This window comes from Coregonus clupeaformis, chromosome 3 (genome assembly GCF_020615455.1).
Source record: "Coregonus clupeaformis isolate EN_2021a chromosome 3, ASM2061545v1, whole genome shotgun sequence".
NCBI lineage: Eukaryota > Metazoa > Chordata > Actinopteri > Salmoniformes > Salmonidae > Coregonus > Coregonus clupeaformis.
The window spans coordinates 22,942,556-23,003,503 of record NC_059194.1 but is presented as its reverse complement, the minus strand read 5'-3'; the positions used below and the strand labels follow the sequence as shown (position 1 = coordinate 23,003,503).

The window sequence follows — 60,948 nt, the reverse complement described above, 5'->3', positions numbered from 1 at the left end:
TTTACAGGAAACTCATTCAACAATTTTAGATGAAGTTACAGTGAGGGAAAAAAGTATTTGATCCCCTGCTGATTTTGTACGTTTGCCCACTGACAAAGAAATGATCAGTCTATAATTTTAAAGGTAGGTTTATTTGATCCGTGAGAGACAGAATAACAACAACAAAATCCAGAAAAACACATGTCAAAAATGTTATAAATTGATTTGCATTTTAATGAGGGAAATAAGTATTTGACCCCTCTCAATCAGAAAGATTTCTGGCTCCCAGATGTCTTTTATACAGGTAACAAGCCGAGATTAGGAGCACACTCTTAAAGGGAGTGCTCCTAATCTCAGCTTGTTACCTGTATAAAAGACACCAGTCCACAGAAGCAATCAATCAGATTCCAAACTCTCCACCATGGCCAAGACCAAAGAGCTCTCCAAGGATGTCAGGGACAAGATTGTAGACCTACACAAGGCTGGAATGGGCTACAAGACCATCGCCAAGCAGCTTGGTGAGAAGGTGACAACAGTTGGTGCGATTATTCGCAAATGGAAGAAACACTAAAGAACTGTCAATCTCCCTCGGCCTGGGGCTCCATGCAAGATCTCACCTCGTGGAGTTGCAATGATCATGAGAACGGTGAGGAATCAGTTCAGAACTACACAGGAGGATCTTGTCAATGATCTCAAGGCAGCTGGGACCATAGTCACCAAGAAAACAATTGGTAACACACTACGCCGCGAAGGAATGAAATCCTGCAGCGCCCGCAAGCTCCCCCTGCTCAAGAAAGCACATATAAAGGGCAGTCTGAAGTTTGCCAATGAACATCTGAATGATTCAGAGGAGAACTGGGTGAAAGTGTTGTGGTCAGATGAGACCAAAATGGAGCTCTTTGGCATCAACTCAACTCACCGTGTTTGAGGAGGAGGAATGCTGCCTATGACCCCAAGAACACCATCCCCACCGTCAAACATGGAGGTGGAAACATTATGCTTTGGGGGTGTTTTTCTGCTAAGGGGACAGGACAACTTCACCACATCAAAGGGACGATGGACGGGCCATGTACCGTAAAATCTTGAGTGAGAACCTCCTTCCCTCAGCCAGGGCATTGAAAATGGGTCGTGGATGGGTATTCCAGCATGACAATGACCCAAAACACACGGCCAAGGCAACAAAGGAGTGGCTCAAGAAGAAGTACATTAAGGTAATGGAGTGGCCTAGCCAGTCTCCAGACCTTAATCCCATAGAAAATCTGTGGAGCCAACTACAAGAAACGTCTGACCTCTGTGATTGCCAACAAGGGTTTTGCCACCAAGTACTAAGTCATGTTTTGCAGAGGGGTCAAATAATTATTTCCCTCATTAAAATGCAAATCAATTTATAACATTTTTTACATCTGTTTTTCAGGATTATTTTGTTGTTATTCTGTCTCTCACCGTTCAAATAAACCTACCATTAAAATTATAGACTGATCATTTCTTTGTCAGTGGGCAAATGTACAAAATCAGCAGGGGATCAAATACTTTTTTCCCCTCACTGTCGATGGATGATTTTAAATATGTTATTGGACCATAAACAGATATGGCTCATTAACCTTTATGGACCATATAATGATGATCCACGCTTCTTTGAAAATATGTGCACTAAATTGTCAACCCTGCAAGCAATACAAGACTCTATTATTATGGTGGGAGTTTATAATACTGTTTTAAATACCTCAATGGACCGTAAAGGAAATCACACTACAAACTATCACCCTCATGCTCTTAAGGAAATCATGAATGTCATGGATACATTAGAACTAGTGGATATATGGAGGCTTAAATATCCTGACCTAGTGAGATATACAGTGGGGAAAAAAAGTATTTAGTCAGCCACCAATTGTGCAAGTTCTCCCACTTAAAAAGATGAGAGAGGCCTGTAATTTATCATAGGTACACGTCAACTATGACAGACAAATTGAGAATTTTTTTTCCAGAAAATCACATTGTAGGATTTTTATTGAATTTATTTGCAAATTATGGTCGAAAATTACAGGCCTCTCATCTTTTTAAGTGGGAGAACTTGCACAATTGGTGGCTGACTAAATACTTTTTTTCCCCACTGTACATGGCGGAGGCTCAATCAAGCTAGTGGTCTTGACTTCTTTCTTATGTCATTCTCGTTGGCACCAAAAGTTTAAAAAGTGTTGATAGGGGACAGAATGCGGTCGGACCATCAGACATTTGGCATATACATTACTCTTACTGAATTTCCATGTGGACGAGGATATTGGACATTTAATCAAAGGCTATTGGATGATAACTTATTTTTAACTAAGACAGAGGAATTTATAACTCAATTTTTCCGACATAACATAGGTACAGCAAATCCCCTTATTGTATGGGACACTTTTAAAATGTGCCTTTAGAGGCCATGCAATTCAGTACTCATCTCGAAAACAAAAGCAATTTAGGTCAAAAGAGTCCATACTAATGATAAAGAAATGTGTGAGTAAGATATGACTAAAATGTCACACCCTCAGTTAAACTAATAATGTAAGACTAATTAGTAGACTAGAGCTTAGAGAGTTAATCAAATGTGTTTATATCACAGCAACAGAGTATTTGTGTCTTGTAATTAGGCAAGCAGAAGTGCAAAATGATTGAAACCAATAACAGGAGACTGGTTAAAAAAACACACAGGGAAAGGGGAGTGAAAAGGCTTGCAGAATATTGTGAGGACGGCGATAACTGAAGAATGCAGCCTGCCCGAGCAAGGAGAAGACTATGATAAGAACATGTGTGTGTGTGTGTGTGTGTGTGACCTGATGGTCAGGAGAGCAGAGGAAAATCACATGAGCTAAACCCAGGTGTGAGCTTACAAGATGTGTACAGTGGAAAAATACAGCCCGCCTAAAGCGGGGTGGGATTTTTGTATGACGTGTGTGTATAAAAGGATTGTACTACCATTTTGTTACAGAGCGCTCTCAATGAATAAAGGCTGACCATTGCAGGATTGGGTCTTTGTTTAATTTATTCAAACTAAGAGATTTACAACCTTTTGGGAATTATTCAAAGACTTAAGAAGTAGTTGACTTCAACCATTGAGATAACAAGATTCTCGTGACAACTAACAAAGGAAATAGAAGGTCTAACAGAACAGATAGATAGCAATAAAAACTGTACCATAGAGGCTCAGAATAAGTTAGAGGAAAAACAAAAATAAATGGAGGAATTTATTCAAGAAAAATCAAGTGTAATATATTATAAAAATAAAGCAAACTGGATGGAATATAGGGGAAAATACACCAAATTATTTTTAAATCTTCAACATAGAAATGCTACCAAAAATAATTTACTGAAACTGATTACAAATGACGGAGTCACCCATGATTCACCAAATTATATTTTGAAAGCGGAAGCAAAGTACTTTAAACATCTGTTTTCATTTCAGTCTCCTCCATCTCCTCTAACCGAAGCTAATTGTATGGATTTTATTTCTATTGATAATGTAAAATTAATAGCCATACAGAAAGATTCATGTGAAGGCGAAATTACAGAGGAGGAACTTCTTGATGCAATTAAAGCCTTTAAGTCCAGGTAAACTCCAGGGCTGGATGGCATACCAGTTGAGGTATACCAAACCTTTTTTGATATACTAAGAGGACCGTTATTAGCATGTTTTAACCACTCCTATGTAAATGGTAGATTATCAGACACTCAACAAGAAGGTCTGATTTCATTATTACTGAAACAGGATACAAGTGGGAAATATAAAGATCCAGTCCATTCCAAAAATTGGAGGCCACTTACACTTCAGTGTTGTGATGCAAAAATTCTAGCAAAATGTATAGCGCATAGAATTAAAAAGGTATTGCCGGACATTATTCATTCTAATCAGACAGGTTTTTTTACATGGACAATAGATTGGAGATAATATAAGGCAAGTACAGGAAACAATAGAACACTATGAAAAATCTGGGAAACCAGGCCTGCTATTCATAGATGTCTTTGAAAAGGCTTTTGATAAAGTATGACTGGAGTTTATATATAAATGCCTGGAACAATTCAATTTAGGAGAATCTGTTATAAAATGGGTTAAATCATGTACAGTAACCTAAGGTGTAAAATAGTAAATCATGGCTACTTCTCAGAAAGTTTTCAACTGTCAAGAGGAGTAAAACAAGGTTGTCCACTATTGGCATATCTATTTATTATGGCCATCGAAATGTTAGCTATTAAAATCAGATCCAACAATAATATCAAGGGATTAGAAATCCAGGGCTTAAAAACAATGGTGTCATTGTAAACTGATGATTCATGTTTTCTTTTAAATCCACAACTTGGATCCCTCCACAGCCTCATAGAGGATCTAGATCATCTTTCTAACCTCTCTGGATTACAACTAAATTATGATAAGTGTACTATATTACCGCGTAGTTTACCAATAAAATGGTCTGATGGAGATGTGGATATACTCGGTATACATATCCCGAAATAAATAAATGATGTCACTCCAATAAAATGTTAATAGAAAGTTAGCAAAAATAGATAAGATCTTGCTACCATGGAAAGGTAAATACAGTTGAAGTCGGAAGTTTACATACACTTAGGTTGGAGTCATTAAAACTCATTTTTCAACCACTCCACAAATTTCTTGTTCACAAACTATCATTTTGGCAAGTCGGTTAGGACATCTACTTTGTGAATGACACAAGTAATTTTTCCAACAATTGTTTACAGACAGATTATTTCACTTAATCACAATTCCAGTGGGTCAGAAGTTTACATACACTAAGTTGACTGTACCTTTAAACAGCTTGGAAAATTCCAGAAAATGGTGACATGGCTATAGAAGCTTCTGATAGGCTAATTTACATCATTTGAGTCAATTGGAGGTGTACCTGTGGATGTATTTCAAGGCCTACCTTCAAACCCAGTGCCTCTTTGCTTGACATCATGGGAAAATCAAAAGAAATCAGCCAAGACCTCAGAAAAAAATGGTAGACCTCCACAAGTCTGGTTCATCCTTGGGAGCAATTTCCAAACGCCTGAAGGTACCACGTTCATCTGTACAAACAATAGTACGCAAAAGTATAAACACCATGGGACCACGCAGCCGTCATACCGCTCAGGAAGGAGACGCGTTCTGTCTCCTAGAGATGAACGTACTTTGGTGCGAAAAGTGCAAATCAATCCCAGAACAACAGCAAAGGACCTTGTGAAAATGCTGGAGGAAACAGGTACAAAAGTATCTATATCCACTATAAAACAAGTCCTATATCGACATAACCTGAAAGGCCGCTCAGCAAGGAAGAAACCACTGCTCCAAAACCGCCATAAAAAAGCCAGACTACGGTTTGCAACTGCACATGGGGACAAAGATCGTACTTTTTGGAGAAATGTTCTCTGGTCTGATGAAACAAAAATAGAACTGTTTGGCCATAATGACCATTGTTATATTTGGAGGAAAAAGGGGGTTGCTTGCAAGCCGAAGAACACCATCCCAACCGTGAAGCACGGGGGTGGCAGCATCATGCTGTGGAGTGCTTTGCTGCAGGAGGGACTGGTGCACTTCACAAAATAGATGGCATCATGAGGAAGGAAAATTATGTGGATATATTGAGGCAACATTTCAAGACGTCAGTCAGGAAGTTAAAGCTTGGTAGCAAATGGGTCTTCCAAATGGACAATAACCCCAAGCATACTTCCAAAATTGTGGCAAAATGGCTTAAAGACAACAAAGTCAAGGTATTGGAGTGGCCATCACAAAGCCCTGACCTCAATCCTACAGAAAATGTGTGGGCAGAACTGAAAAAGCATGTGCGAGCAAGGAGGCCTACAAACCTGACTCAGTTACACCAGGTCTGTCAGGAGGAATTGGCCAAAACTCACCCAACTTATTGTGGGAAGCTTGTGGAAGGCTACCCGAAACGTTTGACCCAAGTTCAACAATTTAAAGGCAATGCTACCAAATACTAATTGAGTGTATGTAAACTTCTGACCCACTGGGAATGTGATAAAATAAATAAAAGCTGAAATAAATCATTCTCTCTACTATTATTCTGACATTTCACATTCTTAAAATAAAGTGGTGATCCTAACTGACCTAAGACAGGGAATCTTTCTAAGATTAAATGTCAGGAATTGTGAAAAACTGAGTTTAAATGTATTTGGCTAAGGTGTATGTAAACTTCCTTAGTATTATAATTTTAATTTAATTGTAATTTATTATCCCAGTTTACCTATTTGCTTATGGTCTTGCCTTCATCTATCAAACAGTTGTGAAATTATATGAGAAAAAAATATTCCATTTTATTTGGAACGGCAAGCCAGACAAAATTAAACGGGCCTATTTATATAATGAATATGAATTCAGAAGGCATAAATTATTAAATATTAAAGCATTAGACCTCTCACTAAAGGCTTCAGTCATACAAAAGTTATACTTCAATCCGAACTGGTTCTCTAGCAAATTAGTAAGATTGTCTCACCCTATGTTCAAGAATTGCCTTTTTCCCTTTATTCAGATTACAACCGCTCACTTTCAGTTGTTTGAAAAGGAAATAATCACCCCAAACCGCTATTTTTAAAACAAGCCATAGAAAGTTGGTTGCAATTTCAATTTTATCCACCAGAAAGGACAGAACAAATAATGCAACAAATATTGTGGTTCAACTCAAAATATAGGAATTGATAAAAAAAACATTATTTTTTGAAGAAGTGTTTAAAAAAGGTATAATCTTCGTAAATGATATTATAGGTAGGACTGGTGGAGTTATGTGGCACATGCAGCTAACAAAAACAGAAATGTCTGCTCTACCCAAAATTACAACCAACTAATTGCAGCATTACCGCAAAAATGGTAGAAGAAAGTGGAAGGGGGAAAAAGTAAGGAACTTGTCTGTCGGCACTGCATTAAAGACCATAATTGGTTAAAGAAAATTGTGATAAATCAAAAAGTATACCAGTTTCATTTAAGGACCAAAGGATTGACAGCCGACCCATATAGTTTGGAAGAGATTTTTGACATACCGATTCCATGGCACATGGTTTATGAACTGATATGCAAAACGACGCCGGATTCAAAACTTAGAATTATTACATTTAAATTATAATAAAAAATTCTTGCAACCAATAGAATGTTATTTATATGGGGATACAACCTTCCCAGCTCTGCAGATTTTGCTGCGAAGAGACAGAATCGTTAGATCATTTGCTTTGGTACTGTCCATATTCTGCCCTGGAATTGTGTCTTCAATAAAACTTCCAAGGCGTGACTTTTCTTGAACGAATGTATTGAAAACGTTTATGTTGTGAAACTGCAAATACAGAAAATAATATACTTTAGTATTCAATTCACATTGACATACTGTAGCTGTACATTATACATTTCAAGTTGAATTTGCATAAATACAAAGCAAGTGCCAAGTTACCATGTATCTGACATGACGACAAACCAAACAGATAACAACTAGCCAACTCCTTTCATTACTCTAATAATGTGCAAACACCTCTGTACAATAACAAAGCATATTACACTAGAAACAGTAACAAACTATAGTATGTTTTACACTTCTTTTACATGACGCACGAGCAAACTAATACAGCTGACGGCATCCATGAAAGTCAATGCAATTTGCGTGAGTAAATGTAACCAATTAACATTGATAAGTAAGCAATTCTATCAATAACAATATTATCATCACTAGCAATATGCTTGAATTGAACTTACAAACAAATATTTTCCGAGGCTGAAGCGTTACAAGAAATAATTGCACAGAAAGAACTGTACAGTAGCGTTGTTTCTAACTGCTTGTCTGCGTGCAGAATGACTACTCTACTTCCGGTTTTTGTACATTCTTCTAAGTACCAGAAAGCTCCACTAGGGGGCGATAAACACCATGGAACACAATGAAAGTCACTTTAACCACTATAATAAAATAATATGTTACCTTCTAACAGGATGGCAGCACAGTCCATACGTAGCTTGTTTTTGGTCACAGGTCCAGGAATGGCTGAAGAATTGCGCTGTTTACCTGGAGCTAACCCTGCAGATAGCACTACTGGATGATTTGAAAAGTCAAAATCAATCGATTAATAATATAATAATACCTTTAGCAAAAAAAAATATTTTCAATTTACAATCTGTAGAAACAATGAGAATAGAAAGGTTCAGAACTTTTGTGAAACATCACAGCACAGTTGAAAGATATATGGCAAATAGAAATCCAATATGGTTGGTGTTAAGACATAGATGGGAGGGGTTGAATGGAGCTGAAGGTTGGAACTAATAACAACTAATAGATAACTAATGTAAAACATAATGTGTCAGTAAAACGTATATAGGTTATAGGTTAAGAACTTTTGTGAAAGAGCACAGTTTGAAAGATACGGCAAATAGAAATCAAACCAGATGGACATCAGAAATAGATGGGAGAGGTTGAGGGTAGAGGAAGGACATGAGTAAAAACAAACAAAATAGAACTATTGTAAAATAGACTGCGTCCATAAAATATATATAGTATGTATAAGCTGGAAGTAGAGGCCTAAGCATTGTTGTTCACTAGTTTACTCCAATTAGGGGAGGGGTGGTAGGGTTAGAAAGTAATAAAGGATAATTCTTTTTTTAAAGGATATGTAAATATATGTATGTATATGTATTTATATGTAGGTATGTAGAGTGCCTTGCAAAAGTATTCAGCCCCCTTGGTGTTTTTCCTATTTTGTTGCATTACAACCTGTAATTTAAATTTATTTTTATTTGGATATCATGTAATGGACATACACAAAATAGTCCAAATTGGTGAAGTGAAGTGAAAAAAATAACTTATTTCAAAACATTCAAAAAAATAAATAACGGAAAAGTGGTGCGTGTATATGTATTCACCCCCTTTGCTATGAAGCCCTTAAATAAGATCTGGTGCAACCAATTACCTTCAGAAGTCACATAATTAGTCAAATAAAGTCCACCTGTGTGCAATCTAAGTGTCACATGATCTGTCACATGATCTCAGTATATATACACCTGTTCTGAAAGGCCCCAGAGTCTGCAACACCACTAAGCAAGGGGCACCACCAAGCAAGCGGCACCATGAAGACCAAGGAGCTCTCCAAACAGGTCAGGGACAAAGTTGTGAAGAAGTACAGATCAGGGTTGGGTTATAAAAAAATATCTGAAACTTTGAACATCCCACGTAGCACCATTAAATCCATTATTCAAAAATGGAAAGAATATGGCACCACAACAAACCTGCCAAGAGAGGGCCGCCCACCAAAACTCATGGACCAGGCAAGGAGGGCATTAATCAGAGAGGCAACAAAGAAACCAAAGATAACCCTGAAGGAGCTGCAAAGCTCCACAGCGGAGATTGGAGTATCTGTCCATAGGACCACTTTAAGCCGTACACTCCACAGATCTGGGCTTTACGGAAGAGTGGCCAGAAAAAAGCCATTGCTTAAAGAAAAAAATAAGCAAACACGTTTGGTGTTCACCAAAAGGCATGTGGGAGACTCCCCAAATATATGGAAGAAGGTACTCTGGTCAGATGAGACTAAAATCTTTCATCGGCAGGAACTGGGAAACTGGTCAGAATTGAAGGAATGATGGATGGTGCTAAATACAGGGAAATTCTTGAGGGAAACCTGTTTCAGTCTTCCAGAGATTTGAGACTGGGACAGAGGTTCACCTTCCAGCAGGACAATTACCCTAAGCATACTGCTAAAGCAACACTCAAGTGGTTTAAGGGGAAACATTTAAATGTCTTGGAATGGCCTAGTCAAAGCCCAGACCTCAATCCAATTGAGAATCTGTGGTATGACTTAAAGATTGCTGTACACCAGCAGAACCCATCCAACTTGAAGGAGCTGGAGCAGTTTTGCCTTGAAGAATGGGTAAAAATCCCAGTGGCTAGATGTGCCAAGCTTATAGAGACATACCCCAAGATACTTGCAGCTGTAATTGCTGCAAAAGGTTTCTCTACAAAGTATTGACTTTGGAGGGGTGAATAGTTATGCACGCTCAAGTTTTCTGTTTTTCTGTTTTTTTGTCTTATTTCTTGTTTGTTTCACAATACAAAATATTTTGCATCTTCAAAGTGTGAGGCATATTGTGTAAATCAAATGATACAAACCCCCAAAATATCCATTTTAATTCCAGGTTGTAAGGGAACAAAATAGGAAAAATGCCAAAGGGGGTGAATACTTTTGCAAGCCAGTGTATGTGTAGATGTATGTATTTTATATGTGTATGTATATGTGTGTATGTATGTATGTATGTATGTATGTGTATGTATGTATGTATGTATACACTACCGTTGAAAAGTTTGGGGTCACTTAGAAATGTCCTTGTTTTCGAAAGAAAAGCAATTTTTTTGTCCATTAAAATAACATCAAATTGATCAGAAATACAGTGTAGACATTGTTAATGTTGTAAATGGCTAATGTAGCTGGAAACGGCTGATTTTTAATGGAATATCTACATAGGCGTACAGAGGCCCATTATCAGCAACCATCAGTCCTGTGTTCCAATGGCACGTTGTGTTTGCTAATCCAGGTTTATCATTTTAAAAGGCTAATTGATCATTAGAAAACCCTTTTGCAATTATGTTAGCACAGCTGAAAACTGTTGTGCTGATTAAAGAAGCAATACAACTGGCCTTCTTGAGACTAGTTGAGTATCTGGAGCATCAGCAATTGTGGGTTCGATTACAGGCTCAAAATGGCTAGAAACAAATAACTTTCTTCTGAAACTCGTCAGTCTATTCAGGAAAGAGGCGACTCCGGTATGCTGACCTTCTAGGCAGAGTTGCAAAGAAAAAGCCATATCTCAGAATGCCCATCTTAATATTTTCTTTTTATTGGCTAGTTTGAGATATGGCTTTTTCTTTGCAACTCTGCCTAGAAGGTCAACATCCCGGAGTCGCCTCTTCACTGTTGATGTTGAGACTGGTGTTTTGCGGGTACTATTTGATGAAGCTGCCAGTTGAGGACCTGTGAGGCGTCTGTTTCTCAAACTATACACTAATGTATTTGTCCTCTTGCTCAGTTGTGCCCCGGGCCTCCCACTCTTCTTTCTATTCTGGTTAGAGCCAGTTTGCGCTGTTCTGTGAAGGGAGTAGTACACAGCGTTATACGAGATCTTCAGTTTCTTGGCAATTTCTCGCATGGAATAGCCTTCATTTCTCAGAACAAGAATAGACTGATGAGTTTAAGAAGAAAGTTATTTGTTTCTGGCCATTTTGAGCCTGTAATCGAACCCACAATTGCTGATGCTCCAGATACTCAACTAGTCTCAAGAAGGCCAGTTTTATTGCTTCTTAAATCAGCACAACAGTTTTCCGCTGTGCTAACATAATTGCAAAAGGGTTTTCTAATGATCAATTAGCCTTTTAAAATGATAAACTTGGATTAGCAAACACAACGTGCCATTGGAACACAGGACTGATGGTTGCTGATAATGGGCCTCTGTACGCCTATGTAGATATTCCATTAAGAATCAGCCGTTTCCAGCTACAATAGCCATTTACAACATTATCAATGTCTACACTGTATTTCTGATCAATTTGATGTTATATTAATGGACAAAAAAAGTGACCCCAAACTTTTGAACGGTAGTGTATATATATATATATATATATATATATATATATATATATATATATATTTGCAAAAAAATATATGGGGGATTGGAAGTGATGCAGACAATTACATTGATGGAAGCTACAATCTATCTGCAATATTAAAGCTGATCTACCCCCTAAAAATGAAGAAAAAAAAATTTGATTCATGGAGGTGCTTCTGTCACCTAAAATAGAAGTTGGCTGATACAAATCTGGGGCACAAAAATGATCTTGGATTTGGCTAAATATTTTAAATATCTATAAAGGAATATAAGTGCACAGATTGGCAACACAGGGGAGAGGATCAGGTCTGGAGGAGGAAAAACAGAAGATAGGGACATTCATCTCAAGCGGAGAGCATCCAAAACAAGAGAATGGAGATACGCCTAGAGAAACATGATAGAGAGATGGAGTGAACCAGATGGATGTGTTTGTGTCTTCTTTTTGCTAAATTGAGAGTAAATATGATATCACAGGAATAGCAGCCCAAATCCCAGAGCCAAACACGTTTCCATTCTAACTAAAACAAAGGCTCTCTCAGAGCGAGAGCGTCACTTCTGTTAGTGCCAAAAAAGAAGGGAGTCTCACAAAGAGCGAGGCGAGGTGAGCCTGACTCATTTACAGTCCCAGACCCACACTCTGTCACAGTCACACATTCTTTCTATCTCTCTCAAACACACATAGGCTACTATCTCTCTCTTTCTCTCAAACACACACACACACAAACACACACACACTCAGTGTTCTCCTCAGATCCCAGTCTGTCTCAGCAGTCTGGCGATCTGTATTTTTAGCTCTGAGATGAGCCGGAGAGGGGCGTACAGACCCTCAAACAGATGTACCCTCTTCTCTTTCTCCATCCTTCTATACCCTTTTACCTCACAGTGTGACGCAAGACCAGATGGAGCTAGCCCCTTCCACCTCCATCCTCCTCTGAGTATAGGCCTAGGACCATCAATGATACACACACACAAAACACAAAAGCATGCTGTAAATAGAAACGCAAAGAAAGAGGATCCAAAAGCTCTTCAATACCTCGGGACAGACACATACCACCATACTATGTGTGTGTTCTCATTTGCATACCTACGTACATGTGTGGGTAAGATATGTCAATGCCAGTGATTATGATGAAGATTAGTCCAGAAATACACTGAAGATCTTCACACTTCCCTCTCACCTCTTTCTCTCTTCCTTCCTCTCGTCATCATAACCCTTCACTATCTGAACTGAGACTGACAGTGTTGTTATTGCATATGAATTTGAATGTTATTTACATAGTGTATCACCCTCTCTATCCAAAGACATGGCAGCCAGTCATAGCATGTACAGACAGCCTCCTGTGGGGTGGAAAAACCTCAGAATTCCTTTTAGCAGCGGGTGTCCTGATACTGCACTTAGTACTTAGTACTTCCATATTTCAAAGAATAGGAGATACACATTTAGTTAATGTGGTTACACAGCAGCATATATATGGATGGGTCAAGGCCTCACAGTGAACCAAACAGCTTTCCAACAAAAACACCCAGTTGGATTTTAATTAATACATTTCAGCCTCTCTGAACCTCATATATGTCCTCTTAAGCTCTCTGTATATCTCTCTGGTCCCATTGACGTCACTGGGTTGCTGGGTTTGGGCTTGTTGAATAAGACACCCGTGTGAAGACACACGTCACCAAACAACGCCAACAACACGCCAACTCACTCAAACAGACTCAGAGGGCCTAGCTAGGCAGCCAAGACAAACACTGCCATCTGGGAGAGAGAGGGAGCGAGCGAGAGACCGAGAGAGAGGGAGGGGGGATACAAAAAGAAAGAGAGAGCGAGCGAGAGAGAGAGAGAGAGGAATGTGACAGTAGTTAAGGATTAAATAAAGGCAGAGTGACTGATAGTTTTAAAATGATTCGCGGTACCATAAAAAGACTGACAACTAAACAAAAGAACAGAAGAAGAAAGAGACATGAAAGAGAAAGAAGAGAGAATATGAGTAGGCGCTCTGCGGCACATACACGTCAAAGTCTATAGCCCGCTAATGGTGTCTCTCGCTCTGTTCCTAGAGCAGAGTTAGTGCTAATGAGCTCCACACAGACACCTGCAGAGAGGATGGACACATTATAAAAACATACCGATGATGAGTTCATGGCATGTTATAACACATCAATAAACATGTTGTTATAAACTGTGCTCTCCTTTGTGGAAAGCGTGCAGGTATGGAAAGATTTGATAAGAAAGAAAGAAAGAAAGAAAGAAAGAAAGAAAGAAAGAAAGAAAGAAAGAAAGAAAGAAAGAAAGAAAGAAAGAAAGAAAGAAAGAAAGAAAAAATAATAATATGCCATTTAGCAGACGCTTTTATCCAAAGCGACTTACAGTCATGTGTGCATACATTTTTACGTATGGGAAAGAAAGAAAGAAAGAAAGAAAGAAAGAAAGAAAGAAAGAAAGAAAGAAAGAAAGAAAGAAAGAAAGAAAGAAAGAAAGAAAGAAAGAAAGAAAGAAAGAAAGAGAATGTAATGAGAGAGAGGTCAGAGAAGACAACACACGTGTGATGATGACTGATGTACAGTGAGACCAAATTGAGGGAGTGAGTTGTCATCAGAGAGAGGAAAGAGAGAAGCTGAGAGAGAAAGAGGGAGGGAAGGTGTGAGGGTGAGAAGAAACTGAGTTGTGATGAACTGTACCTGTATATCCTGTAGAAAGGGAGACTTGGATGGAAAAAGAGAGTGAGATAGCTAGGCAACTAACATCTCAATTATTTTAACCCCTAATGCTAGACAAAAAGTTATGTGTGCATGTGTACATGTATGTACATGCACATGCATGTGTGTTTTAGTGTATGCGTGTGTGTGTGTATGCGTGTGTGTGTATGCGTGTTTGTGTGTGTATGCGTGTGTGTGTGTGTATGCGTGTGTGTGTGTGTATGTGTGTGTGTGTGTGTATGCGTGTGTGTGTGTATGCGTGTGTGTGTGTATGCGTGTGTGTGTGTTTGTTTGTCCATCTGTATCTGCATCATTCAAGTGCCAATCTGTTGAAGGGGAGGATTAATTCTGGTGCTAAATGTCACTCTTTCACCCTGTACCATCACCCTTGTCACTGTCTCCCCTGACTCACGACCCCCCTGCCCCAAGACAACAACATTTCTCAATTTATCATAATTTAGCTAGTAACAGAGCAACCGAGGGGTTGAGAAAGGAGGAGGAGATCAAGACGTGAGAATGCAGTTCAAATAACACACACACATACGCACATACACACACACACACACGCACGCACACACACACACACACACACACACACTCCAAACTCAATAAAAAGAGCTTGAGGGGTTTAGAAGGAGCAGATTAAGACTTTAAATGAGGCCATAATTAAGACTTTCAACCTGCTCAGTCTCAACTAAAACCATCTGTCACGGAGTCTGTAATACCTACGTTTCATGCAGACCAACATAGTCCCTGTGCCCAAGAAAGAGAAGGTAACCTGCCTAAATGATTACCACCCCGTAGCACTCAAGTCGGTAGCCATGAAGTGCTTTGAAAGGCTGGTCATGGCTCACATCAACACCATCATCCCGGAAACCCTAGACCCACTCCAATTCGCATACTGCCCCAACAGATCCACAGATGACGCAATCTCAATCGCACTCCACACTGCCCTTTCCCGCCTGGACAAAAGGACCTATGTGAGAATGCTGTTCATTGACTACAGCTCAGCGTTCAACACATTTACATTTTTGTCATTTAGCAGACACTCTTATCCAGAGCGACTTACAGGATCAATTAGGGTTAAGTGCTTTGCTTAAGGGCACATAGACAGATGTTTCACCTAGTCAGCTTGGGGATTAGAACCAGCGACCTTTCGGTTACTGGCACAACGCTCTTACCCACTAAGCTACCTGCCACCCCCAACACCATAGTGCCCACAAAGCTCATCACTAAGCTAAGGACCCTGGGACTAAACACCTTCCTCTGCAACTGGATCCTGGACTTCCTGACGGGCCGCCCCCAGGTGGTAATGGTAGGTAACAACACATCTGCCACGCTGATCCTCAACACTGGGGCCCCTCAGGGGTGCGTGCTTAGTCCCCTCCTGTACTCCTTGTTCACCCACGACTGCGTGGCCAAACATGACTCCAACACCATCATTAAGTTTGCTGATGACACAACAGTGGTAGGCCTGATCACCGACAACGATGAGACAGCCTATAGGGAGGAGGTCAGAGACCTGGCAGTGTGGTGCCAGGATAACAACCTCTCCCTCAACGTGACCAAGACAAAGGAGCTGATCATGGACTACAGGAAAAGGAGGGCCGAACAGGCCCCCATAAACATTGACAGGGCTATAGTGGAGCGGGTCGAGGGTTTCAAGTTCCTTGATGTCCACATCACCAACAAACTATAATGGTCCAAACACACCAAGACAGTCGTGAAGAGGGCAAGACAACACCTTTTCCCCCTCAGGAGACTGAAAAGATTTGGCATGGGTCCCTAGATCCTCAAAAAGTTATACAGCTGCATCATCGAGAGCACCCTGGCCGGTTGCATCACCGCCTGGTATGGCAACTGCTCGGCATCTGACCGTAAGGCGCTACAGAGGGTAGTGCGTACGGCCTAGTACATCACTGGGGCAAAGCTTCCTGCCATACAGGACCTATATTCTAGGCGGTGTCAGAGGAAGGCCCAAAAAATGGTCAAAGACGCCAGTCACTCAAGTCATGTACTGTTATCTCTGCTACCGCACGGCAAGCAGTACCGGAGCGCCAGGTCTAGGACCAAAAGGCTCCATAACAGCTTCTACCCCCAAGACATAAGACTGCTGAATAATTAATCAAATGGCCACCCGGACAATTTACATTGACCCCCCCCCTCTACCAACTGAGCTACACGGGACTTCATCTTGACTAACCTGTACCCCCGCACATTGACTCGGTACCGGTACCCCCTGTGTATAGCCTTATTATTGTTATTTTATTGTGTTTCTTTTTTTTTTTTTTTTTTTTTTCTTTAGTTTATTTAGTAAATAATTTCTTAGGTCTTTCTTGAACTGCATTGTTGGTTAAGGGCTTGTATGTAAGCATTTCACTGTTCACCTGTTGTATTTGGCGCATGTGACAAATAAAATTGTATTTTATTTTATTTTATTTGAAATACATCAAACCTCTGTGAGACGTTTTGGAAATGTATGTTACAATATCCAAAGACCAAAGAGAACTGTCCGTGTCCATTTAAAATGCCACTATTCATCCATCTATAATAATTTCACATTATCCCCATCTATTTCATTCAACTTGATTACCAATTGATGTCTTTCATTTGTTCTTCATTTTCTATATGACCACTTTAGATTCTATTCCTCTAGATCAGGGATGGGCAACTTTGATAGGGGTGGGGGGCACTAAAAATCTGAACTCATCATGAGGGGCTGCAGTGGCTAGTGTGGGTATGGCTGCATACCCACAGCCATACCCACAGCCATACCCACAGCCATACCCACAGCCATACCCACAGCCATACCCACACATGCAGTCAGAGCTGGCGCTAGCCTAAGTTACATTTTGTTGCCCCCCCTTTCTTGAGAGAGAGAATAAATTGAAGAATAAATTGAAGTTTTAGAGTTTATTTCCTGCAATTCTACACATTTTGCCATGGGGCGTAGAAAATATATTGCAGTCTCAAAGCAAGTTTGCTGCAATTCTACACATTTTGCCATGGGGTGGAGAGATTTTGCAATTTTATAACTAAATTCATGCAATTCTACTCATTTTTCCATGGGGGGCAGAGAAAAATTAGCAGCTTTACAGTTAATTTCCTGCAATTCTACTCATTTTGCTATGGGGTAGCTAAGGCTGTAAGTGTGTGTTTCTTGTGTTTTATAACACAGTGGTCTTGTGTTGTACTGTGTTTTCTCCTTAGCGATTACCTTTTGGAGGAAAGTCAGAGAACAGAGAGACTCCCACACAGTTCCGTTTTAGTAAAACAAAGAAAATGTTTATTCACAGCTTCCATTGAAAAGAAAATGTGCAACAGTATCACAGTTTCCTTCTTATTCCATTCAACCACACAGTCAGAGGAGGAGGGGGAGTGGCACATGGGGAGTGAGAAACAGAAATGCCCCGACACTCTCATCATTACCTGGTTGGGTTTGCATTTGATTTGACAGAGATGTACATTCAGCCATGCACCTGCTGTCGGGAGAGTGTGTGTGTGTTAGATCTGGAATCAAACAGCTGCATCTTCTGCTTCCAGTGAAATCATCTTAGAGTCAGACTCATTAATATATGAGAGCTGCTTGAAATATGACAGCTTGCTAACCAGAGGGATTGTTAAATGCCTTTTAGCACGAGAGGTAACTGGCACACACACACATTAAAGGGATGACTGGGGCACTCCTTATCTGGTGCTGACCCGCAGCAGGTCACTGTCACTCTTTTGGACCGGATCAACCCAGCTGGACCCGGGCTTCAGTCACCATAATGGGCTATAGGTTCTCCCCAGTATACTGTCCTTCTGTGTGCATCTCACATTAACACATACAGAGAGACACACACTGTGGTCAAGAGGGGAACCACAGACTTAGAAACAAGAGGTAGAGATGGACTACTGAAGGGAAAGATTTCCATACATCTTTTCAAATCTCCTCAATCTTTACATACAGTACACTAATAAACATGATGGCGTTACTCATGGCAACAATCACCAATGGAAAAAAGAGAAAGAAAAACTAGAAAACCAGAAGAACGTTGAAGCATGGGCTTCATACAATAAAACTACACAGCAGTGTCATGTATGTAGCTATCTAGTGTCACAAGTGTATCACAACCTACAGAGTTAGTGTGAGATATTTACAGTGTGGTTGTTTTTGATGGTGTTGACAGGAAAAATAGATGACATGTCAAATGTTGGAGATGGAGAGACGCCCTTGCTTTCACTCCCTTACTGGCACTCGGACCTAGCCTGCTGTCTGCTGTATGTCGTAACAACTCTTTTTAATCCTCTCACTCTCACACTCTCTCTCTTTTATCCTGTCTCTCGCTTGCCAGTATCCTTGAAACTCTTTTGATTTCTGTCCTATCCCTGTTACACACACGCTCACATCGTTTTCTTCACCCTTTACATCTATCCACCTCTCCTTTACCATCTCACTAATAGTTGTCTCACTACAGTATTTTTCCATAAGTATTCTTGTCTTCCTACTATTCCCTTTATGAGATGCCCTCAGCATTTTCTGTCTCTTGCTGCTGTAGCCCTGTAGGAGCAGCACTCTGGTGTCTCTGGTCTCTGAGGTGGACAGGTGAAAGTTGAAAGGTCAGTGACAAAGATGAAGCCAAAGGAAAGTGTTGCTTTTGAAAATATTGGTACGCAGTGGGTTGACAATGGTGAGCATTTGACGCCATACAAAATAGCCAGTGTCACAACGCCTGCGTTGTTTGCTGCGAATACAAACTAGTAGTTATGGTGATTAAATTCCTGAAAACAGAACCTGCTGCTGTGATGTCATCTCAGTGAAAAATGAGCTCAGCCCTATCAGCAGCAGCGGTGCCCTCCAATCAAATGGTGTCACACTGCATCTCACCTGTGCTCCTGAGAGCAGCTCCCTACAAACTGCCTGCTCCTGCATCAGTGTACCGCCCCCTGGGGGCCAGGGGGGAAACTGAAAGGAATCAAGATCCAGGTGTGTAGAGGAGAAAGAGAAAGGAGTTGGAGAAAAAGAGGAGCTAATAGGGCTGTTCAGCCAAAGAGAAGGTGGAGGGAGAAGGTTAGTACAGAAAGGGAGAGGAGAGGGAGGAAAGACTGAGTGGGGGAGAAGGAGGAGGAGGAGGAGGAGGGCAGGAGGACCGGGGTGTCGTAGCCGGGCGGGCACTCGAGCTCGAAGCAACGCACAGAGGCGTCTTCGTTCCCGTAGTTGGCCCAGTACTCCTCCTGGTCCACCTTGGGCAGGTTCACCTCCTCCTCCACCAGCTCGTACTTAGAGGAGAAGGAGGTGGAGGAAGGGTAGGAGGGCTGGTTGGGCTTGACCGAGGAGAAGGGGTGCGCCTTGACCGTTTCCGAGCTCTTCTGGAAGATTCCTTTGGACGAGGCCACGGGCTTGTGCTTGGAGAACCACCATCTTGTCTTGGTGCTGAAGGTGGTCGTGGTGGTGCCGGCCAGTGACCCGGGGTCGGGGAGGGGACAAAGGGCAAAGTCCATCTCTCGGAGGAAGCGCAGGTCCTGTCCGCGGCGGGGGGAGGGGGAGGTGCACATCAGCTCGGAGGAGGAGATGCGAGCTGTACGGAACCACTCCCACAGGGAGCGGGCCTCACAGCCGCAGGACCAGGGGTTCCCGTTGAGGCGGAGGAACTGGACTGCCACAGCATCTTTCATGGCCTGGCCTGGCAGCTCTGCCAGGGAGTTGTTGAACAGGTAGAGGATGGTCAGACGGCCCAGGTCACGGAAAGCACGGCGGTTCACCTGCCGGATTCGGTTGTCGTGGAGCAGGAGGCGGTCCAGGTTGACCAGGCCGCGAAACACGTTCTCGGACAGTGTGCGGATGCGGTTGCCATGCAGGAAGAGGTGGTTCAGGTTGACCAGGTCGGAGAAGAGGTCGTCCTGGATGAAGTGCAGCTCGTTCTCCTGCAGAGAGGGAGGACATTGTCTTGTTAGTGTGTGTGTGTGTGTGTGTGTGTGTGTGTGTGTGTGTGTGTGTTATATGAGTGTGTGTATCCATACCTGCAGGTAGAGGAACTGCAGGCTGTAGAGCTTGAGGAAGAGGTCGTGGGGGAGAGCGGCCAGCTTGCAGCGGTGCATGTGCAGGCTCTGCAACTTCTCCAGTCCACGGAACGCTCCACCCTCCAGTCGCCGTAGTAATGGGTTGTCACCAAGGTCCAGCTCTTCTAGAACCCTCAGGTTGCTGAAGGCTCCAGCCTCAATCAGTGTGATGTTATTGGAGTAGAGCCAGAGAACCTATAGGGGGAGGGGTTGAAAAGGGAAGAGGTATATAGGAAGGATCGTTACAGAAATGAGCAAGGACCCAGCTCCGATACGAACACACAGAGCTCAAATACTAAACAAAATACTATATTTAAATGCAAAACTATGCAATATCAATCCACAAACACAAACACAGCTCATTAAAAAATAACTTATGTACACACAAGCACACACATTCTAACCTGTGTCTCGAAGCCAAAAGAATCTGCTCTGAGCTCGGTGATGCGGTTGTTCTGCAGAAAGACGCGCTGGGAGTCGTAGGGCACTCCGGAGGGCACGGTGGTGAAGTTCTGAGACTGGCAGCTTACCGTCATAGGCGATGGGTAACACACACACAGCCTTGGACACGTCCCTGCCCCACTTTGCTTCACCGCCACCAACCACAGCACTAGCCATAGGGTGAGCCCACCTGAAACACACACACACACGGAGAGAGGCGCGATATGGATAAGTTTAACACACAGTCATAATTCGTGACAATATTTTCTCATTTTATCTTATTCACTCATCTCTTTAATTGTGGAGACATAGATTAAAATAATGGGACATTATAACAACTAGCAGATGCATTGTACAGTAAAGACAGCCAGAGAAAAAGGGATTGAAAAAGAAAGAAGGCAAGGGATGCAGCGCTGTTTTCAGCACTTGGAGCTGTCCAGTCTAGTGGCGCAGAAAGGACGCGGATATTACGCACAAGCCAAGATTTGCACAGGACTGCCATGATCTCAAGTCTGACTAATTGGCCAGTCGCACTCATTCATAATAAATGACATTATACAAATCACCCGCCTATTCATTTCTACCTGATCATGTTACATAAGCTAGTCAGCCCACCGGGCACAGACCAGTTCAACTTCTAGTTTCGATTTACATTTGGTTGAGTTGTCAACTGATGTGAATTCAACATGAAATCAACCAAAAATGTCACCATGTCATTGGATTTAGGTTAAAAGTTAGATGGGGAAAAAAAGAAATTCCCTTACATTGATGACTTTTTTCAAATCCAATCAGTTTTCCAAATTGATCCAATTTCATCACATATCTTTTTGTTGGTTAAAATGAGGAGGAAACAACGTTGATTCAACCTGTTTTTGCCCAGTGGGAGTACACGTTTATAATTCTGGTAACTTCATTCAACATGTATCCCAGACTAAATAGCTGAATGTGCGTAAAACCAATCTTCTTCTCTGGTTCGAAGTGCTATCAAGTTCTATCACACGAGCCACACAAGTGCTAAACAAGATTTACCCTAGTAGCCTAAATTCACGAGCCAACTTCACAAAAAGGTTGGCTCATGAAGAGGTTACAGAGTATGGACAAGGTAAAATAAGGTAACCGGATCCGGATCGGTTTCTCTCTGCATGGATTATTCAGAGGCAGTTTGGCAAGCTCGGATAACGGGGCACAAAGCGAACATCGCATGGAAAAATTATCGCGTGCCCATTCAGCTTCCCCAGCAAATTTTCCAATGTCCTCACGTTGATTACCCGAACCCGGTAACGACATGGCTCGTTAACTCCACGCGCACGGGAACTGGAGAATACTTGTTTAGTAGGTGCGCGCGTGTGCGCAACATTAACAATTTCCAAATTAGTTTTTGCTTATTAAATAAATATGACCTTAATTCCTTGTTTTGGCTTTGAATAATTTTCTCTCTTTACAAAGTTTTTACCAAATGTAGGCTACAACTGTGCATGCGTAAAAGTACACAACTGAACGAATGAACTACTGAGCTTTATAATGTTGAGGTGGATGGAGACTTAAAAGATTAGAGGTTTTAAGTGTCATCTTATTTGCAAGAGCCATATTTGTACTTCAGGAACTAAACAACTTCATTGAATAAGTGAATACAGTAGCCTAGAGGTGTATGCATGCAAGCACGGTCATACAGGTAGGCTAGCAGTTTACGCACCTAACTGTGAACGAAATCAACTGAGTAGTTCAGTACTTGAGACGTTCTTGTCTATTGATGTTCTGTATTATGTCATGTTTAAAAATTTTGTGTGGACCCCAGGAAGAGTACCTGCAGCTTCAGCAAAGCTATGGGGATCCTAATAAATAAAATAAAAATACATAAAACAGTGATTCACTGTAAATCATATCTTAAGACATCACCATCACCACCAACAACATCTAGTCTAAAACAAAAAAACTCATGATGGAGCCAAGCCTATAGCCTATGAACTGAAGTCAACTCACTTTTGAAGTTGTGGATATTGGCGCTCCGAGATCTCCGTGCAGTCGAGCAAGTTTCCATCTCGAACCAAAGCCGACAGCGAGTTAGCCTGAGCGCAGAGAATGTGCCTGCTATCTCCGCTGAAGTTCAGCTCTGGTAACCGAGTCAGTGCGACTGAGTGAGTGACGAGCAGAATTCCCGTGATTGGGTTTATACTTGATGAGCTCGCGCCCACGGCTGTGGGCTGCGGCGGAATCTCTCATACCTCATTCTCGCGCAGGGGAGGGGATGTGGTGAATGAGAGAGTTGCTCAGAGGAGGACTGGAAAGGAGAGGACGGTCACGGTATGTGTATGCGTGCGTGCGTGCGTCGGGGGAGCTCGACACTGTGTGAGTTTGGATCACAGAGGGGGGTTGGAGGAGGATAAGCAGTTGGGAAAAGATACTTTGGCTTAAAAACAAATAACTTTTGCTCCTTTAAAGCGTCAATCTGTAGTTGCTACATCCATGTTTGGACTTATACATTTATGATATGTACCCATTGATTCTTGAATAATATAGGCCTAACTTATAAATGCCTCATGAGCTTAGTTCAACTGTCGTACCCCATCAGAACCAAAAATATAAGCTTGTTTTTACTCCAACTTTAGTAAACAAAGCAAATATAAATAAAGCCTGTATAGCCTGAAAACATGGCTAAAACGATCATTTTGATATCATGGTCATGGATGATCAGTCCTTGCATCCATAGCTCTGTCAATGAATTTGAGAGTGGTTACATTTCTCCAGGCCCATCATTCAGTGTTTTTTTTTTACAGAAACAGTGGTTGGGATTTTGCTTTGTTATTGTTTCAAATGATGATTGCCGCTTTAATGCCTAAATCGCTCTGGATAAGAGCGTCTGCTAAATTACAAAAAAAATACAAATAAAAATTCCCCACCTTCAATGGCTTGGAGATAATTAGTCTGAGAAATAGCATGCGATTGAGAATATTTTGAAGTATTTTGTCTTTACTTAAAGAGATAGAGTAGCCTACCTGTGAGAGGAGAGTGGGCATCATGAACGTCAACTACTATGCATGAATGAGGCCGTTAATTAGGCCTACCTCATCATCTCAAATGTACAGTATATATCGTCGCTCTCTTTTCATCCAATAATAGTATGTCTTGATCATGCGTGTGTTATAGGCCTACATCAAACATTCATAACCTTGGCACAATAGCCTATACCGTTTCAAGTATCCTACCCTGATGCGCCCTATAGGCACCGCAGCCCACAGACCGTTTTTCCCTTGGATTTTACCATAACTTTTCATCGACCTGAATAAATATGTTATTGTGTAAAAGGCTAGTTCAGGGACGGGCAAATTTGATGGGGGTGGGGGCCACAAAAAATCTGAACTCATCATGCGGGGCTGCAGTGGCTCGCGGTCTGCATACTCAATCCACACACGCATGCGTCAGAGCTGGCCCTGGCCTTTTGCTCCCACCTTGCCAGCAAAACATTTTCTTGACAGGGGAGAAACAAAATGTCCGTTTAAGAGTTCATTTCCTGCAACTGTAGGCCTACACATTTTGCCATGGGGCATTAAGAAAATATTGCTGTTTTAAAGCAAGTTTGCTGCAATTGTACACCTTTTTCCACAGGATGAAGATAAATGTTTGGTTACTACAAGTTTAGCTAGCTGGCTAGACTAATTTACCAATCTTAAAAATGTTAGCTGACATGGGCTAATTGAGTGACAGTCATTTTTTAAAAACATTTTAGTCATTTAGCAGATGCTCTTTTTTTTCATACTGGCCTCCCGTGGGAATCGATGAAAAAATGCTGGAAGAAACAAACATTTACAGCATATAAACTCAACATGATCAACAGGAATGACATTTACTCTCACAGGTGTCCAATAAGATCTATCTGAAAGCCACACCCCTAATAAGCCACACCTCCTAAAATTAATTTAAGGATTACATTCAAAAAGACCCAGCTGCTAGGTCAACCCAGCATGAAAGTAAAAAATACCCAATTGATGGTTAAATTAACCCATATTTGGGTAATCCCAACAACTCACCAGTTTGGGTTATTCATGCAACCCAACTGGCTGGGTCAAAATAACCCAGTGTGTATTCTGTCCAATATGTACCCAGCCTGTGTTACCAATGAACCCAAATTGGGTTGTTTTTAACCCAGCATTTTTTGGGGGAGTGTAGGATCGAATGGATCAGTCAGGTATTTGCTTGAGTTAGTTTTGGATTAGATTATTGATTTGTGAAATTACACCCAAATAAGAAAGTGTCCACAAGTAGGGCCTAACCTGAGTCCGGATCTCCATGGTGAAGGGACAGAACACTACTCAATGCGTGTGTGTTTGTGTGTTTGTCTGTTTGTGCGTGTGTGCACAGTCTGTGTGCTTTCTAAGGTACATTTCAGTGGGTGGAGTAGGGAGGTGGTTTGGTAGAGATTGTATGCAGCATGTGTGTGCATGTTAAGACATGTTTTGGGGGTGGGTTGAGTCAGAACTGAGTCCTCTCCCCCATGACTTGGGTCAAGGCTGTTCCATTTTCAGCAGCATGATGCACACAGTCTGTTCCTTATGGCAACACAGAGGTAACAGCACAGAACAATAACAATGGCTACTCAGGAGAAGGTCAGCTCCACAAGCTGTGTAATAGCATATGACATCATTCATCTGCAGAGAACATCTTTGTGTGTGTGTGTGTGTGTGTGTGTGTGTTTGTGTATGTCTGTGTGCATCCAGGACCTTCTGCATAACAATCACCCTACCAAAACCATGGTCATAACTTAACATCTCTGGTGATCAATTAACCAGCTAGCAATCTGCTGTGTGTGTGTGTGTTAGTGCACAATGTTCCTTGGGTCTCTAGGCTTTGGGGGTGGTAGTGAGCTCTGCGAGCTGGCACCAGTGGTCACCATGGGGGGCCGTGGAGAGTTGGTAAGGGGTGGAGAGGGGAGGGATGGGGGGAGTGAGAAGCTGATTGCACAGCTGACCGAGGGTGGCTCTGTGTGCCCCCCTCCCTTCATCACGCACCCAGACATTGGTCATGAGGCAGTATGTGTGTGTGTGTGTGTTAGTATTCTGTCGATTATCTATTGAAGTAGTCAGAGATCACATGCCTTTACTACAACTTTCTTTCTTTCTTTCTTTCTTTCTTTCTTTCTTTCTTTCTTTCTTTCTTTCTTTCTTTCTTTCTTTCTTTCTTTCTTTCTTTCTTTCTCTGCTCTCCCTCCTCTCTCACACATCCCTCTCTCTGCTCTGGTACACTAACATGTGATCTGGTGTAAACACAACATGTTGAAAAGGTTTGTCCTCCTGTCACATGCCGACCCATCCCTCCTCGAAAACACTCACGCACCCCCATACACATGCACCGACCCCCATAGCCACCACTTTCGCAAAATCAGGCACGGACACATACAATACAGAGCCAAACCCACACAGACACGTTTCTACTATAAATGCAAACATACTATACACACATAAGGAGAAGTATACTCACAAACACCAACACGCACACCCCCACATACAAGGTACATACATTTACATTTACATTTTAGTCATTTAGCAGACGCTCTTATCCAGAGCGACTTACAGTTAGTTCGTTTTTTTATTTTTTATCTTTCATACCCCCCGTGGGAATCGAACCCACAACCCTGGCGTTGCAAACGCCATGCTCTACCAACTGAGCTACATCCCTGCCGGTCATTCCCTCCCCTACTTTGGACGACGCTGGGCCAATTGTGCGCCGCCACATGGGTCTCCCGGTCGCGACCGGCTACGACAGAGCCTGGATTCGAACCAGGATCTCTAGTGGCACAGCTAGCACTGCTATGCAGTGCCTTAGACCACTGCGCCACTCGGGAGAACCTAGAAGTGTGTGTGGACTCACTGGTGTTTGTGTGTGTCTCTTCATGCTAATAGGTATAGGCGTGTCAGGCAGTGCCATGGCCTGAGGGGACTGTCCACTCCCACAGAGACACTCCAAAAACTGATCTTGAGCGAGGGTAGACAGAGAAAGAGAGCAAAAGAGAAAACGTTATGGAGAGAGAGGGAAAGAGGCAGAGAGAGAGAGAGAGATGGGGTGAGAGAAATGAAGAGAGATGGGCAGGGGAGAGAGATAATGGGAGGGAGAGAGAAAGAGGCAGAACACCAAGGGGAAGATAATTAAAACAGACATGGAGTGGGTGAAGATAAATAGGACTACTAGGGTGGGATATGGAAAGGGAAAGGGGGATACTTAGTCAGTTGTATGGGAGGAAGGAATGAGGGTTTCTCTTTTTGGTTTCCAGTACTTTTAGAATACAGAAAACAGGAGAGTGCATTAGTGGATGTATTGAATGACGTTCAGCCGGTATTCTAGTAAGAGTATTGACAGGTAAAAGAAAACAAGGTGAATCCCATTTAGAATTACATACAGTGAGGGAAAAAAGTATTTGATCCCCTGCTGATTTTGTACGTTTGCCCACTGACAAAGACATGATCAGTCTTTAATTTTAATGGTAGGTTTATTTGAACAGTGAGAGACAGAATAACAAAAAAATCCAGAAAAATGCATGTCAAAAATGTTATAAATTGATTAGCATTTTAATGAGGGAAATAAGTATTTGACCCCTCTGCAAAACATGACTTAGTACTTGGTGGCAAAACCCTTGTTGGCAATCACAGAGGTCAGACGTTTCTTGTTGTTGGCCACCAGGTTTGCACACATCTCAGGAGGAATTTTGTCCCACTCCTCTTTGCAGAGGTCATTAAGGTTTCGAGGCTGACGTTTGTCAACACGAACCTTCAGCTCCCTCCTCATATTTTCTATGGGATTAAGGTCTGGAGACTGGCTAGGCCACTCCAGGACCTTAATGTGCTTATTCTTGTGCCACTCCTTTGTTGCTTTGGCCGTGTGTTTTGGGTCATTGTCATGCTGGAATACCCATCCACGACCCATTTTCAATGCCCTGGCTGAGGGAAGGAGGTTCTCACCCAAGATTTGACAGTACATGGCCCCGTCCATCGTCCCTTTGATGCAGTGAAGTTGTCCTGTCCCCTTAGCAGAAAAACACCCCCAAAGCATTATGTTTCCACCTCCATGTTTGACGGTGGGGATGGTGTTCTTGGGGTCGTAGGCAGCATTCCTCCTCCTCCAAACACGGCGAGTTGAGTTGATGCCAAAGACCTCAATTGTGGTCTCATCTGACCACAACACTTTCACCCAGTTCTCCTCTGAATCATTCAGATGTTCATTGGCAAACTTCAGACGGCCCTGTATATGTGCTTTCTTGAGCAGGGGGACCTTGCGGGCACTGCAGGATTTCAGTCCTTCACGGCGTAGTGTATTACCAATTGTTTTCTTGGTGACTATGGTCCCAGCTGCCTTGAGATCATTGACAAGAACCTCCCGTGTAGTTCTGGGCTGATTCCTCACCATTCTCATGATCATTGCAACTCCACGAGGTGAGATCTTGCATAGAGCCCCAGGCCGAGGGTGATTGACAGTTATTTTGTGTTTCTTCCATTTGCGAATAATCGCAGCAACTGTTGTCACCTTCTCACCAAGCTGCTTGGCGATGGTCTTGTAGCCCATTCCAGCCTTGTGTAGGTCTACAATCTTGTCCCTGACATCCTTGGAGAGCTCTTTGGTCTTGGCCATGGTGGAGAGTTTGGAATCTGATTGATTGATTGCTTCTGTGGACAGGTGTCTTTTATACAGGTAACAAACTGAGATTAGGAGCCCTCCCTTTAAGAGTGTGCTGCTAATCTCAGCTCGTTACCTGTATAAAAGACACCTGGGAGCCAGAAATCTTTCTGATTGAGAGGGGGTCAAATACTTATTTCCCTCATTAAAATGCAAATCAATTTATAACATTTTTGACATGCATTTTTCTGGATTTTATTGTTGTTATTCTGTCTCTCACTGTTCAAATAAACCTACCATTAAAATTATAGACTGATCATTTCTTTGTCAGTAGGCAAACGTACAAAATCAGCAGGGGATCAAATACTTTTTTCCCTCACTGTAACTGTGATAAATCAGAGGGAGCTGTTTAAATCGCTGCCAGAGTCTGTGTGTATGTATGTGTGTGTCATGAAAAAGCTTTCCCTCTCCTCTTTCTGCCTTGGAAGACTTGATTTAAAAAAAAGACATCACCTCAGGCTCATTAGCACTGACTCATTTATTTATATCTCATTCTCCTCCCTACATTTCTCTACTGCTGTTGCTTATTTGTTAATTCTTTATTTTTACATTGTGACGTGGGATGGGGATCATTGATGACGCAGATAGGCGACAGTCACCAAACTAGACTCTGAGCAAACAGAGCTGTCTGAGTGTGATTCAAAATAACAGAGGGATTTTAAAATATTTATGTTATTTCAACAGTTTCAAAACTACAATTAAGTCACCATATGAACTAACTATTCTCTCAATTAAAGTTTCTCTTCAAAGCAATTTATTTCAGCCTAACTAGGCTGGAGACCGTTCACCTCAACACAAGGCAGCGGTAAACTGCTCACAAGTGGAGGGTCGTCACTTGTTACCACAGCCACAAAGTCATAAACCCCGCCTATTTCTACAATTTATCTTATTAAAATGTTATTTTAAACCTTAACCACACTGCTAACCTTAAATTAAGACCAAAAAGCGAATTTTTGTTTTCACGAATTTGTACAATATAGCACATTTTGACTTTGTGGCTGTGGTAGCTAGTGGAAACACCAAGTGGTCCCCAGTCGCTATTCATTGACGTCGGCGGTATTACGTACTGTATATTTTCCTGCTTTGCTCTTTTCTTGTAGCTAGCCTGCTAGCTAGTTGACAACAATGGGCGATAGTGAGCAGGTTGAGTGGACGTTTATGAAATTATACCTTACCGATATTGGAAAAGCTCTTTCAGGAAAATCTGGAACATGGATGTCGAAGAGAAGTAGGTGGCATGCTAATGTATCAACACATACCAAAATGTTAACGTCACCAGCTAGCTATTTGCTGCTTTATGTTTCAGCAAAGGCAGTAGCGTTAGCTAGCATAGCCATTCACAAGTTTTGCAAGTACAGTTTTAAACGTACATCGTCTAGGGGTTCAAGCAGCGCGAGCTTGCTATGCCTGATGCCACTGGGCACACACTGGTTGAATCAACGTTGTTTCCACGTCATTTCAATGAATTGGCGTTGAACTAACGTGGAATAGACGTTTAATTTACTTCTGCACAGTGGGATTGTTTCCACTAGTTACCACAGCCACAAAGTCAAAATTGGCTGTATCGTTAAAATATATCAAAACCAAAATGAGCTTTTTGGTCTTCATTTAAGGATAGGATTAGGCATATGGTTATCAGTGTGGTTAAGGTTCACAATCACATTTTAAGAAGATACATTGTAGAAATTATGACTTTGTGGCTGTAGTAACTAGTGACGACCCAGTGGGCTAGAACAGCACAGAAGCGGCAAAGGCTACATATGAGAAATAACAATAGAGCCCCACAGTGGAGGTGTCATAATACCCATACAACCTAGCGGTCAAACAGGGAAATGGTTCCAATCATTTTTCACATAAGGGATTTTAGAAACACCTAAAATAAGGGCTGTGTTTCGTGTAGGTTTACCCTAGTGTGACGTTTTGATAACCATGTAAGTCTCTCTCGGACAAGGTGACTTCTTTCACTATATTTGGCTCTATTTACTCTCAGATTCGAAAATGCTAATTAGCATCAAAGTAGATGTCATGCAAGACTACAAATCCCTGCAAGCTCCTCCACATCATCTCTAGCAGACAACTTTGCTAACAGCTATTGTGTCAATTTAAAACTTGCACAAAACAGTTCACATAATTGACAATTTAAAGAAATGTAGCAAATGTATTAATTACTACATTTAGCTAACATTAGATAGATTTTTTACTTTGCCTCGATTCGGCGGTCTTGTCCAGATCATCAAGGCATTTGTTGTTCTTTATGATAGCCACATAAGCAGCAAATTAGCATTTCATTTTTGGGGGTAAATACAGGTGACTATTTTGATAAAAGTCACCTTGTCCTAGAGAGATTTACACGGTTATCAAAACATCACGCCAGGGTAAGCCTACATGGAACACAGCCCTTATTTTAAATAAAAAAATATGGTATGCGGTAAACACAGGCTTAGGAGATCTTATACATTTTGTTCTATGTGATCATGTTCATTGTCACTTTTTATGAATTTTGAAGCATTTATGTAATTAAAAAAGCACATAAAGGCTTCATAATGAATAAAGGTAATGATCACTGACTGATATTATCTCATAGAACAAAGCGTATAACATCTCCAAGCCTGTGTTAACCGCAGACCTTAGTTTGGGCATTTATCCCAAAACCCTATTTTTTCCCCCATTAATTTTCCCCATAGGTATGGCTGAACGAACCAGCGGTAACTCATTTCCGGTTTTTAGGACTACAAGCTGGCGAGCTCTATAGGGTCTGGTTCCAGCAGATCCCTTCTCACGCCACAGACGCTGTGAGACATATGAGATGAGACAGGATGTCGAATGGTGACAGATAGGATGGTGCGTTACCACCACCAACAGCACAGGTGGTGAAATTACATTTAGAATTTGAAGATAGGTACTTGCTAGTGTGTACTAGCTAGAGTGTCTGTGTGACAGGTTAAATGACATATTCATAGCCTGTTATACACTAAAAAGTATTAGTAAGTTCATGGTATGTAAGGATCTTAAAATATCTAAGGTTAAAAAGATCATGCATTCAGTACTAGTTCATAGAGATTGATAAAATTCATAATTGTGTTAAAATCCATCAAGTGTAAAAGGGTAAATATTGTAAGAGGAATGTGTAAACGTTATATTGACTACTTTATTTTGTGGTGCCTAATTTAAGGGTAAAAGTAGTAATCTGTGATCTACTAAATGCTCTTAATCTATGAGCCTGAGATCGATTGCTCTGGTCTCCACCCAACTTTCCGGGGAAATCGCGGTCTTTTTTCCTCATTATACTAAAGTTTTCAGTGAGGAAACATAACTGCATCACTCTCGTGATTATTTCTCCCCTTTTTCAGGGGGCGTAACATCTGCTAGCTAGGTAGCGTGTACTAGCTAGCTAGTGTGTACTAGCTAGCTGCACAAGCAACAGTGGTTAACATAATGCCCTGGACCAGAGCTGGTGTGCCGACTTGTATGCGCGATACACGAGACCAACAAACGTCAACAGGTTGCGAGCGCACATACCATTTGAGATGCAAAAATACCATCTGAGACTCTTGCGCTTTGAGGTTTGCAGACCACACGGCGTCAGCGCGCATAATCTGCAGCTGGATGCTTCTCAGAAATAATCATTTTGATTCCAACCACACACATCTGGGGCGTATTCATTAGGCCGATTCTGTTGAAAAAAGTTTTCCCAATGTTGGACAAATTCCGGTAGGTCCCTCCCCGTTTTGTTAAGTTTGCTTCCGTTTAAGAAATGTTTTGCAACAGAATCTGCGTAATGAATATGCCCCTGATCAACCCTAGTGGGTCTAAAGCCTAAATGAGTACATAATAACTTCATTAGGGATTCTTGTTACGGACTGTTTCCATACAATTATCGTTGGAAAACCTAATAAACATTAGAAATAATAAAACATATTTAGTCCATAGAAACTAAATTTGGTATTTTATTCTACTTTACACAAAATGCTGTCTCTCCACCATGGAGCTTATACTCATTAAATCATATCTTCAATAACAATGTAAAACAACAAATACATAAAAAAAAACCTGTATTGATGGAGATGTTCCAGAAATAATCTTAGAATGATAATGTTTTAACAACTTTAGCCTTATATGGGAATTATAAAAATGAAGTGGTTGTTAAAAAAGTAATAAAACCTCACCCCTCTTTTTCTCACAGAACCGGCTGCCTATCATGAAGAACAACAGACAGGGGTGACACCCCCTCAAAGGTCTGAGAGCCAGCTGAGAACTCCCCAGAGAAACTCCCAGTGGCAAAGTCCCAGGACGCATTCTAACCACCTGAAAGAAGAAGAGAGGGGCTTTTCTCCCGTGTCTGGGTCTGGAGATGAGAGCGACAAGGAGGCCTCCCCACCAAAAAGAAGGACCACAATAAGCAGCTCCAAAAAGACAAGAACCAAGTCTCACTCAAAGGATTATGATGAGTGTTCTGGGTCAGAATCTGGCGAGCAGCCAGAGGAGAGCACAAAAAGAAAAAGGACTAATACACGCTGTAAGGAGGAGGATAATGACAACTTGTCAGACAAACCAACTGTGGTGGCTTCCCCCAGAAACAGGAGCAGGCAACGTAGTGACTTCAATGTATTTGAAGCAGAGGCTGAACCATATAATACTCTGTCTGAGCCTGAGGTGGAGGTAGTTGTGGAGGGGGAGACTGAAGTGGCGTCTGCTTCTAAGAGGTGGAAACAGTGCAACCCCCCAAAAATAACTAAGCCTCGTGCCGAGGACAAAGCTGAGAGTGACCATTATGAGTTGGTAGAACAGGCTGAAGAAACTCACATTAGAAAGAAACTTAGCAAGTCTAAAAAGGTAAGACCCAGGACTCCCTCTGAAGACGTGGGGGAAGTTGAAAGTGACCACTTCGAGATGGAAGAACATGCTGCAGCTGAAGACACTACCCTCAGAAAAAGACAGAGGAGGCCTAAGAAATCTATAAAGAACAGATCCAAGAGTCCTTCCAAGAAGGCCAGCGATGCAGAGAGTGATGGTGTATCAGGCAAACATGTTTCCAAGACTCTGTCTAAGGACTTACATGAAGAAGAGAGTGACCAAGATGCTGAGACTCAGTCTAAGAACCTAAGTGAGGAGAGTGACCAAGATGCTGAGACTCAGTCTAAGAACCTAAGTGAGGAGAGTGACCAAGATGCTGAGACTCAGTCTAAGAACCTAAGTGAGGAGAGTGACCAAGATGCTGAGACTCAGTCTAAGAACCTAAGTGAGGAGAGTGACCAAGATGCTGAGACTCAGTCTAAGAACCTATGTGAGGAGAGTGACCAAGACTCCCAGACGGAGCCTAAAGACTTAATTGAAGAGTGGCACCGCTCTGACCATCCAGAGGAGGAGACAGAACAGGAGGTGTTGCCTGCAAAGAGAAAAAGAGGACCAAAGAGCAAGAAGACAGTGAAGTCAGATTCCAACTCTGACTCTGAAAACGTCACTGTTAAAAAGAAAGGCAAAAAGCAAGGTGCCACGGGTTTGAAGGCACCAAGAATAAGATTCAGACCACCTATAGAGAAAAAGATAAGGGTGAAAATACTTCATATTTGCAGTTTCTGTGAAAAGGTCCTGTCGAACAGGGATGCGCTGAGTAGGCACCTTCAGCGTCACACAGGGGAGAAGCCTTACCACTGTGAAGAGTGTGGCAAAGACTACGGCAGCAAAAATACCCTGAAGATTCACAACATGCAGGTTCACCACAAGGGGACAAAGGACTTCATATGCAATGATTGTGGTCAACAGTTTACCCACCTCACATACCTCAAACGCCACATGTACTCCCACACGGACAAGGAAAAGAGGCCACACCTGTGCAATGTGTGTGGGAAGCATTTCATCCAGAAGTCTCACTTGGACCGTCACAAGATGATTCACACCGGAGAGAAACCATTCAGCTGCGAACACTGCGTCATGGCCTTCAATCGGCCGGACTCCCTGCGGATGCATCTGAAGCTACATGTGTCGGGTAGTGAGGGGCCAAATCTGGCAGACCAAGAGAAGACCAAGTGCACAGCGTGTAAGAAGAGCTTTGTCAACCCAAATTACCTCAAAGTCCACATGAGAATACACACTGGGGAGAGGCCATACAAGTGTGAGGACTGTTCCAAGAGCTTCACCCAGATCAGTATTCTCAACGCGCACCGACGCACGCATACTGGAGAGAAGCCACACGAGTGCAAGGTGTGCGGCAGCTGCTTCACCCGTCGCAAGTACCTGGATGATCACATAGGCAGAAAGCATGGGTCTTTAGAGCAAATTAATGAACAGGAGGATGAACAATGAGAACTGAGTTTTTAGGTGTTGTGACTTCATGTATGTAACTTGTAATATAAATATTGAAGATCAGGCAAAGCTGGATTGTTGCCTAGCAGTTTCTCGGGCCCCGTGTAGCTCAGTTGGTAGAGCATGGCGCTTGCAACGCCAGGGTTGTGGGTTTGTTTCCCGCGGGGGGCCAGTATGAAAAATGTATGCACTCTAATTGTAAGTCGCTCTGGATAAGAGCGTCTGCTAAATGACTAAAATGTAAATGTAAATGTTGCAGGATGTTTTTTCCTGTCATGCCATGATAAAAATACTGTTTTGGCTTTATAGTGGTGCCCATTCTGAAAATGGATATGTAGCCTTAAAGATCATTAATTTGAATTTAAACTAAACTTTGATGGGTACACACAATTTACTGTAATGTTTTATTGGTGAGCTATATACACTACATGGCCAAAAGTATGTGGACACCTCCTAGTCGAACATATGAATCCAAAATCATGGACATTAATATGGAGTTGGTCCCCCCCTTTGCTGCTATAGCAGCCTACACTCTTCTGGGAAGGCTTTCCACTAGATGTTGGAACATTGCTGTGGGGACTTGCTTCCATTCAGTCACAAGAGCGTTAGTGAGGTCGGCACTGAAGTTGGGCGATTAGGCCTGGCTCGCAGTCGGCATTCCAATTTATCCCAAAGGTGTTCGATGGGGTTGAGATCAGGGCTCTGTGCAGGCCAGTCAAGTTCTTTCACACCGATCTCGACAAACCATTTCTCTATGGACCTTGCTTTGTGCACGGGGGTATTGTCCAAACTGTTGCCACAAAGTTGGAAGAACAGCTCATCTAGAATGTCATTGTATGCTGTAGCGTTACGATTTCCCTTCACTGGAACTAAGGGGGCTAGCCCAAACCATGAAAAACAGACCCAGACCATTATTCCTCCTCCACCAAACTATCAAGTTGGCACTATGCATTCGGGAAGGTAGCGTTCTCCTGGCATCTGCCAAACCCAGAGAGGTCCGTCGGACTGCCAGATGGTGAAGCGTGATTCATCACTCCAGAGAACGTGTTTCCACTGCTCCAGAGTCCAATGACGGCAAGCTTTACACCACTCCAGCCGAAGCTTGGCATTGCGCATGGTGATCTTAGGCTTGTGTGCGGCTGGTCGGCCATGGAAACCCGTTTCATGATGCTCCCGACGAACAGTTCTTGTGCTTCCAGAGGCAGCTTGGAACTCGGTAGTGAGTGTTGCAACCGAGGACAGACGATTTTTACGCGCTAGGCGCTTCAGCACTCGGCGGTCCCGTTCTGTTAGTTTGTGTAGCCTACCACTTCGCGGCTGAGCCATTGTTGCTCCTAGACTGTCACAGTGGTTTATCTGCATCATACAATGACAAATTAAGAATCAAACTGGAGAATAAATTCAAACAAATAAGTAACATCACTATTCATATTTTAATTGACAATTAACTGGGCTGATACTCAAACTGATTTTTGTAGTGTTTTTAAACCATCAAGCTTTATGCTTACACACTGTTCTTTAAACAGTAACTCTGGGTGGTAAAACATTGGAGAGTGGAAATTTTGAATCTAATGTCTCTGCATGTAAATATTACAGTCATGGTACCTGCATAGTATGCATAATATTATGTGAAATAAACCCTTAACAATGAATAGAGTACATTCCCAATACAAATAAGGCTTTTATATGTTGACTTCCATGTATAAGGCATGTGCTTTAACTCCATTATACTGTATTTAACAGACACTCAAGTTTATCTAGTGGGGTGCTGATCATGCTGTGCAATACTGTTTGCTGATAGAAAATCTGCCATGCATAACAACATCCTGTTCTCGCTGTTATGTGATTGGTTGGTTCAACGTTTAAAATACTTCATATATAGACAGACCATCTGTCATATTGACAGGTTTTGTTAAGAGGATCCTGTGGAAATAAATAGCATCATTTGGAAACTGGTTGCATTCTCTGTTAATGCATTAATGCAAGTAGGTGGCAGACGTGTACTGTTTCTACTCTGTCAAGAGGTTGATTTAAGAGCAGCTCAAACTCCTTAAAACATGGCTCTCATCCTGACAATACTCAGCCTACTGGTCAGCTAAATCATTTTTGGTATCTTTTAGATTAACCATAGATGATTAGATGATGTTGAAATGTTGAATTTGAAATGGTGCTGGAATAGTGGAGGCAGCTCCTGTTTTCTTTGTGACATTTTAATTTTTTTTCTCAATTGGTAGTTACAGTCTTGTCCCATCACTGCAACTCCCGTACGGACAAGGAAGAGGCGAAGGTCGAGATATGAACCTCCGAAACACGACCCAGCCAAGCCGCACTGCTTCTTGACACAATGACCACTTAACCCGGAAGCCAGCCGCACCAATGTGTCGGAGGAAACACTGTACACCTGGCGACTGTGTCAGCGTGCATGCGCCCGGCCCGCCACAAGACTTGGCTTCCCCTGTGATTTTACCCATGCACCACTACTGTGGTCTGCGGAGATAGGTGGGATGGACTGAGAGGTGGGATTAAAAAGCTGGTGATCTACTGTAGTTATGGCTGGGACTACTGTGGAAAAGATTACTATGTATGTAAAGAATGGGCACCGGTTTTGCAGTTCATTAAATATATGATTGAATTTGCCTGTTAACTAATGCCTCACACACATAGAGCCCCACAGTGGAGGTGTCATAATACCGATAAAACCTACACTGAAAAAAGTCAATCATTGGATAAACGTGAATGAGTTCAAGTGGTAACACGCAAATGAGTTTAGTTTTTTCAAGACAAATATATACTTTGGATTCAAGTAAATTATTAGGTCAATGCTACTTGTATCATTTGATTACAGTGAAACCTAATTATTCTGTAACTCAACCTACATTTGCATATTTAAAAAAGGTGATTATTTACTTTACTTTACCAAAAACTAAAATACTATTCAATTCCAACCAAAAACATCTACTTGGATGAAAGCAAATCCCTGGATTGAAGGAACCCATCTGTGTTACTTCAAATTGGTAACATGTAATAGAACCCATTTCCTGCTAAACAAAATATTAGGTTGGTTTACAAACACCTAAGTATGACTCAAAACATAGAATTTCTTTAAGTCTCACATTTATGAGACCAATAAAGTGCTTTTGAACACAGTACAAATACATATATAGTATGTAAACAAATGTAACACTTCCTCTTATTAAACGTTCAATATTTGCAACAGAATTCCTTTTAAAATAAGTGTATTTGCAACCTGCATTAATAAATGTAATTGTTTCCAGGTACGGTATTTGAACTTCAATACAACTGTAGAAGCTACCATACACATGGTAAGTAGCGTGCTGTTGTACTTTTAACAAGCTTTTCCAAGACCGAGCATATCGTTGCTGTCGGGTGAAACTATTGTAACTCCAAATGTGAAGATATATTTCTTTACATATAAATTGAAAGGCAGGACAACCCTTTTTGAACCTCCTAAAATTTCACAGCTCTAGGAGCAAAGACACTTATTGAAAATACAACCTAATAAAAATGTGACCTTTCATTAACATTGAAAAAACATTCTAAATTCAATTTCCTGATATTTGAAGATACAATACTTTCACCCGACAGCGATGATATGAAGTCTTCTCTAACCAACAGCACAGCAAGAAAAAGCTCCATTCCACTTAATGTTCAGCTGTTAGGGTCCATGATGGTTGCTTTTTGTTAAGAGCTCAAATCTGTAACCAAAATCAAATTGTAAAAACATACAATTTTAGGACTCGAGCAATAACACCATAGTCTTGGTTATTGTGAGCTTTGCAGTTTGCAACAAAGGTTCTGCACTTTGGCAGACATCGTGTTGATCAAACTGCATTAGGATTTAACACTTCTAAAATGTTTTTATGAACTTGGCCTATAAGTGAAGGCTCAAGAAAGACAACTCCTTATGTAAACAACCTTTTCCCCATAGTATAAAATCAAAGTGTTTTTTTCTGGCAACCTGTATGAATAAACCAAACTATTTAGCAGTATATTTGAACTTTGAATGGTTCGTTTATGTTAGGAGCTACCTGGAAATTCCTTGCACACACTCAAATGAACTCAAATCTGTAACCAAAATCAAGTTAAGTGTCAAATCTGTAAATAACATAAACCATAAGAGAAACACGATCAACACCTTGGTTTGCAACAAAGATTCTGCAGTTTTGGAGACATCTTGTGTCAATCAAGCTGTATTAGGACTTTCTGTAACACTTCAAAAGAGAAACGGAGTGGCTTTGGATAAGTTGAGTACATACATTAAACCCAAAAGTCAGACACAAGCAGATGCGACTGAACTCAGTTCATTCACCACCTCCACTCTTTCGATTACTATGCCGATGTCTTCTGGTGGATGCAGTAGTCCTTCACCTTCCTTACGAATGACAAACACTGCTATGGTGAGCTGCTCCAACTCCCTCTGAGCCTCATCAGCCTGGATGTCCTACAGAAGGCAACATAACACAAAGATAAAATAACATGTTAAAAAGGACACCATTCACTCAGCTTTTTCTGTAATCTTAATAAATATATAATCAGTACAGGACATGCTGACAGAAACTAAGTAGCAAGTATTCCTTGATCAGGTCCTTCTCATCTTCTCCCAGGTAGATGATGAGGACCTTCAGGACTCTCTTCTAATATTAGTGTCCTCCATCTGGGAAAACACAATCTTGATCAATTTTCATATTCCCACTCACCTGAAGTTCACCCGCTCTATCTCGCTCTCTTAATGAATCACATTTAGCTCTCTTGTAGATACAAACACACAAATGTGATAGATGCACCTAATCCAAAATCTGCATGATTTCAGTGGTCTTTTCCCGAGTTGCTCCTCTTTTGGCTCGGATTACTCTAATCAACTGAGTTGAAAGCATGTCTAACTGGGCCATGAACTTTGATTCCAGGGGAACAGTCGTGAGCCTCAAGAACTCAGCATTGATCTGAAACATAAGACCGCAGGGCAGGGGATCATTAAAACAACCTCCACCGTGTCAACAAATATCACCTACATCATCTATCTTCTCTCAACCTTCCCAAATTGTGACCCAGGTGTCATAGCTGTACCTAAAACCAGTCACTCCAGCTTCTACATCCTCTCATTTTACCTATTTCTGTTGAAACAGAGCAGGCCATCTGGCCTTGATGTCCGCAATCCTGGGTTCCTTGTTCACCACCTCCTGACGTTTGTAAGCAAAGGTCTGAGCCATTTTGTCCGCGACTGTCCTCTCATTGTTCCTTTTTCTAATCTCTTTAAGAAGTTCAAGTCTCTCTTTTTCAAGTCTTTCGGGAGTTTCACCAATTGGCAAGGATGGGTAGAAGTTAGCCTCAGCTAGCTTTAGCTTCTTCACCTTTTTAGCAAGGAAAGCATCTTCAGCTGCTTTGGATTTCATTGAGTTAACTGAGAGCTCAGGACACCCATGTGTTTTTGAGCTGGGTCCTGTAGTTTCCCATTTTGTGCTTCAGTCTTTGTTTCCAGCCGTAGCAGCCATTGAAGGAGCCAGGCTCTTTCAAACAAGGATGCTTACTGATTAAGGCCTCTGAAACGGCACAGAAGTCTAATTCTTCTGGGTAGGCCTTGTATTTGAAGATTTCCTCTGCTAGTTTATTCAGTAAATCTGACTTCATCTTGGAGCTGACAGTCAGCATTGTTTGGCTAACCTGGTATTCAGCATTTGCCCTCTCGAGTTGGATCTCAGTGTCGTATGAGAAGCGTGGAATCGAAAAGTCCATTGGCCACTGTTCCGTTCGGGACGACACAGACTCGGAGGATGACAGGATCACAGTGTCATCTGATACTATGGAAATGCTGTCATCAGAGCCATGTGAGGTTGAGTGAGATGCAGTCTCAACAGGGGTACTGGTCAAAGTTGGGCTAGTGTGCTGCTGAATCCCTGAGTTCAGATGTAGAAGTCAAATTGAAGAACTCGTTGACAAAATCTTGGTCCATATATTGCAGTCTAATGCCTTTTACCCAAAGACACTTTTTATCGTTTCGAGCAGGTCATCCAAGAACTCTGGTATGCCATTTTGGTGGGTACGTTTTTCAGAGTTGTTCTCCCCAAAGACAACTTTCAATCTTGTGGGCTTGGTTCCAGCCACGTTGATCTGAAAAAGAGAGCAAGGACACATTATTTTACTTAGTTTGATACATCTATCAATTTGGCTTTAAACTCAATACAATGTAGGGCTCAATTGAATATAATGAATTACTATTACATTCACCAGTCTAACCTTTAAACATGTATGTATCTTTTCACTGTGACGAGACGCATCCCTCTTATTCTGTAGTCTGAGTTCTTGTGGCTCTACAAGTTCCACTTCCTTATTGGGCAACATTTTAAGGTCATATGCTCTGTAGTGTTCAATATACCACCCGCAAAGCCTCCTGACAATGAAGATCAAACTTCTCCTGCAATATTATCATGTTAATGATTTCACTAAACTCTGGCAGTCCCCCGAGTGAGCCATGTGCTAAGATCATACCATCCCTGTAGTTAACTCCATTGTGTGTCACACTTTTAGCTAGGCATACTATGTCCACATTTGAGTAGTTCCGTCTCAGAGCATTTGAGATTTCCTCTTTTAGAACATCAATGTGAATAGTTGAAACATTTGTCACTTCCAACAAAAGGTTTGGGAAGGCTACATATGTGCAAATGATATGCCATCTGATACGGAGGTCTCTCTGAGACCGAAAGGAGCAAATTTTTGAAGCAGCTGGTGTGTCTTACAACTTTCTTTAAAAAATATATGTTTGGCTTCAAAATGCATTGTCCATTCCAACTAGTGGTCCAAACTGGCGTATCAATTGTGGATAATGTTCTAGGAAATGGTGTTTAGGCTTAAGGTCAGAGTCAGGGAATACCTCTTTAAATCTTATTCTGTGTTCTGAGATTTTAAAGTCAAGATATGCAATGGATTCCTCAGTATGAATAGGTGTAACTACATGGTCCACTATGTCCTTTAGGTCTTTAGCCCAATCAAAAAAGGTAAAAATCTCAGCAGACTCCAGCTCTCTTGGGTATTTCCTCCAACAGTTTTTCTTGATCCAAAAGTAAGTGGCACAGGATGCGGCCGATTAGTTTGTCAGTCCACTTAAAAGGAAAAGTTATTATTGCCTCGTTCAAAGGGGATAAAGTGAAGTACTTTTTTGTGATGTATACATTGAGGCACAGTGCAAGCTCAAAAGGGACAATGCCTTCAAAGACATCATGAACAATATCTGGAGGAAAACCATTGGTCACATCAAAATAGGAGAGGTGCTTTGACAAAACAGATTTTTTCCCACACCCTAATAGTTGGACAGTTGCTTTTCCTCAAGCACCCTCAGGTGACCTGCATTCATTTCCTTAGTTCTTAGACAGAAAGCTCCACTTCTAACTTCTTTTGTCTGATATTCTAACTTCTCTGCGGTGTACGCCCCCTAAATCTACAGGTGTACGCCCCTGTGAAATTCTCAACAAATCCTGCAATACCGTGTGCACCAAGGTTGTCTGCGACAACACACTGAACTGTACCTTTCACTGTTCTGCCCAACTTCGAGATAAAGACCCAATTCTGTTCTAAATGTACAAGATCACTAATCAGAGGTTCTAAAACTTTTTCATAACCATAGCACTTCACATCTTTACTTTTGATTTTAGCAGCCAAATATATAGACGACAAAGTGGACTGACAACCCGGCTGCAAATTACCCAATATACACCACAGATTTTATGTTTCTTTCTAGACGTACCGAGGGGATTAGACCAAGCCCTAAGACTCCTGAACAGCTAATTATGGCTACCCTGACTATCTGCACTAACCCCCACCCCATCTATTTAGGCTGCTGCTACTCTGTTAATTATTTATGCATAGTCACTTTAACTCTACCCACATGTACATATTACCTCAACTAGCCGGTGCCCCCGCACATTGACTCTGCACCGGTATAAAAAAATTAATGCATTGTTGGTTAAGGGCTGTAAGTAAGCATTTCACGGTAATGTCTACACCTGTTGTATTCGGCGCATGTGGCAAATAAAATTTGATTTGATTGCAAATTTCAAAGTCGTCAATATATAATATAAACGAGATACTGTCCTGTTTGGATAGCAATTCATTTTCTTTGAAAAATACACCATCAAAGAGGGATTTGTATACCTGCTCAGAGCTGGGTGTCTGTTGATCTATGGTATTAAAATGGCCAGCCTGATCTAGAATAGTTGGACAGTTAAGAATCTGCTGTAAGGACTTTAAAATAGGAATATATTGGAAGGACTTCTTATTTTTTTAGTCAAGTATGTATTCTACAGGTTCCACAACATTAAAGTGTCTCTTAAAGTAAGCCTTTCGCCTCCAAGCAGTGGAGAGTGAACCTCTGGGTCCTATCGCTTTTCGAATGGGGTTTGACTTGCACAGTGCACTGGCTAGCTCTTGAACAACTGATTGGTCGACATGGCAACAGTTATCTTGTAGTATTTTGTTTATAATCTTCTGTGTAATAGGCAAAGATACAGAACTGATCAAATATTGAAACTCCTGCAGGAGCTCATCTATGGCTGCACTTGATACAAGAAAATGTTTTCTAACTTAAGGACTGAAGCAATTTTAAGCTCAATATCTTTTGCTAAATCTTCAGAACTTTCATTCTCAAATCCGGGGTCACATTCACTTCATTACATTATATATTCTCCCAATTTGAAATTTGAGCAGGAACACTATCAAATGATTCTTCACCAGAACAACTTACTGTCTTTCTTTCAACAAACCCAGGTTTAAAGTCATTCACAGCATTGGAGTGTTTTCAGTGTTTATGTCTTTTGAAATTCTCATAAATATTGGTTTTATTGGTTTTAGACGTTCTACTCAATATACTTTTTAAACTAATGTCCTGTATCCCCTTCTCCCTCATACTAAATCTCATCCTCTCTCTTTCCCTCTGATACTGCCCACACTGTAGCAATACATGCTCCACAGTCTCTATTTCCTGACAATAATCATGCTTTCCTATCACGTTTAATGTCTTATTCAACTGGCTGTGTCCCACCCTTAATCTTGTAAAAATAGCCTCCTCTCTTCTGACCCTTCCTGCCATCCTCCCCTCCCCGACTTTCCTCTGTACTTGAAAGAAATGCCTTCCCTTAGTATCTCTATTCCACTGCTCCTGCCATCTCTGCACCATCACTGTATATATCAGTCTTTTTGCCTCTGCCTTGCTCATTGAAACTTTAACATCCCCACTACTAAGTGCTTGTTTGTCTACTGCCTCGTTCCTCTCCACCCCCACATGGGCTGGAACCCAAGTAAATCTTATCTGAATACCCATCTGTTTAATCCTGCCATGGGTTTGTAGCACCTCATAAAGCAGGTATTGTCTGCTACGTGAGCTAAAGGAGTGGAGACTCATTAACACTGCACATGAATCAGAGCAAATAACTACTCTGTCTGGCTTAACTTCCTCCACCCACTGCAAGGCCAACAGTATGGCCATCAGCTCCGCCGTATATACAGCCAGATTATCTGTAATACGTTTCCTGAATACCACCCCACATTCCTGCACTACAAATGCTGACCCAGTACGTCCTGTCCTTGGATCTTTTGAACCATCTGTGTAAATGGCCACAAAATCCTGATACACAGTTTCCAGACATCTCTTAAAGAAATTAGCTGGATCCCCCCCCCTCCCCTTATCTTTCTGTAGTCCCTCCAACACTTCTAGATCAAATACTGGAGGCGGGAGTAGCCAATGCGGATTCACAGGAATAACTACCGTTGGACTAAACTCCCTTCCATACAGTCCCATCTCCTTCGCCTGGGTATTACCCACCCACCCACCCAAAGCTCATGTTCGGTCTTCGCTCATGTTCCCAGAATGCCTGTAAAATCCCTTTTGTAGGTTGACCCAATAATTAATTGCCTGCTGCTGTCTCCTAATCTGCAACGGCATATCCCCCATCTCCACCTGTAATGCAGCCACTGGGGACGTCCAAAACGCCCCACTACATATTCTGAGTCCTTGCCCCTGTATGACATCTAGCCTTTCCAGTGAGGTCCGGGCTGCCGAACCGTATGCTATACTTCCATAGTCTATTACAGATCGGATCAATGCAACATACATGGTCTTCAATGAGGAACGCCCAGCCCCCCACTCCTTCCCTGTCAGACAGCTCATCACATTTAGCACCTTACACTTTCACACCACTCTTTATTTTTTTTATTTAACCTTTATTTAACCAGGTAAGCCAGTTGAGAACAAGTTCTCATTTACAACTGCGACCTGGCCAAGATAAAGCAAAGCAGTGCGATAAAAACAACAACAACACAGAGTTACACATGGGATAAACAAAACGTACAGTCAATAACACAATAGAAAATCTATATACAGTGTGTGCAAATGTAGTAAGTTATGGAGGTAAGGCAATAAATAGGCCATAGTGCAAAATAATTAATATTTAGTATTAACACTGGAATGATACATGTGCAGAAGATGATGTGCAAATAGAGATACTGGGGTGCAAATGAGCAAAATAAATAACAATATGGGGATGAGGTAGTTGGGTGGGCTAATTACAGATGGGCTGTGTACAGGTGCAGTGATCGGTAAGCTGCTCTGACAACTGATGCTTAAAGTTAGTGAGGGAAATAAGAGTCTCTAGCTTCAGAGATTTTTGCAGTTCATTCCAGTCATTGGCAGCAGAGAACTGGAAGGAATGGCGGCCAAAGGAGGTGTTGGCTTTGGGGATGACCAGTGAGATATACCTGCTGGAGCGCATACTACGGGTGGGTGTTGCTATGGTGACCAATGAGCTAAGATAAGGCTGGGATTTGCCTAGCAGTGATTTATAGATGACCTGGAGCCAGTGGGTTTGGCGACGAATATGTAGTGAGGGCCAGCCACCAAGAGCGTACAGGTCACAATGGTGGGTAGTATATGGGGCTTTGGTGACAAAGCGGATGGCACTGTGATAGACTACATCCAATTTGCTGAGTAGAGTGTTGTAGGCTATTTTGTAAATGACATCGCCGAAGTCAAGGATCGGTAGGATAGTCAGTTTTACGAGGGCATGTTTGGCAGCATGAGTGAAGGAGGCTTTGTTGTGAAATAGGAAGCCGATTCTAGATTTAACTTTGGATTGGAGATGCTTAATGTGAGTCTGGATGGAGAGTTTATGGTCTACCCAGACACCTAGGTATTTGTAGTTGTCCACATATTCTAAGTCAGACCCGCCGAGAGTAGTGATTCTAGTCGGGCGGGCGGGTGCAAGCAGCGTTCGATTGAAGAGCATGCATTTAGTTTTACTAGCGTTTAAGAGCAGTTGGAGGCTACGGAAGGAGTGCTGTATGGCATTGAAGCTCATTTAGAGGTTTGTTAACACAGTGTCCAATGAAGGGCCAGATGTATACAAAATGGTGTCGTCTGCATAGAGGTGGATCTGAGAGTCACCAGCAGCAAGAGCGACATCATTGATATACACAGAGAATAGAGTCACCCCGAGAATTGAACCCTGTCGCACCCCCATAGAGACTTACTTACTTACTTACTTACTTTATTGTCCCCATGGGGAAATTTTGTTGCAGTGTCATGTACACATTTAAAGTGGCGTTAAATACAAAACAAGATTGACAATACAACTTTCAATAACAGTCACGCACCAATAAAAGTAAGAAATAAGAAATAAAACATTTAAAACATTTAAAACAAAGACTAGCCTGCTGGCCTTACGGGGTCAATGGGAACATTTGCCCGAGCTGTTTAAGAGGGATATCACACCTGGCACAAATGATTGTCTCGTTCTATTTTTCCTGCTGAGGGGTGCCCTATACCTACGCCCAGAGGGGAGTAATTCAAAGTCCAGGTACAGGGGGTGACTTGGGTCTAAAATTATTTTGTGAGCCTTACGGAGGGCCCTGACCTTAAAGATCTCATCCAGGCCTGTCTGTTTGACTCCAAGTACCTTACTTGCTGTGGTAATAATCCTTCTCAGCATGTTTCTCTGACTGACAGTGGCATTGCCAAACCAACAAACAATACAAAAAGTTGCCAGAGGTCCAGACAACAGGCCCTCCGATTTGACACATTGAACTCTATCTGAGAAGTAGTTGGTGAACCAGGTGAGGCAGTCATTTGAGAAACCAAGGCTGTTTAGTCTGCCAATAAGAATGCGGTGATCGACGGAGTCGAAAGCCTTGGCCAGGTCGATGAAGACAGCTGCACAGTACTGTCTTTTATCGATCGCGGTTATAATATCGTTTAGGACCTTGAGCGTGGCTGAGGTGCACCCATGACAAGCTCGGAAACCAGATTGCATAGCGGAGAAGGTACGGTGGGATTCGAAATGGTCGGTGATCTGTTTGTTAACTTGGCTTTCAAATACTTTCGAAAGGCAGGGCAGGATGGATATAGGTCTGTAACAGTTTGGATCTAGAGTGTCACCCCCTTTGAAGAGGGGGATGACCGCGGCAGCTTTCCAATCTCTGGGGATCTCAGACGATACGAAAGAGAGGTTGAACAGGCTGGTAATAGGGGTTGCGACAATTTCGGCTGCTAATTTTAGAAAGAAAGGGTCCAGATTGTCTAGCCCAGCTGATTTGTAGGGGTCCAGATTTTGCAGCTCTTTCAGAACATCTGCTATCTGAATTTGGGTGAAGGAGAAGCGGGGGGCATGGGCAAGTTGCAGCGGAGGGTGCAGAGCTGGTGGGCGGGGTAGGGGTAGCCAGGTGGAAAGCATGGCCAGCCGTAGCAAAATGCTTGTTTACATTTTCGATTATCGTAGATTTATCAGTAGTGACAGTGTTTCCTAGCTCAGTGCAGTGGTCAGCTGGGATGAGGTGCTCTTATTCTCCATGGACTTTACAGTGTCCCAAAACATTTTGGAGTTAGCGCTACAGGATGCACATTTCTGTTTGAAAAAGCTAGCCTTTGCTTTCCTAACTGCTTGTGTATATTGGTTCCTGACTTCCCTGAAAAGTTGCATATCGCGGAGGCTGTTCGATGCTAATGCAGTATGCCACAGGATGTTTTTGTGCTGGTCAAGGGCAGTCAAGTCTGGGGTGAACCAGGGGCTATATCTGTTCTTAGTTCAGAATTTTTTGAATGGGGCATGCTTATTTAAGATGGAGAGGAAAGCACTTTTAAAGAACAACCAGGCATCCTCTACTGACGGAATGAGGTCAATATCCATCCAGGATACCCGGACCAGGTCAATTAGAAAGGCCTGCTCGCTGAAGTGTTTTAGGGAGCGTTTGACAGTGATGAGGGGTGGTCATTTGACCGCTGACCCATTACTGACGCAGGCAATGAGGCAGTGATCGCTGAGATCCTGGTTGAAGACAGTGGAGGTGTATTTAGAGGGTAAATTAGTCAGGATGATATCTATGAGGGTGCCCATGTTAACGGATTTAGGGTTGTACCTGGTAGGTTCCATGATAATTTGTGTGAGATTGAGGGCATCTAGTTTAAATTGTAGGACGGCCAGGGTGTTAAGCATATCCCAGTTTAGGTCACCAAGCAATACGAACTCTGAGGATGTGGTGTCCAGGGCACAGCTGGGGCTGAGGGGGGTCTGTAGCAAGCGGCAACAGTGAGAGACTTATTTCTGGAAATGTGGATTTTTAGAAGTAGAAGCTCAAACTGTTTGGGCAGAGACCTGGATAGTATGATAGAGCTCTGCAGGCTATCTCTACAGTAGATTGCAACTCCGCCCCCTTTGGCAGTTCTATCTAGACGGAAAATGTTATAGTTGGGAATTAAAATTTCTGAATCTTTGGTGGCCTTCCTAAGCCAGGATTCAGACACTGCTAGAACATCAGGGTTGGCGGAGTGTGCTAATGTGGTGAATAACTCAAATTTAGGGAGGAGGCTTCTGATGTTAACATGCAAGAAACCAAGGCTTTTGCTGTTACAGAAGTCAACAAATGATAGCGCCTGGGGAGTAGGAGTGATACTGGGGGCAACAGGGCCTGGGTTAACCTCTACATCACCAGAGGAACAGAGGAGGAATCCCACTCCCTTCTGATCCCACTCATCCTCTTAATCATCCCCCACACTTCTCCCACAGGTGTCGCCCTTCCAATGGTGTCACAGAACCGATGCCAACATGACCTCTTTGCCTGACGGATAGTTCTCCTCACCATGGCCTGGGCCTGCTTATACTGAATCAGATGTTGGAAGTTATGCGTCCTTTTCAGTACTCTAAATGCCCTGTTCCTAATCCTCACCATTGCCCCACATTCCTCTGTCCACCATGGGACTGCTTTCCTCCTCCTCCTCCTCCTTTGCCCTTCCAAACACCCACCTGCCTACCCAAATACCTACCTGCCTACATCCACTAACACCTCCTCCTCCCTCCGGCCTACTGTGCCTACAATGGGGTAATGATCACTCCCTACTGCCGACTCCTCCCATACCTCCCACTCACATATTCCTGCCATCGCACTAGATACCAGAGTGAGGTCCAAGGCAGACTCTTTCCCTGTGGCTACATCAATCCTGGTCCCTCAGCCATCATTCAGGCACACCAGATCTTTATTTTCTATCAAATTTTCCATCACTTGGCCATTTCCATCCATCCGTTTCTCCCCCCCAAAGCATGTTGTGGGCGTTAAAATCCCCACAACAAATGACCTTACTTCTTTTCTGGCCCTCCACCCTCTCCAGCACTTCCCTGTCCAATATCTGACACAGATTATAGTAATTCACTACCACTAGCACCCCTCCTCTCAGCCACACCTCCACCACCACATACTCCTGTTCAATACTTTGCCTCATCTTGTAGGGAATTCCTTGCTTTATGAAGGTGGCACATCCCCCCTTCCCCCTATATCTCGGTCCCTATGAACCACTACATATCCCTGTATGATAAACTCCACATTCGGTTTGAGCCATGTTTCCTGCACACAAATCACATCAGGCTTAGGTAGCATATCAACAATGAACTGCTTGAATTCCTGCCCATTAGCCAACAGGCTTCAAGCATTCAATTGTAGTACTACCACCATAACTAAGATCCAGTAATACATGACTCCACCATCGGCTGACTGAGGTCATCTCGAACCTCTTCCCATGTCAACCCTGTCATACTCAAATGCCACACTATGAGCACCCCCACAGTTGCAGCACTTTGGTTGTACACCATCTCCACACTTCCCATACTCATGCTCCCCTCCACACCTGGCACACCTCTTTTTCTCTTTACAGACTGTTGCCACATGCCCAAACCTCTGGCATTTATAACATCTTAAAGGCTTCAGTACATAAGCCCTCACATAATAACTCATATACCCTATGGTTACTTTATTTGGTAGTACCAGGTCCTTGAAATGTAACAAAATAGACGTGCTATCTACCCTAACTCCACACCTTGTTGCTTGCAATCTTTGTACATTCACTAGAACGCCTCCTCTCAAATTATCCCTTACCTCTTTAGTGCGAACACTCACAGGCACTCCTGTTATCACCCCTTTACTCCACTGCTTCCCTGCTTGATCAGTTCAGCTGCTCGTCTCCACCGTACACTTCCCTTCACTCCGATAGCTTTTTCCCTCTGCGCCATGTCCTTACAGAACACCAACAATCTCCCATCTCTTAACACTTTAGCATTAACAACTTCCCCAATCAACTCTTTTATCACAGCCGTCAACCTTATCCGACTCATCGCCCCAACTCCCCCTTCCTCCCTAAACTTCATAATCACTTTATGCTCCTCCTCACCTCCATGTTCCTCTCGCGTCTTATCTTGCCCTTCCTCTGCACTTTCTACCTTCGAACTTCCGCTAGCGTTGGAAGCTAAGTTGCTCTCCTCAAACTTCCTTTTCTGCCTCCTCTCTACTTCCATAGACCTCTCGCTCCCCTTCATACCCCTACTCCCTTTCTCTCCCGCTTTCTTTTTCTCTTTCTTACTCCCTCCTTTATTTGTACCACTATGTTCCGTACTTGCTTCACTTTCCTCTCCATCACTATCTCCTACCTGTCACACTCTGGTTCTAGGACTTTTTGTGTTTAGTCAGGGTGTGTAGATTTCCGTGTGTTGTGTACTGTGGGTAGTGTCTAGGTGTTCGCGTTCTATGTTTGGTCAGTGACTCCCAATCGGAGGTAACGAGTGTCAGCTGTCGGCTCGTTATCTCTGATTGGGAGCCATATTTAAATGTCTGTGTTCACCTTATGGTTGTGGGTTTTTGTTCATTGTTCAGTAGTATTCACTGAGGACTTCACGATCGTGGTTTGTTCTGTATTCTCGTGTGATTATTAAAGTCAAGATGTTCACTCCCAACGCTGCGCTTTGGTCATACTTCATTGGCGATCGTGACAGAAAAACCCACCACAACGAGACCAAGCAGCAGTTGGAATACGAGAGGAGAGACCCCCAGAAAATTTTTAGGGGGGGGGCTCACGACGTCGGGGCAGAAGGTGTACGGCCCGGAGGAGTGCAAGAGGTTGGCAGATATGGCCGCCAGTTTAAGGGGGCCACTGGTTACGAAGGGGATGGAAAGTGTGGAGGCACGGCGAGAGGTACTGGGGGTGTTTCCAGTCCGGTCCGGCCCGTTCCTGATCCCGTGTAGGGCCAGGGGTGTGTGTCCCCAGTGCGGTTCTGTCTGTTCCTGCTCAACGCACCAAGCCTACGGGGTGCGTCGCCAGCCCAGCTCGGCCTGTTCCTGCGCCCCGCACCAAGTCTGTGGTGCGTTTCACCAGCCCAGCCCGGCCTGTCTCTGCTCAACGCACCGAGCCTACGGGGTGCGTCGTCAGCCCTGTCCAGCCAGAGCCGTCCGCCAGCCAGGATCCGCCAGAGCCGTCCAGCCAGGATCCGCCAGAGCCGTCCAGCCAGGATCCGCCAGAGCCGTCCAGCCGGGATCCGCCAGAGCCTTCCAGCCGGGATCCGCCAGAGCCTTCCAGCCAGGATCCGCCAGAGCCGTCCAGCCGGGATCTGCCAGAGCCGTCCAGCCAGGATCCGCCAGAGCCGTCCAGCCGGGATCCGCCAGAGCCGTCCAGCCGGGATCCGCCAGAGCCGTCCAGCCGGGATCCGCCAGAGCCGTCCAGCCGGGATCCGCCAGAGCCGTCCAGCCAGGATCCACGCACCAAGCCAGGGGCTCGTGTCGTCAGTCCGGTTCCGGCCAGCGGGGCTAGACAGGACCAGGGGTACTTTGGGGGGTTGGAGAGGAAGTGGGGAGCAAGCCCGGAGCCGGAGCCGCCGCCGAGGAGGAATGCCCACCCAGCCCTCCCCTGTTTGCTTGTATTTAGGCGCGGTCGCAGTCCGCGCCTTTAGGGGGGGGTACTGTCACACTCTGGTTCTAGGACTTTTTGTGTTTAGTCAGGGTGTGTAGATTTCCGTGTGTTGTGTACTGTGGGTAGTGTCTAGGTGTTCGCGTTCTATGTTTGGTCAGTGACTCCCAATCGGAGGTAACGAGTGTCAGCTGTCGGCTCGTTATCTCTGATTGGGAGCCATATTTAAATGTCTGTGTTCACCTTATGGTTGTGGGTTTTTGTTCATTGTTCAGTAGTATTCACTGAGGACTTCACGATCGTGGTTTGTTCTGTATTCTCGTGTGATTATTAAAGTCAAGATGTTCACTCCCAACGCTGCGCTTTGGTCATACTTCATTGGCGATCGTGACACTACCATCTCTGACCCATTCACAGCACGGCCGTGCCGAACCTCTGCCACACCGAGTAAAGTTTGTTTGTTTTTCAAGATTTCAAAAATCCCTCTCGATTCACAACCGTCTGTCGTGGTTCGTCCGTGTCGCCCCACCCTTATGAACTGGGAAGAGCAAGAGGATTTGAAGGTGGAAAAGTTGCCGCTTAACATTGCGTCATGACGTCAGATGTCTGTGCAGACCACGCATTTACACGCGTAAGGAGAAAAACCAATCTCTAGGCTTCCATTGAAACAGAAATATTATATTGAGGGGAATGTACATTTATTTAGGTTGAACGAATCCACAAGAAATAGGTTGAAACCACTAAAGTATAATTTTTTATAAAACTAATCCAAAAACATATATACATTGAGGACACACTCATTTTCACTTCTTTCAGTGTAGCGGTCAAACAGGAAAATGTTGAAACACTTGAAATAAGGGCTGTGTTTTGTGTAGGCTTATCCTGGCATGACATTTTGATAACCACGTAAATCTCTCTCGGACAAGGTGACTTTATCAATATATTCGTCTCTATTTACTCTCAGATTCTAAAATGCTAATTGGCATCAAAGTAGGCATCATGCTGTCACGCCCTGGCTCTGGGGACACTGTTATGTTGAGCCAGGGTGTGTAGTTCTATGTTTGTATTTCTATGTTGGCCTGAGTGACTCCCAATCAGAGGCAACGAGTGTCAGCTGGTGCTGGTTGTCTCTGATTGGGAGCCATATTTAAACTGTGTCTTTCCCTTTGTGTTTGTGGGTTTTTGTTTCTAGTCTGTTTATGGTAGACCGTGAACTGTCACGTATCATTTGTTGTTTTGATCGTGTCTCAGAATAAAGAGTATGTTTGCCTGCAACGCTGCGCCTTGGTCCTCTATTCCCTACGACGAGCGCGACAGAAAAACCCACCACAACTGGACCAAGCAGCGAGTCGAGGAGCCATCGCCAGGGAAATCCCTAGCAGATCTCCGTGGCAGCCTCGACTGGGTCAAGCCGAGTGAAGAGCAGAGAGAGTGGACTTGGGAACAATGGAGGAAGAGCTTCGACTGGGTCAAGCCAATTGAGGAGCTGAATAGCGGGAGTTGGGGGCAGAAGAGCGAGAGTTGGGCGAGAACTATAGAGGCCTGGCCCACGGGGAGGAGAGACCCCCAGAAAATTTTTAGGGGGGGGCTCACGACGTCGGGGCAGCAGGAGGCCGCGATAGAGGCGGTCCAGCGGGTTGGCAGAGGAGGCCGCCAGGTTACGGGGGCCACTGGTAGAAGAGGGGATGGAAGGTGTAGAGGCACGGCGAGAGGTACTGGGGTGTGTTACCAGTCCGGTCCGGCCCGTTCCAGATCCCGGTGTAGGGCCAGTGGTGTGTGTCCCCAGTACGGTCCGGTCTGTTCCTGCTCCCGCACCAAGTCAGTGGTGCGCTCGTCAGCCCGGCTCGGCCCGTTCCTGCTCCCCGCACCAAGTCAGTGGTGCGCTTCGTCAGCCCGGCTCGGCCCGTTCCTGCTCCCCGCACCAAGTCAGTGGTGCGCCCGTCAGCCCGGCTCGGCCCGTTCCTGCTCCCCGCACCAAGTCAGTGGTGCGCTCGTCAGCCCGGCTCGGCCCGTTCCTGCTCCCCGCACCAAGTCAGTGGTGCGCCCGTCAGCCCGGCTCGGCCCGTTCCTGCTCCCCGCACCAAGTCAGTGGTGCGCCGCCAGCCCGGCTCGGCCCGTTCCTGCTCCCCGCACCAAGTCAGTGGTGCGTTTCGTCAGCCCGGTTCGGCTCACTCCTGCTCCTCACACTAAGCCAGTGGTGTGCGTTGCCAGTCCAGCACGGCCCGTGCCTGTTCTCCACACCAAGCCAGTGGTGGGCGTCGTCAGTCCGGCACGGCCCGTGCCTGTTCCACTGGTGCCTGGTTCGGCACTGGTCAGATGTTTTACGCCGGAGCTAGAGCAATCCGCTCCATCAGTGTGCAGTCCAGCTCCGGCCAGCGGGGCCAGACCGGATCAGGGGTACTTTGGGGGGTTGGAGAGGGAGTGGGGATCAGGCCCGGAGCCGGATCCGCCGCCAAGGCGGAGTGCCCACCCGGTCCCTCCCCTGTGGTATTTAGTTGGCGCGGTCGGAGTCTGCGCCTTTAGGGGGGGGTACTGTCACGCCCTGGCTCTGGGGACACTGTTATGTTGAGCCAGGGTGTGTAGTTCTATGTTTGTATTTCTATGTTGGCCTGAGTGACTCCCAATCAGAGGCAACGAGTGTCAGCTGGTGCTGGTTGTCTCTGATTGGGAGCCATATTTAAACTGTGTCTTTCCCTTTGTGTTTGTGGGTTTTAGTTTCTAGTCTGTTTATGGTAGACCGTGAACTGTCACGTATCATTTGTTGTTTTGATCGTGTCTCGGAATAAAGTGTATGTTTGCCTTGGTCCTCTATTCCCTACGACGAGCGCGACACATGCAAGACAAATCCCTGCAAGCTCCTCCACGTCATCTCTAGCTGACACCTTTGCTAACAGGGGGGCCACAGGCACATATATTGATAAAAGTCAACTTGTCCAAGAGAGATTTACATGGTTATCAAAACGTCATGCCAGGGTAAGCCTACACGAACACAGCCCTTATTTTAAGTGTTTCTAAAATCCCCTATGGGAAAAATGAATGCTGGAAAAACAATTGGAACCATTTCGGTTTGACCGCTAGGTTTTATGGGTATTATGACTCTATACGCGCACACACACAGGCTCGGGGACAACCGGAAGGTTTTGGGTGTTCGAAGAAGCTTCATGTCAGTGTAGAACGTATGCTTTCAAATCTCAGAAGTTCTGTACATTTTAGCATTTAATCATTGCTGTTCTGCTACAGATATGTTTCAACACAGATCCAAACATTGCTTGTGCGCAATTGAGAACTGTAATGACTGAAAGGGTCTACAGTGTGGAGTATAGTATACTACAAAATTATGTAGTAAGTACTACACGATCAAGGGATACTACAGTGTTGAGTATAGTATTATACAGTATATGTAACGCAGACGCTGGGAGACGAGAAGCAAGTACAGGGTTTAATAATAAATAAACAGAACAAAACAAGAACATCTTCTGGACATGAGAAACATAACATCAATGCTGACTGGGGAATGAACCTGAAGGAGTAACAGATATAGGAGAGGTAATCAATGATGTGATAGAGTCTAGGTGAATCCCATAATTAAGCGCAGTTGCGGGGGCTCTCACTAACTGTAAGTCGCTCTGGATAAGAGCCTCTGCTAAATGACAAAAATTTAAAAAAAATAAAATTATGTAAAAATGTAACGATGGTGTCACGCCCTGGCTCTGGGGACTCTTATATGTTGAGCCAGGGTGTTAGTTTATATGTGTATGTCACGATCGTCGTAAGAGACGGACCAAGGCGCAGCGCGATATGCGTACATCTTTTAATGAGTACTTATCCAATACAACAAAACGATACGTGAAGTCCTAAGGTTAACAAAACACAAACCTCTCCGGAACAAGATCCCACAAATGACAAGTCCAAAACAGGCTGCCTAAGTATGGTTCCCAATCAGAGACAACGAGCCACAGCTGTCTCTAATTGGGAACCACCCTGGCCAACATAGAAATAAACGATCTAGAATGAAACACATAGAAAACAAAACATAGACACTACACACCCTGGCTCAACATTTAAGAGTCCCCAGAGCCAGGGCGTGACAGTACCCCCCCCAAAGGCGTGGACTGCGACCGCGCCACACAAACTCAAGAGGGTAGGGGCTGGGTGGGCATTCTGCCTCGGAGGCGGATCCGGCTCCGGGCGTGACCACCACTCTCTAGCTACCCCCCCGTAGCGCCCCTGGTCTGGTCTGGCCCCGCTGACTGGAGCTGGACTGGACATCGGTGGAGCGGATTGCTTAGGCTCCGGTGTGGAGCAGCTGACCGGTACCTGACCAGGCACCGGTAGAACAGGCACGGGCTGTGCCGGACTGACGATGCGCACCACTGGCTTGGTGCGGGGAGCAGGAATGGGCTGGACCGGGCTGACGACGCGCACCACTGGCATTTCACGCTGCGCCTTGGTCCACTTATTACGACGATCGTGACAGATGGTGGCAGGTGTGCTTAATGAGTGAACTGGTGACCTCAAGCAAACATACTTTCTAACACTCCGACCATATTGTCAAAGAAACCAGATGCAATAAAAAAGAGACAACCATTACAACATTAATTTATGTGGACAAATGAATGACTACATTACTCACAGTTCAGAAGAATCTCCCCTGCTCCTCTCAACTCTCCTTTTAGTTCATTACATAGGAAGGAGAGAGATCAGTCATAAATACACAAGCATTTCGCTACACCAGCAATAACATCAGCTAAAAATGTGTATGTGACCAATAACATTTTATTTTATTTTGATAAGAAACATAAACAAGATCTGTTTGGTCAACAAATCATGAGCAGGAGGGAACGAGCCAGTTACTTTGATATCAAGATGAAAGGTAAATATGGTATACTAGGGGTAGGGAATTGTGAACGAGAGTGGATGAAGTGATCACATTAGTCTTTGTACCCACTGTCACAGTGGTTTATCCGCATCATACAAATGTAATGCCTTCCCGGTTCAGAGACTTCGTTGTTAAGTGAAACAAAACAAACCATGGAAAGAAAGAAGAGGGGGGGAAACAATACCATAGGGGGAAAGGACTGTATTCAAGTTGTTTCATTTTGTTGACATCAGGTTATGCTGTTACTTATTACATCTGATCTGCCTGTACTTTTAAAGGCATGGTGTTCACACTACACTTCCCACAGTACTCCCATACTTGGGCAGCATTTTGGTTTTGAGCTCTCGGTCGCTCACCGGGTGGGACTGATTGTACAGGGGCTGTCCCTGACCAATGGGCCTGATTCGACCAGGGCGTGGTTTCACAACAGGGAAGGTGAAGGACGGTAACATCTCAATAGGAGGGGGTGCAGTGCCATTCATAAAAATGTCTCTAAGATACAGTGACAACAGTTACAGCACGCTGGTCTTTCAATGGATACAAGTTCACATACTAAGTGAAATAGTCTTGGATGATGTCCTAAGGGTGATATAGGGAGCTCATGTCAGCGGACACTTTTTTGGAACGGGCGTGTCGCGGGGGCTGTCTGGAGGGGGCTAAATCTAGTCCCCGCTACTCGCCCGTTCCAAAAAACTGTCCGCTGACATGAGGTCCGCTGACATGAGCATTGCTCTTGACTGACATCCTATAAACTCATGACAGTACTTTTCTATATCCCCAGTCATGAAGGGCCAGTAAAACTGTTCTGGACATCTGGCCAGTGTCTTTTTATAACCCATTTGACCCACTGAGGGGTGTCAATGTAGATCCTGCAACACCTGAGGGAGAACTGAGTCTGGGACAAAATTCTGCAGGGAGGTCTCACCTGAGCTATCATATGAACGCTGGCAGACCAATCGACAGCTAACCATCAGTCATGGTTGAATATATCATGGGTGCACCTAATAAACTGGCCGGTGGGTGTATATCATCCCTGTGCAGCTTATTACCATTTAGTCAGTTCTCTCCTCTGAGATCTCAAAGACTGTCTTGAATAGCACATAGCCTAAATAATGCTTTTCTGTGTTCTTGATGCAGTCATATTAAATGCAACCATACATCCTTACACCCTGACCAAATTGCCCAATAAACCAGATGCAATAAAAACAAGACAACTGTCCCATTGCAACATGAATTTCTGTGGAAAAATTAACCACCCTACATTACTCATGTATAACGCAAGTGTTTAGCAACCCAAAGATTGTGTGTTCGAATCTCATTACGGACAACTTTTGCATTTGAGCTAATTAGCAACTTTGCAACTACTTGCTACTTTTTTGCTACTTTGCAACTACTTAGCATGTTAGCTAACCCTTCCCCTAACCTTAACCCTTTTAGCTAACCCTTCGCCTAACCCTAACCCTTTAACCTAACCTCAACCCTAAACTTAACCCATAACCCTAACTCCGAGAGCTAGCTAATGTTAGCCACAACAAATTGCAACTCGTAACATATCATACAAATTGTAATTCGTAACATATCATACGAAATGGATGATGGACATCCACAAATTAATACATACCATACGAAACATAACATATAGTAAATGGAGTACCTCGGATTTACAAACAGAAAGATACAAAATGCTCTGAGACCATGTTGGGTCCGCTGGGAAAGGGTAATGGCATTTTACTACCAGTACCCACTTTACTTGGGGTAGGATATAGTGTGCATGTGTGTGTGAGTAAGTGAACGAGAGTGTATGAAGTGATGAGTTTCACGTGAGTTTTTGTTGCCAATGTCACAGTGATTTATCTGTGTCATATATTGATTGTCAAATGGACAGTGGTGGGAAAAGTACCCAATATTCATACTTGAGTAAAAGTAAAGATACTTTAATAGAAAAGTGAAAGTCACCCAGTAAAATACTACTTGAGTATAAGTCTAAAAGTATTAGGTTATAAATATACTTAAGTATCAAAAGTGAATGTAATTGCTAAAATATACTTTTTGTATCAAAAGTAAAAGTATAAATCATTTCACATTCCTTATATTAAGCAAAACAGATGGCACAAGGGTTTCTATTTATTATTACCTTTATGCCTACACTTTTGTATCATTTCTTTTATTAATCATACTTACGATGTATGGTGGATTTATTGTTCTCCATGTTGAATCAATACTTTTTTTATACTACTCATCATTTTGAATCGTTTGCTTGGTGGAGTTGCTTGTTTTGGCCTTTTCACTGGAAATGTGAAAGAAGGCCATTCATACATCTTCAGGCTTGATATAAACTGAAGGGTTTGAAACTACGTGTCCCTGATATTTTCTCCTCGACTTTAGTACACGTCGTTCTCGAATTGCGGTGGCATTTGGGCATGGCATTTTGGAAATAATTTACTAAATGTTTCTAGATTTTAAAAAAATGTCTTCACATTCAAAATCACCTAATATGGCAGCTTAATGACTTTAAATACTTTTGAACATTATGATAACATTGTGTCACCAGTAGGAGTAGTAACACCAATGACAGTAACAACAATGACACATTTTAGGTAATTTAGGATTTTCTTAAATGGAGGCCACAGATGCTCACATTTTATGGCATTAATCCTTTGTTTACTTTCTAGCATTCAAAATATTAGATATAAATCTCTAATTCCCCAAAACATCTCACCACAACTCTAATGGGTCACTATGAGGACAAGCCAATTTGCTTACCCTATGTACTTTCAACAATGCATAAACATACAGTTTTGCAGAATAAAGAACTTGTTTAATCATTGATAAACAGTTCACTATAAACAAAAACATATATGATGTGTAACTATTTGTCATTTTAAAGTGTTTTACATAGTTGCTAATGTAAAAATATATATATATATCTAATGCTATAGTCCCTCCATGTCCTGCATTGAAATAATCACTTTACAATTAATACAGTACATTCTCAATACAAATAATAGTCTCTTCAATGTTGTTGACTTCCATGTATAAGGCATAAGTGGTCTATCTCTGCTATCTATACCAGACTATAAATAAACCCTATAAAGGTTCTCGCTGTTATGTGATTGGGGGATATAATACAAAGCCCATCATCATGACACGGTTTGTTCAGAGGAGGGTAGTAAATGCCACCCAGAAACAGGCTGTTTCCCCCAGTTTAGGTCAGTAGGTGGCAGACCTGTTCTGCCTTTCCTGCCAAAATGGCCTCTCAGACTCCCGAAGAGAGGTGTTTGATTTATGAATTGGAGACATTGGGGACCCAATTCCTATACCTCAAACTGATTATCACATTAATTAATCCTTATTCTAACAGGCGTAATAAACACTAGATTAGTTTAGATGTGTTGTTGTCCTTGACTGCTTGGATCCTACAATGGAAAGTCTGAGTGTAGGGGTTTGGGCAGCAGTGTCACAGTGCACGGTTAGTTAATACTGCTTAGAGTGGAATAAAAGGAGGCAGACTAGCCAGCTAGAATACATCAGATCAAATACGTTTTCAGCTACAGTACATACAATAGCAGCCTATGGGCTTTCAGCTGTAGCCAAGACCAATGGGGCGGTCGATGCAGGGCTGAACAATAACATTAGCACTTAGGAGGAGTCTGTAAACAGTTTTTGTTCCCACTCTAACAGAGTCAGCTAAAATCCTGATTTAAGACATGTATAACCCTAACGCTAACTAACTGATACCACATGTATATAATATACAAACTGGAGAGGAAACAGAGGAGTGAGGGTTGAAATGGCCTTTTTCAAGTGTGTGTGTTTGTTTCCCTTTTTAGAGCTGTTCTAGGAGGAGGGGGAGGGGAGGGGGTCCTTGGGTTTACCCCTCTGGACTGCCAGGCCACGACAGTGCAGATAGACACAGACAGGATGGATGAAGGCCAGCAGGCTGAGTAACGTCAGGGCTATGTTCACCTGTAGAGGAAAGAGAGAGAAGAGAGAGAGAGTGAGGAGGGGGAAGGGAGATGGGGTCACCACTCTGCAATAACACCACTTTAGAACATAATGGTAAAGGTTAAAGCCTGCTGTAAAGCTCTATCAATGGTAAAGGTAGTCTATCTGGTCATTCTG

General features: G+C 43.1%; 3 protein-coding genes across 6 annotated transcripts in view; 1 reads left to right on the top strand and 2 right to left on the bottom strand.

Moving 5' to 3' along the window:
• Positions 1–17,581: 17,581 nt before the first annotated feature.
• LOC121546408 (reticulon-4 receptor-like 2) lies at positions 17,582–22,963 on the bottom strand. The gene is made up of 4 exons (XM_041857680.1): positions 22,748–22,963; positions 20,731–20,957; positions 20,288–20,521; positions 17,582–20,191 (listed from the first exon to the last, which is right to left on the bottom strand). The coding sequence occupies exons 1-4, from the start codon at positions 22,803–22,805 to the stop codon at positions 19,310–19,312; spliced, it is 1,401 nt and encodes a 466-aa protein (XP_041713614.1). The 5' UTR covers positions 22,806–22,963; the 3' UTR covers positions 17,582–19,309.
• A 6,520-nt stretch (positions 22,964–29,483) lies between these two features.
• Positions 29,484–34,900, top strand: LOC121538258 (zinc finger protein 37). Of its 3 annotated transcripts, none has more exons than XR_006657616.1 (3): positions 29,484–29,654; positions 31,111–31,267; positions 32,610–32,696. XR_006657616.1 is itself a non-coding variant. In XM_045209238.1 (2 exons), exons 1-2 carry the CDS (start codon positions 29,552–29,554, stop codon positions 34,727–34,729), a joined length of 2,223 nt encoding a protein of 740 aa, XP_045065173.1. In that variant the 5' UTR covers positions 29,485–29,551; the 3' UTR covers positions 34,730–34,900. The 3 variants fall into 3 exon arrangements, 1 of the variants encoding a protein (XP_045065173.1); XR_006657615.1 differs by having other exon boundaries at positions 31,111–31,293; positions 32,610–32,689; XM_045209238.1 differs by lacking the exon at positions 31,111–31,267 and having other exon boundaries at positions 29,485–29,654; positions 32,610–34,900.
• A 24,517-nt stretch (positions 34,901–59,417) lies between these two features.
• LOC121542179 (solute carrier family 43 member 3-like) overlaps positions 59,418–60,948 on the bottom strand; it is a 10,021-nt gene continuing 8,490 nt past the window's right edge. For both annotated transcript variants that reach the window (XM_041851664.2, XM_041851669.2), the window contains exon 13: positions 59,418–60,792. In XM_041851664.2, the coding sequence (XP_041707598.2) occupies positions 60,664–60,792 (129 nt within the window). In that variant the 3' untranslated portion in view covers positions 59,418–60,663. The remainder of the gene's footprint in view (positions 60,793–60,948) is intronic.

What these genes read in the sequence shown, in the direction of transcription:
- LOC121546408 (XM_041857680.1), bottom strand. Translation starts at nt 22,805, where the DNA reads ATGGAAACTTGCTCGACTGCACGGAGATCTCGGAGCGCCAATATCCAC. An exon ending in CAATATCCACAACTTCAAAA is followed by an intron (nt 20,958 to 22,747) that starts GTGAGTTGACTT and finishes TGTGTGTTTCAG; the next exon opens with GTGGGCTCACCCTATGGCTA. An exon ending in TGCAGTTCCTCTACCTGCAG is followed by an intron (nt 20,192 to 20,287) that starts GTATGGATACAC and finishes CCCTCTCTGCAG; the next exon opens with GAGAACGAGCTGCACTTCAT.
- LOC121538258 (XM_045209238.1), top strand. Translation starts at nt 29,552, where the DNA reads ATGGGCGATAGTGAGCAGGTTGAGTGGACGTTTATGAAATTATACCTT. An exon ending in AACATGGATGTCGAAGAGAA is followed by an intron (nt 29,655 to 32,609) that starts GTAGGTGGCATG and finishes TTTTTCTCACAG; the next exon opens with AACCGGCTGCCTATCATGAA.